This window comes from Lactuca serriola, chromosome 1 (assembly GCF_051521515.1).
Source record: "Lactuca serriola cultivar US96UC23 chromosome 1, Lser_US96UC23_V15, whole genome shotgun sequence".
In the NCBI taxonomy this organism is placed as follows: domain Eukaryota; kingdom Viridiplantae; phylum Streptophyta; class Magnoliopsida; order Asterales; family Asteraceae; genus Lactuca; species Lactuca serriola.
The window spans coordinates 4,344,920-4,417,008 of NC_136408.1; positions in this window are offsets into that span (position 1 = coordinate 4,344,920).

Here is a 72,089-nt window from a genome sequence, read left to right on the forward strand (position 1 = left end):
TTTATAGATTTCTTCATCAACAAATGTTGCTACAATTAAACAAAAATAAATACTTTGCTAAAACATAATACAATAGGAAGTTTGTTCACATTTAGCTATTGAACTTTTTAGAGGAAAACGAACTTTCGATTTTGTTCACATTTAGTCACTAAACTTTTTTTCGTTATCTATTTGCCACTAAACTATTGAAACTGTTCAATGGCAAATAGATAACGAAAAAAAGTTTAGTGACTAAATGTGAACAAAGTCGAAAGTTCGTTACCATTTCAAGTCATTATCCCTAAAATATAAAAATTCCAAAAAGTTACTTGAAGCACTAAGAGATTTTGTTTAAAATAAACCTTTTAAGCTTGTACCCATGAACAAAACATTTTCTTTTATTCGAGTCCTTTTTTTTCTTTTTTTTAATTTTTTTTTTTTAAATTTTTTTTTAAATTTTTTATTATTATTATTTTTTTAATTTTTTAATTTTCATTTATTTATTTATTTATTTATATAAAAACCAAATACCAAAACTCTCAAATGCATGTTGTCGAACATATCATATATGTCATTTTATCATTATGCACAACCATAAATATACATAAAACTATAAAAGCAACATATATCTAGTTATTATTTATAATTAAAAATGTTTTCAAAATCAGTATCGAATGACATGTATTTTAGGTCTATAATCAAATATATAACTCAGATATCCAAACTTAGAAGTTATTTTTTATTTTTACTAACCGAGTCATTATGTTATTATAAATTTATAACATAGACTCATAAACGTTGATGTACAAGTGATTTATTCTTATCATTACATATTATCTTGTGGTATATCTTCTTTTCACTTAATGGACATGTTTTTACTTGATAAATAGTGATGATAATTTGATTAAAGTTGATATTAGCTGCTCCAAGATCTTGTAAATAAGTTGGGTTAATAGATTAATCTGTATTCAAGTACAAAGTGAGCCATCATCTTATATAACAAAATTGTGTCAAGTATTAATTGCTATGTTCTTCTCATTAAAGTTTTCATATCTTGGAAAATTGATGTAAACCACTCAAGTTTTGTTTTTTTCTCTTTTCATGAATAATTAATGGCAGTTTCCTTCTTGATTGTTCATGCATAACGACATATCTTGATCAATCACAATTCATCATTGAACATTAATTACTTCAATTTGACTTTTTTTTATATATCAAAATTGGCTAGAAATATAAAATATGAGTGGATGAGATTCATAGGCCATTTGGTTTAAAGTTGTTGATATATGTATCAATACCAAAAACCTTGTTTCCAACAATTTGTCTAAGACGTCCAAAATCTATTTTATCTCTGAAAATGAAAGTGACAAATATCACAAGAGCTTGCTTTGTCCTCTTTACGGTAGATGACTAAATCACAAAAATCGTCTATGTGGTTTATCACCTTTTATGGAGGAAGGTTACTTAATTGGCTATTAATTGAATCGAATCGGAACCAGAATAATTGAAAACTAATTAAGGAGTGAACAGGAACCGAAAACCAGACCAAATACTACTGACTGGTTAAAAAGCTCATCCCGATGAGAGATTGTTCGAGCTCAACAATGTTTTTAAGTCTTTAATAAGTGTCATCATAGAATGAGAATAAAGAAAACTCATCCAGTCAGATTGAGCGTCTTACTTACCAAAGTGAGATTTAATTAGAAATTAGGGACAAACAATACTTGATGGGGGTTATGTAGTTGATGATTTTTACAAGTGGCAAGAAGAGGATTAATGACATCATTAACAAGGCTAATAAATTTCTTCGCAAGAAACAGAATCAATCACATAAAGAAAATAATTTATCTTTAAAAACGTTAGAATTAAAATTTAAGAGACACTAGCTATTGAAAAACATACAATGAACTTCAAATTGGCAAAATGAATTCGAATAGGAAAGGAAGGTTGTCACGAAGAGATCTAGAAACGTTTTGCATTTGCCAAACTAGAGTAGAGAATCCTAACGATGATTTGAAGTGTTGAAAGCTCTTTAAGCATGCCATTAATCCTACTAACTTGCCCAATTTATGATTGGAACTACGAAACCCTAGAATTTGTTTGCAAGTGAAATAGGCATCAAATAATTTGCCCTTTCTCTAATATCTATACCGGTATCGGGTCAAGTTCGAGTACGCATGCATCAAATTATAATAATTCAAGGGAAATTGAGTAATCTGACCCTTATAAACGTGCTTATTAATAAAAATAACCACTTTAATTTAATTTTTTTAGAAATGACCATATTCTTCGGAATATCGTATTCCGGAGCATGCAATTTCATTCCGGACTTGGGATCCGGAATACGATATTCCAAAGTATTTATGATGTTGTTACAGAGTTTGTGTTGATTGGTGGGTATTTTGGTCCAGAATCTGACACCTCGTACGTTTCAGACTGATAAAGTGTATTCCGGACTACAATTCCGAATGGTCGTACATTTCGGAGTGATGTTTTAGAGAGCTAGGATAGGGTATTTGTATGTTTTTGTTCCATGTATGCAATATCTTTGCGTGTTTAATATATTTGTGTGTTTGATACTTTCCATATACGTTCCGAAATGAGTATGTATACAAGATTTTTTTGAGTGCCAGTTTCTAGTGGAGGAAAATGATAGCGTATCGACGAATACATGCAGTATATTGCTCTAGGCTACACATGCTTTAGTGTAGATACAAGCAATGATATCAACTTCGTTGGGTTAGTTATGTTGGTTCTTCCAAGTCTAGGTTACACACTAATCAAATTAATGACATTGATCAAATATAGTTATGTAGATTCTTAACGATAGTGATGTTAGATATTTATTAGTTTTGTTAGTATTATTCCTCCTAACATAGTACAATTTTTTGTTGTTAATAATGTTATGGAAAGTGATACTAATCGATTTCCCAAGGGAAATCGTTTTGGTGGAAATGAGTCTTCTGGTGCTGGAAGTAACCAAATTCGTAATTTATTACCTATGAAAATCAACCATGTTCCTTCTTACAATAACCCTATAGATGGGGGTGATTATAGGTCTAAAGGTAAGGTTGCTGTTCACGTTAACCCTACTGTTGATGTTTATGAATCTTTGAATGGTGAGGCAAATCTAAAGATGTTGCTTGATGATGGTAATATAATTCCACATGGAGAGCTAGTTGAAATTTTTTAGAGTTACACTGAATTTGATGGGGATGATCTTGAAGGTGGAGAGGAGGAAACAAATCCCTTACAACCCCGAAAATTACAAGAGGAAAAGTTTCCTTTTTATTTTTCCGATTATAAAGAAACACAAACCACACATTAGGGTATGCTTGAACATTTACCATTATCTGAATTAGCTCAACAAAAACATAAAAGGGGCCATAATACACAACTATATGTCATATGTGAAGTTATACCAACTCTTCAAAATCAAAGAAGCGCTTATGATTAATTTAGGATTCAGAAATGTTGGTGAAGGGTTCCAATATGAAGTGAAATAATTTACAAAATAAAGGTTTGAAGCTATTTGCTTTATGGATAATTGTGACTGGCGGATATGGGAAACAAAACAAAATACTACCGATACATTTCAAGTGGTTAAACTATTGGAGAAACACACTTTTTCAAACACACCGCTACGTCCCCATCACCTAACAAGCCAACAAAAAGGTATCGGGTCACTTCTTGGAGGGCATATTAGCTGATAGTACAGGTAATATGTTGTGGGGGGAAACATATACAATGAACTATAGATGGTCGTCTTTCTATACATATTTCATACTAGCAAGAATGGAATGCTAAAATGTATGCTCTAAATCTATTGAGAAGGACCTCTGAAGAAAGCTTTCAAAGACTACCTTTATCTTATTACAACTTGGTGAAGAAGAATCCAGGGAAGGTTACACATATAAACACAAGTGACCACAACAAATTTGAATGCTTTTTTTCGCGGCTATTGGTTGCACGGTAATATTTTTTATATTTTGACTTCTTTATATTTAATGTCCATACATATGTGTTCTCTTTAATTAGATTACTAATTACTTTTTAGGTTCAAGCATTTTAAACATGTTTGCATCCTATTATTATCATTGACGGAGCACACCTTATAGGGAAATACTTGGGCACCATATTCCTAGCAGTAGGCACAAATGGTAATAACTAAATCCTTCATATTGCATTTGATGTTGGGAAAACTGAAATTAGAGAGCTATGGATATGGTTTTTATCAAGTCTCAAAGAATGTATTACGGACATGCCGTCTTTGGCTATCATATTAGATAAAGCCAATTCAATTAAAATGACCATTCAAGTCGTGTTCCCGAATGCATATCATGGACTCTACTGTCGCCATTTGTTGATGAATATGAAAGCAAATATCGGAAATAAAGAAAAAATAGAGATTTTGTTTTGGGAACAAAAGCTTACTGATAGTCTGATTTCAAAGAAATCTTGGGTAGGCTACGTCGTGCACTAACCAATGATTGTTGTACATGGCTAAACAGATTCGATAGTGAGAGATGGGAAAGGTCGTGTTTCCCTGTGGTTTGGTACGATATTATGACATCAAACAGTTCTGAGTCCACCAATGCAATATTAAGACACACACGACAACTACCAATAACAATGTTGATTGATTTCTTTCAAGCAACTATGCAACAATGGTGGTGTCAGCGACGTAATGCTGGAGGTAATTTTCTTTCAAAATGCTGCATCATGTCGAATGACGTGAATGTAAATAAAAAACATCCCCTGGATAAGCTTCGCGCCCAGGCGGGCATAGTTTTAGGGACACTCACGTCTTTTTTTACAAGTCAAACTTCTATCTAAGTGTTTATATTGTAATACTTCCATGATAATTGTAGTGTAATTTACTGTTCATGACAACATATACGTAAATGTTTTTATAGTTGAAAGCAAAAAAGATGTTATTAAGTATGCTGAGAAGGTCATCGATACGAGGATCAACAAATTCTAAGATTTTGGGTATACCAAATCGATCAATACATATATGAGGTGACCTAGCAAATGAAAAACGGTATAATAAACTTGGAAAGTCACTGTTGCATATGTAGGAAATGGTAATTGTCGGGTATACCTTGTAATCATGTTATGGCGGTATTCAAGGAATTGAGATATCAACACTATAGTTCATGGGTGTCATCATACTTCACAATGGAAACATATTGATCAACATATATTGAGGCCGTGTTTCATGTTCCAGTTCCAGCTGAATATGAAGAACCAGATGAAGTCATGGTTGTATTGCCACCATTGATGGACAAACGACAAACCGAATGACCTAAAAACCATAACCGTATCCCATCCTAAGGTGAAGGTCTGATTCTGAAAAAATGTAGTTGTTGCCAAATGATCGGTCATACAAGCAGAAATTGTGATGCTCTGTTTCTCGCAGAGTCAACAAAAACTGAATCTTCAAGTAGGTCCAAGTTAAGTGCCAAAAGTAACGTTAAGTCTAAGAGTAAACCTCAAGTTACTACTAGTCAAAAAATTATCCAACAGTATGATATTGTTGATCTAAAACCCCCATAGCGATGTTTGTACTAAATCATAATATTCTACAAAATATTGTTTGGAAGTATAAACTTGTTTTTGCTACATCTTCATTGGAAATTGTTTTAAAACATAGACAAAGATACCCATAACTCAAACATTAGCATAAGGAAATTGTTTAAAAACATAGAAAAAGAAAACCATAAATCAAACATTAGTTTAATCTGCAACATCTATCCACTAGACATTCTTAATCCACCACAAAGCAGCAAGCTCCTGCATAGTAGGCTGCAACAATTCGTTGGGGGAACGTTGCATAAAAACAATATATAAAGGTTAATCTTAAGTTATTTATGTCATAGTAACTTATAAATTATAAGGTGGACTAAACTGTTGGATTAGGTGTCTAATCCAATAACTAAATTGATATATACTTAAACTATTAGCAAAGTCCTTTTGAGTTGCCCTCAAACCTAGTAATAGAATATGATGACTTTTAGAGAGAGAGAGACTGATTTAATAATTTATTAGATGATTAATAATTAGAAATAAATGATTTATTAATATGTTATGAGAACAATATATTGATCAAAAATAGTATTATTTAATTAAGAATTAATCAAAAAATTAATTAGAATTAATTTTAGGATTAATTGGATTAATTAAAAGTGCAGGGATTAAGTTGTAATTGTTCAATAGTTGAACAAAAGGGTTTCAGAACCTTCCTCAAGAGGTGGACGGTTTGGAGGGTAATTCTAGGGTTTCTAGAATATTCATTGAGGATAATTAGGAGATTAGATAATAACCTAATTTGAAATAATTGTATTATATTTAAATTAGGGTTTCTAGGGTTTCCTAGTGCAACTATAAATAGGGTCTTAAAACCTCTAATTTTCGACCACTCCTTTTTCTATGAGCATAGTTGAAAATTTGCCTCCCTTCTCCTCTCTCTTCAAGTTTTCTTAGTTGCTAGGGTTTGGGTATGAACCATCAGAGACACAAGATTTCTGGTTCTTGCTTCCAAGAGCAATTAAAGAAGGAATTCATTGATTATCTACAAGAATAATAAAAAAGGTGTGTATTCCCTAACTTGTTTATGATTTTCGAAAATAGTTAGGGTTTATAGAGTTCTTGTTGTTTAATAGAATGTTACTTCAATAGTGTTATGACTTAAATCTAATAGGTTGCATGTACCCTTAAGAGTATAAGAATCATTCCGCTTTATTATATGTAAAAACCATCAGTGATAGCAAAGTGTTTGGTTGTCTAACAATTATTAGTGCATTGTTTAAACTTGAACAAAACCTGACTTGGAGAATTGGCAGAATCGACATTATGTTGTGGTACTACGTCGTGATACTTTTCTGCCACGACGTAAGGATCTTCGGATCTGCATCTTTTCCCTGTTTTGCCATGACGTGGTAATCCAATGCCGCACTGTGGTGAACCCTCTGATCAACAAATATTGTTTTGCTTAATTCAAATTGATTAGTATAATTACTTTAGATAATTTTCTAATTGTATAAAACTGAATATTTATCTTGGTAATGAGATATCCTATACCTTGAATTTATGAATTATCCTTATGATTTAATTACATTTAATTATTTGATTAACTAAAATATTAATATTAAAATCATATTTGGTTTAAAGATTAGTTAATTAATTGCTTAATTTGGATAATTAATATTTGAGCCTTGTATTTTAAAAATGTTTTAAAATACACCTTATACTTACATTATTAAAAGTTTAATATATTATATGTATAAGAATAGTCAGTCAAATCGCTAGTACAACTCATTCACGAAGTCATACTATAAGGGGAGTTTAAGGAAGCGGCCTATAAAATGACCGTCATTGGATATCCACTCTTACCCATTGCTCTCTTGTATGGTGGATGGTCGTTAGCCGAATGGATTTGATAGGACATAGTCTCGTTAACAAGTATAATGATATAAAGTAACTAAACTATTTTAAAAAAATCTCACTCTTAGTTACTTTAGGAAAAATATGAAAGTATGATAATCCATAAAATTTCACATTATACTTTATATGTAGTTAGTGGAGTCTGTGTGGTTAACCAACACACTAATATTGACTATAAAAAATAATAATGAGCATCTAGAAAATTATCATTATTAATGGAGTGTGTGTGGTTAACTTTTGGATTAGATGTCTAAGTTCATAACTATAATTGTTATATACTTGAATTGATAGTAGCACAGTCATTTTGGGTTGCCCTCATAACTAGCAACTAGACGGGATGACTTTTGGAGAGAGGTTGAATTTATTATTTGATTAATAAATTGAAATAAATGATTTATTAATGTATTATGGAAATAATATATTAATTAGAAATCATATTATTTAATCAATAATTAATCAGAAATTAATTGGAATTAATTGAATTAATTAAAAGTGCAAGGGCTGTTTGACAATTTATTGATAGTTGAGGAAAGAGGCTCTAGAACCTCCGTAGAAAGGGTTGGAAGAAAACTTCTAGGAAGGCCCTAGAATTTTCATCCAAGGGCTCTTGGATGGGGATTCTTGGGATGCTTGGTCCTTAAGCTAAGGGATTAAGGTTTCCTTCTAAAACCCTAGCTTTGGCTCTAAGCTACCTCACCTATATAAAGGTCCTTACCCCTTCACATTTTCGGCCATCTAAAAAAACCATCAAGAAATAGCCAAAAATTCTCAAGCCTCCTCTCCTCTCTCCTCTCTCATTCTCTTTCTTGTTTGGGTGTGAACTATTAAAGACGTGACACTTGTAACGCTTGCTCTCAAGGTTTTAAGAAGACTAGGATTTCATTGTTATTGTTATATAACAATCAATGTATGTTTTCTTAACCTAATTTTATAGATTTTGAAAATATACTAGTGCAATTAGGGTTTTCCATTTGATGTTCAAAAGTTGTATGTTCAATTAGAGAAAACATAGATCCGAGAATTAGGGTTGCATGCACACATAGAAAATTGTTTGTTACGCTCAAAATCCATCATTAACCAACATAGTAATTGGAGATGATAAATGACACCGAGAGTACCAAGCATATTTGTATGGTTATTCACATCTTGCTTGTGATCTTCGGCATCTCAGTCACAAATAGAAGAACATAATCTGAGATTAAACATGTCAGTGATAAGATTCAATGAATCTCAAAAGATACATGTCACAACTGGCAAAATTAGGCTAAGATGTGAATTCATGTTGTTGGGTCTGAAAGGTGTTGCGTCTTGGGCTCGCTCTTTAGTCCATTTTGTCTCCGGATTGGGCCTGTCCATCCGTGAGTTATTTCTAGGGTTTAGTATTTATAGATGCTTGCATGCATCTTTGTACGTAAGATTTAGAAGTCAATTATTTTGAAAGATATTATCTTTATCATTTGTAGCCCTAATAGCCTCTACAGCGGAAGTTCTTTATCAAGCTCTGCTGAGGCTTGAATCTATTGAATCATTCGACATATTTTGATTCATTCTTGTGTTTGATATTACTGTTTATCATTTTTGTGATTAACCTGTTCAAAGATCTAAACGATCAAAGAGTTTCTTAACTCATCAATTGGTATCAGAGCAGGAGACTGTGTAATTGATACACATCTCTTCTGTGAAAGAAGTGATTAAGGTTTATTCCGCATTTACTGATATTTATTGAGCCGTCACTCCATAATTGACGTATCTCATTATTTATTCATCTTGCCCTAATATTACGTATTACAAAGTATGATCTTATAACATGTTATACGATCAAGCATGGACGATTCTCAATCTAATCCCATTAACATCTCAAACAGTATAGGATCTACAACCAAGATTCCAATTCTCTACACTCAAGATTATGAGGTTTGGACGCACCACTTTGAAGACTACGTCATTGGATCTGAAGATAATGGGTATCTGATATGGGAAGCTATTATAACTGGCCCATTTGCTCATTCAGGAACATCCAAAATCATTAAAACTCAAAAGGAGTATCATGATTTGTTGAAAGATGTGAAACATGTGGCTCAGGACGAAAAGGAGAAGTTTCAGTGCAACATTAAGGCATTGAGACTAATTCGATTCGCTCTTCAATCTGACACGTTTAGATTGGTGAGTTCTTGCAGTACAGCAAAGGAAATCTGGGATCGGTTGCGAGAGCTGTATTCCACAGATGAAGATTAGGAGCACTCAATTCAAACTTTACTTCTATCTGAGTTTGGAGAGTTTAAGCAGAATCCTGATGAGTCTGTTACGCAAACATTTGATCGCTTCAATCATCTTCTCAGCAAGATGATCAAACATGATATTGAAAGGAAGCTCATCGAACAAAAGGTTACTTTTCTGAATGGTCTAAGATCTGAATGGAGAGCTGTGGTGTCTACGGTTAAAGCACACGAGCAGTTCAAATCCTACTTGCTGGCGAAATTAGTGGGGATTCTGAAATCCCAGGAAAAGATAGTAATGCAAGAGAAAAGCGTGGCTTCAAATCTGGGGTCTCTGGCGCTTCTGTCCAAGGGTAAGAGTGTAGAAGAAGACGAAGACGATCTAAATCTTGGAGATCACGATCTAACAGCCGAAAACTATGCTATGATGGTGTCAAATCCTAGAAGGTTCATCAAGAAAAAGTTCCCTTCCAACAAAAATCGTAACTGTCAGGGAAGCTACTGTTCTGAAAAGGTGAAAGACGAACCGAAGGTTGAGGAATCGAAAAAGGAAGCGAAGGGTGAAGCTGACTCTGGTGTCAGTTGCTTGTACTGTGGTGAGAAGAATCACTACGCAAAAGATTGCGTGCTGAAGAAGATGGCAGAGAAAGGTGAAGTGAAAGATGAAGAAACAAGTCTTATGAAAAGACTGGAAGAGATAAAAAGGAACAAAGCTGCTACTAATCCCTCTATGAATGCTCTTATAGTGTGCAGGGTTCGGTAGATGATGATGAGTTCGGTGGCGTGCAGGTGTGGTCGACTGACTCAGAAGACGATGAAGTGAGAAAGCCTTCACATGGAAAGGATTATGTTGCAAAAGGTGGTGAAACTGATGGAAGATGTCTTATAGTGACCGATGTATCTCAGATGAAGGGATACAACACTGATGGTGGAAATGAAGAGGCCAAGGAGCGAGAGGACTTATGCTTTACAGCAAAACCTCTCAGTGTGCAGATCAGTGAACTTGATGAACTGATCAAGAAGGTACAATCTATTTTTGTTTCGTTTAAAATTCCACAAAAATCATATGAAAAGGAATTAAATAACTTGAATTCAAGAATTTCAAATCTAGATAGTTGTTTAACGCAAACACGGGTCACAAATTCTAATCTAACTGACCAAATAAGCAGGGTGTCATCCAAGAGTGAGGAGCGAAGGATGTGGATAGAGCAGAAAGAGTTGGAGCTGATTAAGTCTAGGCATGAAAACATTTATTTACAAAGAGACAATCTCAAATTGTTAAAACAAAGGAATGTTTTTTGTTTGATTGCCAAAAGGCTTTATGCTAACATTACTCAACTGCATCTAAATTGTGAAATAGGACAGAAGATACATCGCATGATTCTACCCTTCCTTGAGTTTAAGGAGGATGAAATTGATGCCGAAGCATACAACTGTGAAAGTGTTGTATCTTCCAATGATGTTAATCCTACTTACATGTATGGTTTGGACAAAATAGAATCTTTTATAAAGTCCAAAGACCATAAGGACATGCTTAAAAATCTCTTGGATGAAAATGATAAGTTGAAACTCAGGACCGAAACCATACAAAAATTCGACTCATTGAGTACCAATTTGAGTTCGGAAAAAAAATTGATGTTGAAAATGCATCTAAACTTAACGAGGACGATGATATGAGTGAAATTTCTGTAGATGACGTAGTTGATTGTTCCGAGTTCGTCAGAAGCGAACCCGAAAACCAAAAAAACTTGATTTCTGAAAATTCTGTGGAATTCGCTCGTTTGTACAAAACTAAGTCCCCTGTCCTTACAAAAAAGGCCGTCATGTTTTAGAAGGTAAGAACAACTCCCAATCAGCTATATAAGGTCACAGGAGTAACCGAACATCAGACAACCGAACTCACTGCCATAGTGGACGAAGATAATGCAGATGGCTGTGATGAGTTTTTCTGGTCAGCACCGATAGACAACGCAGACGAAACAGTTGGTCTGTCAGAGCGAACATCCTGGAAGGCCAAAGGTAGATATGTGCCCGAACCTCTGAATAAGCCTACTAACTTTGACGTACCAAGTACCGGTGGCACAAAAGAGATTCCAGTGGAAGAAGTTACCTCCATAAGCGAAACCTCATCCATGAAGAGCGAACCGGTTGCTAAGAACCTGAAACAAAAGGCAAATATTCATAAACAACCGAAATAGGTGAAAAATCAAAAGCAGTAGAGAAACTTGAGATACAAGAAAAATCTCTCAGAGCGAAAGCAGTTTTGGCGCTCCCAAAATCCTCACTACACTTACCATGACATAGATTCTAAGTCAAAGGAGAAGAAAACAAAAGTCAGGAGAACCAGAGAAAGACTTTCGGTCCACGTGAAGAACAGAACCGAAAGGATAGGTTCGGTCCCGAAAGCAACAGTAACCGAAAAGCTAGTTTCGGTCTGCCAAATAACAACAAGCAAATACCTGATTTCAGTCCATCAAGCTTTTACAATAAAAAACCCAGTTTCGGACCCAACCAACAACACCCAAAAATCCAACTTCGGTTCATCATCAAACAACTACCAAAGGTCCAGGTTCGGTCCACCAAATGACCGCAAACGAAAGGATCATTCCAAACCTCAAGTCAGGAAAGATTCTCATTCTAATTTCTTTTCCTCTAATTCTTCTTGTTCTCAATCTTCTTCTAAGCCCAATTCTGTTCCTACACAAAATTCAAGACCGTCAAGGGATTTGAAAGGAAAAAGGAAGATTTCCTCAGCTAAGGAAGACCGAAAGCAAGCTAAAGTCCAAACACCAGAATCTGAATCCAAAACGCCTGCAACTAATTCTAATAAAATCAAAGTATTTACTATTAAAAGAAAAGATGAAACAACCTTAATAAAACGAACATATCTCGTTGATGTTTCTCTTACCATTCCTATTTCTGTTAAAGGCTCACGTGGACCCAAGAAACTTTGGGTTCCTAAATCTGCTTAATTTTTGCTGGTTATCAGTGACGAGCAGTTTGACGAAGAATGGTACATTGACAGTGGCTGCTCACGTCACATGACAGGAAGGAAGGAAGAGCTAAGAGAGTTTCGATCACTTCAAAATGGTGGCAATGTCAAGTTCGGTAACAACTCCTATGGAACAATAAAGGGTTATGGGATGATAACCAATGGATACTTCACAATAAGGAAGGTGGCGTATGTAGAAGGATTGCAGCATAATCTCATCAGTGTATCTCAACTGGTGGGAGGTACCGGTCTTAAAGTTTCATTCGACGACGAAGGTTCAAAAATTATACATAAGAAATCCAACAAGGTCATTCTCAAATCAGATCGAAAAGGCGAAATGTTTCCTCTGAATCTCAGACCAATCAAAGGGAATCCAGCCATATGTCTTTTGTCCAAAGCTCATTCAGACGAAAGTTGGTTGTGCACCGAAGGCTTTCACATCTCAACTTCAAAGACATCAATAAGCTTGTCACCGGCGGTCATGTTCGGGGTCTTCCATTGCTCAAGTTTGATCGTGAACACTTGTGCGCTTCATGCGAAATAGGGAAACAGAGTCGTCAAAGTCACCCATCATTTATAAACACAAAAGTTGTTGAACCACTTGAGTTGCTTCACATCGACTTATGTGGTCCATCCTCAATCGAGAGCATTGGCGGTAAAAACTATATTCTTGTTATTGTTGATGACTTCTCACGTTTTACTTGGGTATTCTTTCTAAAGCACAAATCTGAAGCAACTCCCAAACTGAAAATCTTTATCAAGCAGGTCGAAGTGCAACTGAGGAAAGTCGTTCGAAACATTAGGAGTGACAATGGACTGGAATTCAAAAACAAAGAATTCGAAGACTTGTTGGCAGAAAAAGGGACCAGTCACAAAGAACTCGAAAGGCGAAACTGATCCCTGTGTGAGGTGGCCCGAACCGTGCTAAGTTTATCTTCTCTTCCCTTTTATTTCTAGACTGATGCTATTGCTGCAGCATGTTTTACGCATAATAGGTCTTATCTCAACAAGCGTTTCTCTCTCACTCCTTATGAGATCATCAACAACAGGAAGCCGAATGTCAAATTCTTCCATGTGTTCGGTTCAAGTTGCTTCATCTTCAACTCCAAAGAACATCGCAACAAGTTTGATGTTAAAGCTGACGAAGGAATCTTTCTGGGATATTCTCTTACTTCAAAGGCATACAGGGTTCTAAATAAACGTTCTATAAGAATTGAAGAAACATATTATGTGACGTTCGATGACAATTACGTCAAGAAACTAAAGACTACCGAAGAAACAATTGGAGAAATTTTCTCTCAAACAGGTCAAGTCACAGCCTCGATTGCCAATTTATTTGATCAATTCATAGACTTATTTGATGAACATGAGAAAGCCACTCTCTCGGAAGCCAAGGCAGCAGACAACAAAATCGATCATCTGAAGCAGATTGTCAAAGATGCAGCCAAACAAATGGGAGAAGAAGAACCTCATCACGACACTTCGGTTGAGGGGGAGAATCAATTCTCTTCAAAACAACAAGACTCACAAATTCAGGGGGAGAATCCAATCCCTGTAGCACCCGAAAGCCCGGCTACACCCGAAAGTACGGTAGCACCCGAAAGCCTAGCTACACCCGAAAGTCCTGTAGCTCCCGAAAGCCCAACTATACCCGAATGTTCAGTAGCACCCGAAGGTCTAAATAATTCATCATCTGTCGAGGGGGAGAATTCCGATATGTTCTATGATGATGATAGTCAATCAGAGTTGGAAGAAATGGTCAATGCTGAATTGGATCCATCCTATGATCCAAACTATCCTCCACTCACCAAATGGACCAGAGATCATCCTGTATCTCAGATAGTGGGTGATATATCTGAAAAGGTCCTAACTCGATCTCAAGTGAAGGCAAAGCAAACTTCCCTATTCTCCAAAATAGAGTTCCACATGTTTAATTCTTTCATGTCCAAAATTGAGCCGAAGACTATCAATATTGCACTTGATCATTCTGATTGGGTACAAGAAATGCAGGATGAACTCAATGAGTTCGAAAGAAATAAGGTTTGGCGTCTCATCCCAACACCGAAAGATGCCTCAGTCATTGGTCTCAAATGGGTATTCAGAAACAAAATGGATAAGGAGGGTAACGTGATTCGAAATAAAGCTCATCTTGTGGTAAAAGGATATTGTTAGGAAGAAGGAATTGATTACGAAGAAACATTTGCTCCGGTAGCTAGGCTGGAATCTATTCGAATATTTCTTGCCTATGCTGCACACAAGAACTTCGAGGTCTACCAAATGGATGTGAAGTGCGCTTTTCTAAATGGGGAACTTGAAGAAACGGTTTACGTGGAGCAACCTCCTGGTGTCGTGAATGAACAGCATCCAAATCATTGCTACATCCTAGACAAGGCAATTTATGGTCTGAAACAAGCACCTAGGGCATGGTATGAAACACTAACTAAGTTTTTAAAGATGTCTAAATTCAAACAAGGTTCGGTTGACCCAACCTTCTTTTGTAAAAAGGAAGGTAACCACCTTATGATTATTCAGATCTATGTCGATGATATCATCTTTGGCTCAACGAATCCTAGCTTAACAGCTGAATTCAGAAAGTTGATGGAGACAAAATTTGAAATGAGCTCAAAGGGTCCGATTAACTTTTTCCTTGGTTTAAACATTAGACAGGGACCCGAAGGGATCTTTATCAACCAGGAAGCATATACCAAGACTCTTCTTGCTAAATTCGGCATGATGGGAGATTCAAAGGTCAAAGTCCCTATGGCATTCGGCACCAAGCTCACACCATCCTTGGAAAAACCGGCAGTCGACATAACGCTATACCGCCAAATGATTGGTTCCCTGATGTACCTCACAGCCAGCAGGCCTGATATAATGTTTTCTGTGTGCTATTGTGCTAGGTTTCAAGCGAATCCTCGTGAACCACACATGCTTGCAGTGAAAAACATACTCCGTTATCTGAAGCGAACCACCTCTCTCGGTCTCTGGTATCCCTCAAACTCAGGTTTCTTTGTTCAAGCCTACTCAGATGTAGACCTTGGAGGATGTGGTTTAGATAGGAAAAGCACTACAGGAGGCTATCAATTCCTCGATGGGAAGCTGGTGAGTTGGCAATCTAAGAAACAAACATGTGTTTCTCTGTCTACAGCCGAAGCAGAATACATTGCAGCCGCTTCTTGCACATCTCAAGTAATTTGGATCCAAAGTCAACTCCGGGATTATGGACTCAATATGAAAAAGACCCCTCTATATTGTGACTCAGAAAGTGCAATTAGGATCTGTCATAATCCTGTGCAACACTCCAAAACCAAACACATTGCATTGAGGTATCACTTCATTAAAGATCACGTCGAAGACGGAAACGTAGAGATTCACTTTGTTCGAACTACTGATCAACTGGCTGACATCTTCACCAAAGCCCTTTCTGAAGCAAGTTTTAATAAAATTCTACAAGGACTAGGTATGATGGAATCGGAGTCAGTACCAAAAACTCATTCTCAAAACTAAAAGTTGGAAGCGAAATGAACCGAACGTTCCGTCTATTTCGGGTTCGGTTCACATGAATACCGAAATGAACCGAGTGCTTGGGTTCGCTCCTATTGCACTTGTCTTCGCTTATCACTAAAAGGTAGTTTCTTTGGTTGTAAACTTTTTTGTACACTTATTTCCTAATTATTTTTCTTTTTCAAACAATTTTTTTTGAAACCGAAATGAACCGAGCGTTCGGTCTATTTCGGGTTCGGTTCCAAATTTTTTTTTGTTTGCTTTATTTTTGTTTTTCTCTTTGAATAAAAAATTTCATAAAATCCAAAAAAAAAAAAAAAATTTACTTATGTTCGTTTTTACCATTTGTGAATGATCGATGGGGCAGGTATTGTTCTCACACTTTTTAATAGTTAAGTGTCCCTAGAAGCATGCTACTACATGTTGCCCAAAGCCTCAACTGATTTTGAATAAAGCCTTACTGACCTGGTATATACAAACCTTGTCTTCCCAATTAGGCTATATCATTTATTCTAATCATGAGCTACCTTACTCTCTTCTCATATGAGATAAGAGTTTTCTGCTTAGTCATTAATTTTATAGCAGAGGTACTTTGGTTTCTTTACACCATCTCAAATATTTTTCTCCATCCTATTCGCTTCATACATGTAACCCTTGAGACTCTCAGAAATTACCACTGAGGTTTATGGTTACACAATTTTTGTGTTTATGATCTTAGCTTCGTGCCACTACGTGCTAAGTGAAACCCACAATTCAATACCTACTATGAATTGACGGTGAACAATTAAATTTGCTCTAGTTTTCACTCATGAATTAACGAATTCACCCAAGTGGTTGTACCAAGAAATCTCTAATTTTCTTTTTGTGTGATTCTTATGAAATTGTTAAATACCATAACATTTCTTCCCTTAGAATCCATTTTTTTTTTAGATTTCACCCTAATATATTTTCAACATGTTACTTAAATATTCTCCACACCTACTTTTTTAACAGACCACATTGGTCTCACAAGTTCTTCAGTCGATTTCTGTCTTATATCAAGATCAGGAATTCTGAACTGAAGCGCAAGCCTCCCAAATTAGTCTTATTAAAAGATGCCTTTCAAAACTTCTTAATTAGTGTCTGATCGTAATTCAACGGGAAACCACACAAACACTTTAAGGTCTCTCTTGACTTTGAAGGAAGAGATTCGTGCTTGGGATCCACTGTTTCGTGTCTTTATTGACATCACATTTTCCCACATAAGTGTTGCTTTATTTCTTTTTCTTTGACACTCTATGCATGGAAATCTTTTTGATTTTCCATAAATCTGGTTTCGTTAATTATAAGCTATATTTTTTTAGCTATGGGATTTACTGTGGTACACGAGATGTGGTTCTTAATGTTGCACGTGCTTTTCTTTATCTATGAAGACAACTCATTCTAAAAGGATAAGCTGATGACTCAGCTGAAAGTCTAATCGCTTTAATATTTCAAACGACGCTTGATGGGAAGGCGTGTGAAGCGGAATCATTTTTGGTATTTCAAAAGGCGCTTGATGGGAAGGCGTGTGAAACAGAACCGTCTTTCTCTCTCCTGCGTAATCATCGGGGTTCTAAACTGTCACGCGTCACTCACCTAAGGAAACGCTTCATTTTTCTTTAAGAAGATTTGGGAATAGATTCTTCTCTCTCCTCTACCCACGGTATAAAGGGTAAATCCTACAGTCTTTTACCTCTTTACTGCACCAAATATTCAGAGAGCAAGAAACAATCAATTTCTCCTACTGTTCATCATCTTCCCAAAAACTTCTCTTCAATGGCGGACTCCTCTTCAGTTCATGCTACCTCCCACATTTTGCCCATCCGCCCTTAACAAAGCCTGATCATTGATCTCACTCCTCAAGTCTACGATGCTTTTATGTTCCCAATCGTGGAGTGCCTCAAGTACTCTCCACTGGTTCCAGCACTAACCAAGGTCGAACTCGTTCCAATGGAGTGTTTGTCACAAATCTTCTCAACAGCCCACTATGACAAGTCTTTCGATCGAATCTTCTTCGACATTCTTGATAACAAGTCCTCCATCTCCAAAAAACGATTTTGTTCGCTTTTAGGGTTTGAACCTGATGAGTCTAGGGTTAACCCTGAATCTATTCCCGTGGGTCAGTTGTTCTCCATGTTTTACAACATGGGTTACACTGAGATTCTGACCACCGTTACAAAGTTCAAGAAATCATGCTTACCTCCTCAGTGGAATGGCTTCTTTACTGTGTTGTTCAAAGGGCTATCGGAATGGAGTGCAGGTTCAGATGGGGCGAGTCGATTGTTTATGACCATTCTCTATGGGTTGTACCACGACATCAATCTCGATTATGGATCGGTTCTATGGCAGCAGCTGATTCAGAGCCTTGCGTCCACTTCTCGCCATTCTAAAATCTCCTATGCTAGATTTTGGACGCTGGTCACAAAGTGGGCGATGGACAAGTATCATGTCCCTGTTGTTGCTGATTCTCCACTCTCCTTGATAGGCACTTTCCACACTACGAAGATCATAGTGTCTGATTCCTCCAAATTTCAGTTCGTTGGCTCAATCCCTAAGTCAATGTATGGGTGTGTTCCAAACGATAGTCGCATCATCAGAACTTACAAGGAGTTTCGTCGCTCAGGTCCCAGAGAGCTCATTCCTGAAATGATCCAATCCATTCATGACGCTGATAGGCCTACTCCCAAGGGAAAGAAACAAGACAAGGGAAAGGACAAGAAAGTTGTCAAAGGAGCGAATGGTCCTTCTCCAAAGAAGCGCAAACCTTCCAAGGCAGCTCAATGCCCTCCACCAAAGAAGAGGAAGACTCAACCCAGGCGTAAACTTATTCTTGCCTCCTCCACAGTGAATCTGAGGAAGAGAGTTCAGACTCAGAAGAGTCCCTTCGAGGTAATACTTCTCCACGTTCACCTTCCCCTGAGGTACCTATTTCCTCTAAACCTGTCTCTCCTCCCCCAATCTCCATCTCTATTTCCATTCCCCCCCATAACCTCCGCTACTCAAATACCACCCACATCTATCCCTGTCCCACCTCCTATTTTCACAGAAGCTACCACAACAACCACCGCTGGGGTTCGAACCAATGTATCTGATACGGGGGCTCCTACTTCAGCACCCGAACCTACCCCCACTACCGAACATACATCCACACCCGAACCCACTGCCAGAACCGAACCTCCAGCGTCGCCTTCATCTCCTGATCAAACAGCAGAAGATGAGGAACCTTTTTTTAGAGGAGAGGACATGACGTTTGACTCGTTCTACTACAGTCCGTATCAAGTGCAAAGTGATTATGACGATGATGCTCCAGTCACCAAGAAGCATCTCAAGGAACTACATGAGAGAATCGATAGTCTCATTGCTTCCTCCTCCTCTTCCTCTCGGTCCACTATCTCAGAGGCTGCTCTTTAGGGGCTTGTTGATACATTCACCAAGGATCAGGAAGCCTCCATCATCTCTGCCACTGTTGCTATTGACGCCTCTGCCAAGGCGTGTGCTGCTGCGACCGAAAAAGTCGAAAAACTATTTGTTGATGCTAATTCTCTTTTGCAGTATTTATAGGGATCCACAGACTCCAATGCAGAGAAGCTTGATTCTCTTGTCCACAAGCTGGCCACTTCAGTTGCCTCTAAACTGCAGTCCTTTGCCAGTCTTCGTCAGTCTCTCAATGATGACAACAAATTATTCCAGGCGACTATTGAGGAGCGTTTGACAAAGCTGCAAGAAGATCTCGCTTCAGAGAACTCAGTGATGGATGCTCTTGCTCGCAAGACTACTGCTCTTAAGGTCAAGAGTCTTCATCTTTTTCAATCAGAAAAGGAAGTTGCCTCTCTCCGATCTGAGCGTGAGGTTATTTCATCATGTGTTTCGGATGTCCACGCTTCCCTCTCCAACATCATCGAAGCACATGATCCTATCCTGAACTACTCTGTGAGGCGCACTCTAGCAGAGAAGCTTGCTCCTACCCTTGCCCTACTAAGCAAACTTGAAGGGCTTCTTGAGTTCGTGGCCCATCCGAAACAAGGGGGAGAAGATGTGTCTCAACCGCCTCCCACTTCCATAGAAACTAAAGCAACCGAACCTCCTCCAGCAGGTCAAGCCTCAGGTTCGGGTGTCAAAGACAAAGGAAAGAAGATTGCTGAAGACAGTGATGATGATGATAAAGAGACCATCGCTGATCTCTTGAAGAAACAAGGCCGGGAAAAAGATGCTGACATGAGCGCTCGCGTTGCCAGAGAGTTCGAGGTGAACGAACGAAAAATGAAGGAGGCTCATGATCTTCTTGAGAGTAGAAAAACTCTTTTTCCTCCGTGGACTCTCGAGAAGCTTTTAAAAGAAGCAATTGAAACTCCCAACATCTTGTGGCTCGAACCAGTGATTTCTTTGGATCGGATCAATTCCGTCGATTCTCAATTCAATATGCCACTGACCCGAAAGGCCTTCATCTTCCATGCTTTTGATAATATTGCTGATGTTCCTCATCCTCACCCAAAGGTTGATAGGGAACTTGTTGAATTCTATTTGAGGTCTGCTCAACCTCAGTATCAGACATGGAGTGCTCATAAGATCATCAACGTTCGGGTCCTCAAACTATTTCGTGAGGGCAACTTCACGAACGTTCGGTTCAAAGTGCTGAGGGGTTCTGCTAAAACTGAACATGCTATATCACTTGCTGATCTTCCCAACCTGAATCCACATGATTGGATTATTTTGCATAACATCCTCGTCACCAATGAAGCTGAGTATGGGCTAATCATCGATCACTTCAAAAGAATGCTTGTATGCTACATTATGGAGGTTGCCAAGATGGATCAGGAGATTGCAAGTATCTTCAAGAAGAAGCCTACTATCTCTCCTGTTGGCTCTGCTAGTGATTTGAACATGATGCAGATCGGAAGAATTGACCCGAAGCGGAATTCTATCATGTTCACAAGGAACGAAGGCCAAAAATGCATGTTCGCCTTGTCAGATAAGCACCTTTACACCACTACATGCTTGGAACATGTTCTGGGAATCATTCATCAATGCAAGCAGAATTCAGCAGATGACAAGAAGTATTTTGATGACGTGATCCAGTGGTACATTCGCTTTAGACAGACCATCCTTTCCCTCATTCCACGTCTATTTGATACCACAAACAAAGTTCCTGCAGCTGGTCCCAGCAAGCCGAAGTAGAAGTCTCGCTCCAATTGACGGAAAGGGGGAGATTGTTGGGTCTGAAAGGTGTTGCGTCTCGGGCTCGCTCTTTAGTCCATTTTGTCTCCGGATTGGGCCTGTCCATCCGTGAGTTATTTCTAGGGTTTAGTATTTATAGATGCTTGCATGCATCTTTGTACGTAAGATTTAGAAGTCGATTATTTTGAAAGATATTATCTTTATCATTTGTAACCCTAATAGCCTCTACGGCGGAAGTTCTTTATCGAGCTCTGCTGAGGCTTGAATCTATTGAATCATTCGACATATTTTGATTCATTCTTGTGTTTGATATTACTGTTTATCGTTTTTGTGATTAACCTGTTCAAAGATCTAAACGATCAAAGAGTTTCTTAACTCATCACATGTACAATGAAATCTTCTTGATTTCACAATTTGCTCAAAAGTCGGTTAGTATTCTAGTCAGAAAAATATTCACAGTACATTTATTTATATATAATAGTGTACGCCTAAAGTCCTGTAAGAGTTATAACTAGAGTCTCTTGGATGGGGAACGGGAATTTGTGTATAGATCTATACGGGGTTGACACCCCGCACCTTCGTTGTTCGCTACAGTTAGACCGGCCAGTCTAGGGTGACAAATGTCTTGAACAAAACCAACGCCCGAAGAACGTCATAACAGACACTCCGTCATATTAGTATTGTTATAATGACTCACTAGAATACGTCAGAAAGGTATTTATACAGATTTCACCTTCGGTTGAAAATCAACTATTTTTGACTATCTCAATGAGACTTTTCCACACAAGTGTTATGTTTTTACCAAAGCTACTATTTTACACATCAAAAAATGTAGGATTTTCTGGGGAAACGATTTGTACGATTTCAAAAATGATGAATTAAGACACACATGCAACTATACTCGATTTGAAACAAGAATTACAACTATTTGATAAGAAAATATTGGATTTTCTGGATTTCTAAACTATCAACAAAGTTTTTATATGAAAATGCTTATGAACTCACCAACATATTTTATGTTGACGCTTTTCAAACGACTTGTATTCTCATGAAATCAATAAGCAGGTTATGGATCGTGGACTCAAGATTGTTTTTGCTGTATTTTGGAAATTTGTTTACCGATGTTTCTTTTGTGTACACTTGAAAACATAAACATGATGTAAAACGACGTAAGCTTGTTATATTGATGTATGATGTTTGGATTTTTCTATGTTTCATATATATACAATTGTTATGATACTGCTCAATAATGTCACACGCCTCCGGACGTTTCCGACGTTCTGGTTCGGGGGTGTGACAGATTGGTATCAGAGCATTGTTTATAGTGAACTAGTATATCTAGCCATACATGATATACAACTATAAATATAATTGGACTAAAACACTCTGACTAAAAGAATAGATACTTGCTAGGATCGTATCATAACAAGAAGTAAAACAAAATAACTCAGGGGTTGAACACTACAGTCAAACCTGGACAGTTATGTAATCATATCTGGAATAAATATAGCATGATCAACTATATTTATCTGAGATATGACCAACATGTGTTCAGGAGTGGTAGTGGTGTTGCAACAAGTCTAGCGTTTCCCAACTTGGCATCCAAAAGTTTTGAGAACTAACCCAAAAATAAGTAAAATACTGTAGGAGTATTTTGACATTTTGTTTATTTTCTCGTACTCACTCATTCTTGCACATACGACATGGAAGGATTTCACCACCCTGGAGACCCCTACTTTCCCAATCATGGGAATGGAGGTTGGATTGAAGAAGACCCAGAAGAAGACCCCGAGGAACCCATGGAGGATCCCGAGGAACCGATAGAGTTCGAAGAAGAGGACATTGATGAAGATGACGAGGAAGAGGACGCAGAGTCTGAGGTTATCTACCCTCCCTACATGGAAAGGGTACCACCACATAGGATGGGTTACAATGGCCCTACACCTCCTTGGGCTGACAATATCGAGAGATGAGCCGACGCCAGGGGCAACAACCACTGTTTGGGATGAACCAAGGTTACTACGATCTTCGACATGGAGGACCAGCATATCGAACACTTCTTATTGTGGTCAGACGTATTAGGGACATCGGTGCCCAAACTCAAGTGACCGCCGACCGAGTAATGCAGATGCGGGCGGCTATGCAGATCACGGATACTCGCACGCGAGAGCTAGAGCGAGACTTATATCCGATGGAATGACTCGTGGAAGATCTTGCCACTACGCGAGCAGAGGTCAGAGAATACCAGGAGCGACACACCGCTTTGGAGGAGTGCATGCAAATCACCGAACATAGGTTAGATGAGCTCCATGGCGCGTCTACCTCATCGTCTGCACCACCAGAACCGACTCGTCGCGACTAGTATCTGTACACTAGCTATCGTATCGACTTTCTTCTATGCACTACCCTATGTATTTTCGTGTTAGTTTTATTTCGCTGTGTGTATTGTATGCCATTATAAGGCAAAAAAAAATCATGTACTCAAGAAATTATTATCAATGAAAAGCGGATATGTATTTTCTTATGTTGTGTTACCCATTGTGTGCTTTGTTGCTACTATTACATGTTGAATTTATACACACACTTGTGCATATGCACCCAAATCAATGATACTATTCTATAATCAAGAAATCGTGAGGCCAAATGCATTGGATACTCATTGTCCTTCTGATCCATGACAGAAAGATGCCGAGGAGACCAATCAGAAAGAACAACAACATAACGCCACCACCGCCGCCCCAGCCGGAAATGAACTCTGCAACTTTTCAAGCGGCAGTCTCAGCTGCAGTAACAACAACGTTAGCCCACATTCAAAACGAAAATAATGGTGGTAATGGTCAAGGGACGGCAAACTCCCACCAAGGGATAAATGAAGGACCTGCGAGGACTTGCACCTACAATGAATTTTCCAATGCAACACCCCACAATTTCAACGGGATCGGGGGAGTCATAGCCTTTAAGCGATGGATCGAGAAGATCGAATCAGTGTTCGAGATATGCGAATGTCCGGAAGGGAGTAAGGTTAAATTCGCTGCCTGCACCTTTATCGATCAAGCATTGTTATGGTGAAACGGTCATATCGAGGCCATGACACTTCCCGTTGCAAACGCCATGTCCTGTGAAGAACTCAAAGAAATGTTAATCGCAGAGTAATGTCCCCGAGGAGAGGTTCAAAAACTCAAGCCAGAATTTTGGAACCTTACGGTGCAGAATTCAGACATTGACGCGTACATTTTAAGGTTTAACGAGCTATCCCTCCTGTATCCTGGTATGATAACATCTGAAGGAAAGAAGGTCGAGCGATTCATCTGGGAGTTGACGCCCCCCATTCAGGGTAATGTAATTGCCTAAAAACCCGAGACCTATGACAGTGCAAAGTGTCTGGCCAAGAAACTTTATGATCACAGTGATAAGAAGAGTACCAAAACAACCGAGGTAGAGAACAAATAGGAAGGAGGAAGCAAGAAGAATGGGGGAAACAAGTGAAGAGGACGACAGAACACAGGGCCATCCAAGAAACCGCAGATAGTAGTAGTCCATTCCGCTACTGCTCCAGCAGCACTAGCCCCAATCGCCCCTGCCTCAACCACAACCGTGCCAGTAAAGACATGCGAATGATCCAATCCCAAGTGTGACAAGTGTAACTATCACCACTATGGGGCATGCAATGATTTCCAATGCACCAACTTCAATTGAAAGGGACACACCATCCGGTATTGCAAGATGCCCCCGCAACAAAACAAACAATCCAACGACAACAACGCCGAAGCCAGCCACACATGTTATGGATGTGGGGAAACCGACCATTTTAAATGCAACTGCCCCAAGAACAACAATCAAAATGCAGGAAGGGTCTTAACCATGGGGCAAGGAGAAGCGGTGCAAGATCCAACAGTGGTGACTGGTACGTTTCCCATCAACAACTCTTATGTGTGCATTTTATTTGATAGTGGTGCTGAACGTAGGTTCGTAAGCCATAAATTCAAACACTTACTCAATCAAAATCCTCACAAATTGATGAAAATTATACAGTCGAGATGGCCAACGGTAAAACCGAATCAACCAACGACATCTATGTAGGGTGCACACTAATGTTAAATAATCACTCCTTCCCAATCAGTTTGATGCCTGTTAATATTAGGAGCTTTGATGTGATTGTTGGCATGGATTGGTTAAGCCCCTACCGTGCTGAAATTATGTGTCACGAGAAGGTCGTTCTCCTTCACCTACTCAACAACGAAACCCTAATAGTTTATGGCGATAAACTTGGTTCAAACCTCCGACTCATTTCTTGCATCCAAGCAAAAAAGTGTCTGCGTAAAAAGAATCATGCCTTTCTTGCTCATGTTATGGATTAAACGAAGGAGGAGAAAAGCATCAACGATATTCCTGAAGTACGTGACTTTCCCGACGTATTTCCTGAGGATTTGCCTGGAATACCTCCCGAGCGCCAGGTCGAGTTCCGAATCGATCTTGTACCTGGAGCCACTCCTATCTCCAAATCACTCTACCGATTAGCTCCTACCGAGATGCAAGTGTTCTCTATCAATTGAGCGAGCTTCTCGACTAAGGGTTCATCAGGACGAGTTTCTCACCTTGGGGAGCTCCGGTTCTGTTTGTCAAGAAGAAATACGGGTCTTTTAGAATGTGCATAGATTACTAAGAATTAAACAAGCTCACCGTCAAGAATCGATACCCTCTTCCCCGAATTGATGATGTATTCGACCAACTCCAAGGAGCCAGTTACTTTTCCTAGATAGATCTGAGGTCTGGATACCACCAACTAAGAGTCCGAGAGGAGGATATCCCAAAGACTGCTTTCCGAACCCATTATGGACACTTCAAGTTTGTAGTCATGTGTTTCAGTCTCCAAACGCACCAGCAACCTTTTTGGATCTAATGAACAGAGTCTGCCGGCCATTCCGTGATAACTTCGTGATTGTTTTCATCGATGATATACTCGTTTACTCTAAGCGCAAGAAAGAGCACATCCAACATATACGACAGATTTTGGGAACGTTGAGGGAAAAAAAGCTTTATGTGAAATTCTCAAAATGCGCATTCTGGATTCGTAGAGTGGAATTCTTGGGTCACATAGTCAGTGAAGAGGGAATACATGTGGACCCTGCCAAGATCAAAGCTATAGAGGGTTGGACAACCCTAAGAACCCCAACCGAAATCCAACAATTTCTAGGCCTCGCCGGTTATTACCGAAGATTCATCCAAAATTTCTCAAAAGTTGACAAACCTCTCACCGCTCACACCCATAAGGGTGCGGCTTTCCTTTGGAATGATAAACAAGAAGCTGCCTTCCAAAATATGAAACAAGCCCTCTATAGTGCTCCGGTATTGTCCTTGCCAGAAGGAATGGAGGACTTCGTAGTATACTGTGATGCTTCTAACCAAGGGTTAGGGAGTGTGCTTATGCAACAAGGAAAGGTGATAGCGTACGCCTCAGGACAACTAAAGACCCACGAGGTAAACTACACCACCCATGACCTTGAACTGGGAGTTGTGATCTTCGCTTTAAAGATTTGGAGGCACTGCCTTTATGGTACTAAGTGCACCATCTTCACAGATCACAAGAGCCTCCAACATATCCTGAGTCAAAAGGAACTGAACATGAGGCAACGAAGATGGGTCAAACTGCTAAACAACTACGAGTGCAAAATCAAATACCACCCAGGCAAAGCAAATGTAGTAGCCAATGCCTTAAGTCGAAAAGAGTACTCGGGTCGCCGAGTACGCTGACGATGACCATCCATTCCCATCTATCCTCATGAATCAAAGAGGCCCAGCAAGAAGCCTTGAATCCGGAAAACGTCACCAATGAGGCATTGCGTGGAATGGAAAAGAATCTGATGGTCAAAGAAAACGGAGCCTATTACCTTATGGACTGAATTTGGACACTAAAGTTCGGTAGGTTTCAGGACATAATAATGAATGAGGATTATAAAACAAGGTACTCTATCCATCCTGGTTCCGACAAGATGTACCTGGATATCAAACAACATTATTGGTGGCCAAATATGAAGGCAGAGATTGCTACTTACGTTGGCAAGTGTCTCACTTGTACCAAGGTTAAAGTGGAGTAGTAGAAGCCCTCAGGTCTACTTCAGCAACCCGAAATACCCGAGTGGAAATGGGAGAGGATAACAATGGATTTTATAACAAAATTACCCAAGACGGTAGGCGGTCTAGATGCTATCTGGGTGATCGTTGACCGATTGCCAAAATCCGCCCATTTTTTGCCAATAAAGGAGACGTACAAGATGGAAAGGCTGACGCGAATATACCTGAAGGAGGTAGTAAGACTTCACGGAGTCCCCATATCTATTATCTCGGATAGGGATAGTAGATTCACTTCTCATTTTTGGTCGTCGCTCCAGAAGGCATTGGGAACTCAATTGGATATGAGCACTACTTACCACCCCCAGATAGATGGTCAAAGCGAGCAAACAATTCAGACTCTAGAGGACATGCTCCGAGCATGCGTAATAGATTTTGGCAAAGCCTGGGATACCCACTTGTATGGCTGGAAATGTAGATCGCCCCTCTGTTGGGCTGAGGTGGGTGACACCCAGATGGCAAGCGGGCAATTACCGGATAACACTCTCACAGGACCTGAGATCATCCGGGAAACAACCGAGAAAATTGTCTAGATCAGATCACGACTTCAAGCGTACCGAGATAGATAAAAAAGTTACGCAGACAAAAAACGAAAGCCGCTGGAATTCCAAGTGGGAGAGCGCATGTTACTAAAATTCTCTCCCTGGAAAGGGACGATCCGCTTCGGGAAGCGAGGAAAGTTAAACCCGCGCTACATTGGACCATTTGAGATTCTTGCCCGAATTGGTCCGGTGGCCTATAAGCTGCAACTACCCTCTGAGCTCAGCAGCGTGCATCTCGTATTTTATGTATCAAGTTTGAAAAAGTGCTTATCGGATGAAACCCTTGTAATCCCGCTAGAAGAGATCGATGTAAACGAGAATCTCTTATTTGTGGAAGAACCGCTTGAAATCATGGACAGAGAGGTGAAAAGTACTAATCAAAGTCGCATCCCAATTGTAGAAGTTCGTTGGAGTGATAAACGCGAACCTGAATTCACCTGGGAACGTGAAGATCAAATGATACAGAAGTACCCCCACTTATAAACCTTGAAGACTGCTTCAAAGCAAAATTTCAAGATGAAATTCTCTCAAGCGGGGGATGATGTGACAACCGGTAAGCTTATGGTCAAGTCAATGTCAAGTGATGGTCAATGAGTCAACTTGTTCAACTCAACTAGTATTATATGTTAGGGATTTCCTTATGTTTACTAATGTACAACTATAAATCCTAATGCAAAGTAACACTTGAAAGCTTCAAATGTTCAAAATTTAAAACCCTAATCTGATTTAGGGAAGTAACAGCTCTATAAAGTACTATTGAGTACCCTTAGGGGGTGTATAACACTCAAAATGGTATGTAACTAAGTCTAAAGTCCTTACTCTACGAAGAAAAACATTAATAAGGGCTATCATCAAAGTCTCTCTCAATCTCTCCCACTATGTATCTCTCTCTCCCAAATCTCTCCAAGTATGTGAAATCTCTCCCAAATCTCTCCATGTATATGAAATCTCTCCCAAATCACTCCAAGTATGTGAAATCTCTCCTAAATCCCTCCAAGTATGTGAAATCTCTCCCAAATCTCTCTAAGTATGTGAAATCTCTCCCAAATCTCTCTATGTACCTTCCCCAATCGAAAACAGCCCAAAACCGAAGGAGAAAACCCAAAAGGACCCTCTTGGTCTTGAACCTCTTGTCTGGAACCCTCTTGGTCATGAACCTCTCGTTCGGAACCCTCTTAGCCCGGACACCTCCTAAAGAACAAAGAGGAATGGCTTTGGAACTTTCCCTGCTTTGGATCTAGCGTGCTCCGGAAGGGTTAATGCTTGCTTCGGACCTCGCATGATCCGGAAGGGTTAACGAGTGCTTCGGATCTCCTCGCTTCTCCGGAACAACGCTACTTCGCACCTCAGACCGGACAGCTGGCTTCGCAAGCCAAAGGGATGCTTCAGACTTTGCGTTACTGACTCCGGAAAATGCTAATGACTTCGGAATCCGAGAAGAGCCCTCCGGACCTGAGCAAGCGGCTTCGGAATTACACTCTCTTGCTTTGGAATGTGATAAATGGCTACGAAAATTTCACATGGACTTCGGAATTCGCATTTTGACTTTGGATTTGCGCCATTTCCGGACCATTTCATCATTTTAAGGCATTTTGACGTTGGAAATCGCACCAAACTCATATTTTTCATATCTTAGACCCCTTAAACCCCTATTTTATGCCAAAATCAATTATTTTAAACATATTTATATAAAATAATACCCAAGATTTTAAAGAGATTTTTAGAGGATAAAGGGGTTTGACTTTATGATGTGATGCTAATTCCTCATTTCCCATGCAAATCCCAGATAAAAATACATTATCCATAAGAAAGTAAGCTTTACCCACCAGCTTTCCATGCAAATGTCAAGTCACCCTTATCCTTCCCTTTAGATACGTGAACTCCTTCCTCTCTAAGTCCCACTTCTCTCATCCACCTTCAGTAAACTCCCAAGAACACTCTCAACACCTTCAAGCTTCAAGTTCATCCATTCAAGGGAAATTCCTAGATTTCTTTGGTGAGTATTTTATCCTCTTTAAACAATTATTCTTCCCATTATTCTAAGATTTCACTATATTTACACACAAAAATTATTCTTAGAATCCTCTAAAGTTTTAAGAATCTTCGAAGTTTTGGAGCTTGGAAACTTCCTCATCACTCTCCAAATCACCCAGCAAAGATAACAAATGTGAACTTCATACGCCACCTTTTTCTAAATTATTATTGTTTTTTGGAGGAGAATACAAGTCAAATATTGTCTAAATACTTGGATAATTGCATGTATTTGTATGTTTAGTATGTGTGTTAAGATGTTATTATATTATAACAAATTTTTCATTAACGTGAGTTCACAGATTATATGAAAATCTTAGAAATGTTTACAAAACCACCACATAGAGAATGCTTTATGTACAAGAAGGGCCTCCCAAGGTTTTGAATATGTCCAATCATACCCCCTTATTTCATATCTCTATATCTAAAGATAAAAAGTTGTTGAAATACACATATAAGTTGACACAATTGCTAGGATCTTCAAAGTTTTGGACTTTATGCCCCATAAATGATTGTTTTTGCAAACTATCTGGGGGTATTTCATAAATATTTGATATTAATATTTGCGACAAGAAAATACACAAATAGAGTCTTTATGACAGAAAAATTTGTATGTCATAAAGCTGCTGTCATAATTTCACACAAGTCATAGTTTTTACGCAAAACATAACTTGACACTTTCCGACAAATTGAGTCACACATAGTGTTTTATAAAGAAAAAGGGTAGTTATGTTGGCTTTGATAATATCGAGTCATTTTGATAAATGTTTCACAACGGATTGATTCCAACAAACGAATCGAACGAAACAAAATATCTAGTTACGACTACAACTATTATTATTTATTAGTAAATAATGGTTTTCATGATTTGCTCAAAAGTCGGTTAGTATTCTAGTCAGACAAATCTTCACAGTAGATTTACTTAGATATAATAGTGTATGCCTAAGATCCTGTAAGAGTTATAACCAGAGTCTCCTGGAGGGGGAGCGGGAATTTGCGTATAGATCTATACGGGGTTGACACCCCGCACCTTCGTTGTTCGCTACAGCTAGACCGACCAGTCTAGGGTGACAACTATCTTGAACAAAACCGATGCCTGAAGAACGTCATAACAGGCACTTCTTCATATTAGTATGGTTATAACGACTCACTAGAATACATCAAAAACGTATTTATACAGATTTCACCTTCGGTTGAAAATCAACTATTTTTAACTATCTCAATGAGACTTTTCCACACAAGTGTTATGTTTTTACCAAAGATACTATTTTACACATCAAAAAATGTAGGATTTTCTGGGGAAACGATTTGTACGATTTCGAAAACGATGAATTAAGACATACATGCAACGATACTCGATTTGAATCAAGAATTACAACTATTTGATAAGAAAATATTGGATTTTCTGGATTTCTAAACTATCAACAAAGTTTTATACAAAAATGCTTATGAACTCAACAACATATTTTTTTTTGACGCTTTTCAAACGACTTGTATTCTCAGGAAATCAATAAGCAGGTTATGGATCGCGGACTCAAGATTATTTTTGCTGTATTTTGGAAATTTGTTTACTGATGTTTCTTTTGTGTACACTTGAAAACATAAACATGATGTAAAATAATGTAAGCTTGTTATATTGATGTATGATGTTTGGATTTTTCTATGTTTCAATTATATACAATTGTTATGATACTGCTCAATAACGTCACACGCCTCTGGATGTTTCCACCGTTCTGGTTCGGGGGCGTGACAATGGTTTCTCTAATTATACATGCAATATTATTTCCAAAGAGTTAAGCCTACAACTAACATACAATTGATATAAACAACATATAATTAAGTTATAGAGTTACCTCTTTATTGTAGCTTGTAGTTTTGGCCTTTAAGAACTTAGTGTCGTAAATGTTGCACCTCAAACGGTTCACAACACACCTAGGACAAAGGAGAACTTGAGAAAGAGGCTACTTGCACACAAAATCGGCTACCACTCTTCTTGGAATGCATGGGGCCGATTTTGGTGACTAATGGGTTCCTTTTATAGTGTGGCAAGGTATAGGGTTACATTCATGCAAACCCTAATGCCCATGCCCTTTCATATTACTTAGGCTCTGTGGGTTAAACCTCCATGGACTATCCATGGGCTACCATATTGGTTTAACCCATCCTAAATAACTATTGGCCCACACTATAAGAATCATTGATTTACCAAATCAATCCCCATATATTTAATCAGTCTCTTTTGATCACAAAATTAATTCCAAATTAATTCTTGATCAATACTAATTAAATAATATGATTTCATATTAATATATTAGAACTTATAATATATTAACAAATCATAAGTAACCTCTTACTCAAGTATCCATCCTATCAATTTGTCTTGATGATATGCAACCCGAATGGACCATGCTACTCTCAGGTCAAGTACATACCAATTATATTTATGAGATTAGACACCTAATCCAACAGTATCGCACTTAGATAAGTCTAATAACTATTATTGCAAGTACGACTCCAAAATCCCGACTAGCAATCGTAGCTCTTAAAAGTCGATGTCGAACTTTGACCTTGTCAATAACGCGTCCATTAGATAGGGGATCATATATTCCTCCATTCTAGATATCATATGGACATGATAGATAGATTATAATCATTCTCTCTGTCGATCTGTTGTTTCTCGATTTCCGATTTATGATAACTGACTAATTGAACAAATCAAACCATTCCAGGCTTGGCCAAGCACTTATGGGTGTCATCACTAAATTATAGAGGGGCCCACATAAATCGCTTTTATCCCTCTAAGGGTAAAAGGAATGGATAAACTTAGACTCAAATGCTCGCTTGTACTTACTCATCAAATCACACACAACAATATGTTTTATAACACCAAGTTACTGGTGCGTTTACATACGTCAATGTGAAACCGACTTGTAAACTACAACTCACATGTCTTGGTTTCAAGAATATAAGATATTATCATCTCACAATCACTCTTGATAAAATCCATGAAGTGATTCAGATGAGCGTGGGTTGAATCCAATACTCAAATCTTATTATAGGATTACTCATGAACACTGCAAGCAAACTTGTGCTATGTCTAAATGCCTTTAGACAAACTACAAACCCATTCATGACAGTTTTGCCTCAATACCTACTTCCAAAGTATGATCGAATGTGGATGGTTTGAATGACCTAGTTATTCGGGAAGTCAAAACATGCAAAGTCAAACACAAGAATAATACTAATCCTATATGGCCCCAAAACTTTTGAGTCTCATAATGATTACTCATTATTCATTGTATAATGTTTCGAATATTTAACTTAATACTTGAATTAAAACAATAGTTGTCCCATGCTCCAAACATGAACACTATTTTTATTTATGATCCTTACTTTGCGAAATAGTTCAATTGACAACATTTCAATGATGCTCATTTCACAATTCTAAATCCTTATCGTAAATGTAAGAATATCAAATTCTTGACATTTACTGTAATCTGTTAGATTCTAAACTTATATGCAATGACCCTCTTGTAATGGCTATGCACAAAAGTCATAGAGACTTGGCAACAGACATTACAAAGTATTCTAATGGAGAGCAATTCCATGGAGACGAAGTCTCAAATTCAAGGTACATTCCTTTGAACATCCTTCTTGCATTTAGTTTTCTAATCTTACATAGATTTAAGGAATGACTTCCACCTATGGAAACATTTCCATATTCCCATTTTCACTATCACTTCTAAACAGGATTTGTCTCTTTTAAGAACATGTCAATATGGTCCATCCGTTTTTATACTTCCAACTACAAGCGACCAATACTTGGCGAACCTTAGATTATCCTTAACAATTGTTTAACCAGTTTAGTCATATCCGGTTCTATTCATTTTTCCCTCTTAATGCCCTAGGCATTTGGAAAATTTAGAACGAATGAGTATTATAGCACATGTAATCGATCCTATATCCGAAGCATATGGGACACGATTCATGATGTCTCACATAAAGACATGATACTTGACCAATCTTTTTTCTATAATATTTCTATTGTCATGTTCTCACAATTCGAACTATGAAAAGGGATGCCATAATGATAATCGAATTTTGAGAATGCAATTAACACAATCTTGAAGTATGACTAAATTTGATTAAAATCTCACAATCTAAGATTTTAGATTTTAAATGAAGTATGAATTCCTCTCCCTTAATTATAGCAAAACAAAATTTTAAACTCTACAATTTTGCAAATTGAAACCTTTGTTTTCTATAATTAACATTGCTAACTTGCAACATTCACCTTAATTGATTATGTTCCCACTAGCATAGTAATTACATCCTTATTAGCATAACACTTATGCTCCCACTAGCTTTGACATGTATTTAGAAATCAACTAGACTTTTAGAAATCAATACTTCATTGACTTTCTTACCAAAGTTCAGATTTTAGATATGAGATGCTTTGATAAGACTTTATCTAGGCTTCTCAAACTCATACACCTATCCTTAGATAGCTCACATGTGTGTCTAAACAATTTTAGAACTTATAACAATAAGTCTCAAATGTTTAGACCCTTTGCCATTTCTCACAATTCGAACTATGAAGAGGGATGCCGTAATCATAATCGAATTTGAGAATGCAAATGTCACAAATTCTATCTCCTTAAAATCTACTTAGTGAAAGCGTTTCCTCACAATCATTTTAATGAAGCAGAGAACACTTAGATTTTATGGTGTATGTATTCCTATCCATGTAAATTTGTCAAACCATAATCATAAGACAAGGTTTGTGACAAATCGAAACTCATATGGACTGAACTTGGTTAATCTTAATTTCTTGCCACCTGTCAGAACAAGGGCCTACCATGTCTTCCAAGTTGTTAAGCAGCTCACCCATACTGATCAATGAAACTTTCATTGATCCAGGTGCGTTGCCTTATGCAAACAATTGAGAACTCATAGAACTCACATGCATAGTCAACTTTTAACTCGAATGAGCATAGAAATAAAAATATGTCAACATGATAGGTTACAAACTTCAAACCGTGTGCTAGTGATAAACAATAGGTTATTTCTTGATTAGTTCTTGAAACTTGTCAAGATCTTTAAGACTCCCGCTGACCTCTTAACATATATGATTCTCTATCAAGAAACATTCATTAACAAACAAATATTTAAGAGTTAGTGTGGATTTTTATCAAGAATAACACTTCATATAATTGGTCTTAGTTGGTCTTTGTTTTTACCAAGACATCACAACTTACCAATTTCAAATGTACAAGAGTAAGAAACATGTTACTCAACATTTGATGAGTGTTTTAAACCTTCTTAAGATTATGTCACTCAAGGCACAGTCATGGAGTATGACTCTAAGACTTGTTTTTGGAACGAAGTCTGACTCATCTTCTTGATTTAACCATTTGAACAATTCATGATTCCTCTTCTTATCCATACGAATGCACTAAGATGTCCTTAGAGGATCAATCGTGATATGGTTTTCCATCATCATTAAGATGATAATAAAACATGATACTAAAGTACTCTCCCATCTTTTTAGATTGGAGAAACTTTTATCTTTCTGCCTAATTTGATTCTTCTGATTCGTTCTGCCATACATTTAAACATTTCCAATGTTTCAAAATTATACTTAAACTTGTAAGCATAACAATATCTACTAACTTTTAGTAAATCATGACGAATAATCTTATCGATCTTTGTGGTGGACCTGACCAGTGCACAACCGAGTGTACCTCCCTTAGTCCTTCACTTGACTCACATGAATATGTGAACAAGGAATTAGTCTTAATTTCCCAAAGACGAAGGTTCTCATTCATCATACAAACAAGTTTCATGATTCCAAGTTTCTATCCAACTGAGACTTGGGTGATGAGAATCTTTACTTATTTGGTAAATTTTGACACTACCAAAAACGAAAGAATCAAATACATATTTCTTTTTAATAGAAACATACAAACATCAATTTTCATAAATACAAATATTATTCCAATTTCTGAGAGTATATCCGTGGGGAAGTTGGTGGATATTTATCTACGAGAGGTGGTCTAGACACGGGGTGCCAGTGTCGGTAGTCTCTGGCATGGATGTCCGGTTTACTTCTAAGTTCTGGAAGAAGTTCCATAAGGAACTGGGCACTCAGCTACATTTTAGCATGATGTACCACCCCCAGACCGACGGCCAGAGCGAGAGGACAATCCAGACATTGGAGGACATGCTTCGAGCATGCATGCTGGATTTTAGAGGGAGTTGGGACACGTACCTCCCACTCAACGAGTTTTCGTACAATAAAAGTTATCATGCCACTATCGACAGAGCTCCATTCGAGATGTTGTATGGTCGGAGATGTAGGACCCCGGTGTGTTGGGATGAGGTTGGGCACTGGGTCATGGGGAGCACTGTGGTAGTGCTCAAGACTAGCGGACTGATTCAGCAGGTGCGCGACCTGCTGCTGGTTGTGTAGAGCCGTCAGAAAAGTTATGCTGACCGATGGTGATCGGATCTTGAGTTCCAGGTGGGGGATTTTGTGTTGCTGAAGGTGTTGCTCTGGAAGGGAATTATCAGGTTTTGAAAGAGGGGCAAGCTGTGGCCTCGGTTCATAGGCCCGTTCAGGATCACGACCAGGGTAGGCAAGGTGACATATTGCTTGGATCTGCCGGAGGAGCTTAGTTAGATTCACAACACCTGCGGCGTGTCTCAGCTTTGGAAGTGTGTCACTAACAAGTCCGAAGTCATTTCATTGGGTGATATTCAGGTGGATGAGAGCCTGATCTATGTCGAGAGGCTGGTTTCTATCTTAGATAGAAAGACAATGGGCCTTCGGAACAAGGATATGAAGCTGGTGAAGGTGCAATGGCAGCACCGAAGAGGCTCCGAATGGACTTGGGAGCCGGAGGAGGAGATGCGGGAGCATTATCCCAATCTATTCACAGCCACAGACTTCAAGGATGAAGTCTAGTTCGAGTGGGGGAGAGTTGTAACACTCCAATTCAGGTATTTCTTTTAGAACCTTGAAGAAAACTAAGTTTAGCATAATGGTCCCTTAAGTAAGTTGGGTGTACGTATGAGTACGCTTAGCGTACTATGCATGGATGATCACGGAGAGGCAGCACGTATGCTAGGCGTACGTGCCGGATGTCCAAATCCTAAATTCCAGACTTGAGACCTATATAAACACCTTTAATTGATTTGAGCCTCACCCTAATCAACCCCTTTCACCTTCAAACGCCTCTAGAAAACCTAATACCATTTGTTAGTGCATTTTGAGCTTTAAGAGTGCATTTATGGTCCTTAGAGTGTTCATTAAAGAAGAAGAGGCTGTCAAGCAAGCTTTGAGTGGCCTTGGACTTCAAGAATCTACATCTAGTCGACCTTGAGGAGCTTCTGGAGGTATAAATCTTACACCTTTCCACTTAAATCACTAGATCTAGCTAGGGTTTTCTAGTTTTGTCCCTTTTGTTGATTTTGGATCTCCTTTTGTGAGTTGAGCAACTCTAGAGGATGGAAATGACAGATCTGAGGTCCTTTGGTCCGTTTGCAAAATAAAAATGGAGTCTTGATGGGTGTTTTGACCTCATGCCTGGGTTAAGAGCCTTAAAAAGGTCTTAATGGGGGTGTTGGGAACATATGAGACATGCAAAGGCATAAAGTTGCCAACTTTATGCCCTAGGTCGTCTTAATAAGCTTAGATCTGGCTTTTGGATGTAAAGGAATCGAGTATTAAGCACTTAATGGAGAAATTGCTTAATCTGTTAGTACACTGGGCGTAACCTAGCGTATGCTGCGCGTAAGTCACAGAGACGTAGTACGATGCGCGTACCAGGGTGGTACGCTAAGCGTACACACCACAGATGGGATTGGATCTGTTTTGGGCCTTTGAACTATTGGGCCTCATTTGGTTATTGGACTTGGTTCCATTTTGGGAATAGTGGGCCTTTTTATCTGTTTTGGGCCATGAACGTTATGATTGGGCTTATTGGGCCATGAGGCCCAGTAAATATATTTGGACATAGACTTTGGGCCCATTAATCAAGGAATAATATTTGGGCCTTTATGGAAGGACTTGGGGTTTGGGTTTCCCCCTTTGATTATGTGATGTCCTGACATGAGTTAATATTATTATTCAGCATGGGAGGTTACGAACAGTTAGGAGAGAAGTTTCGGATTCTTTGGACAAAGGTAAGTCTTCTCACCATCCCAATGGGTCTAAGGCACCAAGGCCGGCCGATTCTACGATATGTGGATTGTTGATTGATTATGTGTTATGTTAGTATGAGATTTACATGGAAGACCCTGGGGGTTCTTATGGCAGTAGACTAAGACCACATAGGGGTTTCCATGGCAATTGGTATAAGACCTTGGAGGGTTTCCATGGCTCGTAATATATTTGCATGATTAGCTTGTATGTTATGTTCTTGGTAGGAAGACCATGTAGGGGTTCCCATCGCAGGAAGACCATGTGGGGGTTCCCATGGCAGGAAGACCATGTGAGGTTTCCCATGGCAAATAGTAAGACCACGTGGGGGTTCTAGTGGCACTAGGTGTAAGACCCTGGATGGTTTCCAGGGCTTCCTTATATGTTGTATGCATGTCTTATATGATATATGTAGCTTTTATAGCTAATATGATATGTGATATGTGGACTGTGTGTGGGGTATGCTCTGGAAAACTCACTAAGAATTTAGCTTACAGGTTGTGGATTTGTTTTAGGTACTTCAGATCCCAAGGGAAAGGGCAAGGCGTGATGGCGTGGCATGCGCTCTCTCTCAGGCGTTTTCACGGGACACTCTGATGTTTGGAATAAAAGTTGTACTTGACTTATGTTTTGAAAACAATTATAACTAGATTTCTGAATGGATGGAAATATGTTTGATTATTCAAAAATGAAAAATTGCTTTGTAAAATTGGGTCGTTACAAGTTGGTATCAGAGCCTTTTTTTTGAGGGATTCGGGCACACTCTCGGGTGTGTCAGGACTCAAACTAAGGAAATGGTAAAATTGTTTTAAAAAAACATAAAAGGTTTTTGAAAGAAAGGAAAAAAATGAGAGTGCAACGCTCGTGATCCGCCGAGCCAAGTAAGTAGTTCCCCAATATGTTAGCCATGTTATAATGATATTTGAGCTTTGTTGATTGTATGGAACTTGCTATGTGTATGCTTTTAAAATTGTACACGGTTAGGAGCTTATAGCCTGAGAATGATTGATTTAGCCTTATTTCCTGTTCCTTGTTTGGTTTTGGTCCTAGGGTAGAATCTTTTATACGAAAGTCTATTTGATCCTTTTCTATGTATAATTTGCATGCATAAAGGCAACATGTTGTGATTGGTCTGATTGATATGAGTAGAGCAAATATTAGGACATCCTGAGATTGATGTATGCGGTAGTTTGTGGGATATGGTTTAGTTTTGGGACAAACTGAAGTTATCAGGTAGAGCATTGGGGAAAGGTACATGTAGGTGTGGAAGGTAGTATTGGGCCTGTACTATTGAAAGCACATGAGCTGTACTCGAACCAATGTTAGATCTGATGACTTCAAGGAGGACCGGTATGGGAAGATCCCTTATATGGAAATCCTGATCGTTATGATTTATGACATTTCAGTTCAACATGGTGGTGACACGATTTGGAGCAAGGGGATCAGGATCGGGATCTAGATCCGAGGATGGATCAGGCGACACTACCGATGTCATTGATGAGAGGCTGCGTGAGCTTATTGCAACCGAGGTTAACAAGGACATCCTTGATGCTACCCCAGTCATTTTAGGGACGATCAAGGAAGGGATGATGAAGATCATGGAGGAGAGACTCAGGGCATTCAGGGATGAGATTGCTGCATGTCAGGTTGGGGTCTGAACTCCCTCATTCTGGGAGTTTAAGGTATATGGGGTTCTGGAGTTTTTCGGGGTCATGGACCCCATTGTTAGCCGAGGTTGGGTGGCGAATATCGAGAATGCCCAGCACATGAGTTCTTGCTCGGATGTGGAAAATGTGGGATATTCTTCTTGTATGTTGAGAGACAGGGCCCGAGATTGGTGGGGCGAGGTTACCAACCAGGTGGGAGCAGCCGGCGTGGCTGAGATGACATGGGCCGAGTTTGTCTAACAGTTTGTTGAATTTTGTGATGGGTTTTGAGCATTCCAACACTCCTATGGTGTACATGCAACCCTAGAAACCTTGGATCTATGTTTTCTCTAATATACATGCAAATAAGATATTTCCACGGTTCTCATTCTAACTAGCATACCATGGGGTACTTGTAATATAAAAATTAGTAGAATGACATAACTTTGTTGTATCTTGGATTCCTTAAGACCATGTGAGCCTAGCACCCCAAATGTGATGCCTCAAATGCTTCAAACAACACCACAACTCTTGGAATAACTTGAGAGAAGATCACTTGATCACAAAATCGGCTAGCACTCACTCTTTTTGTCATAGTGTTGATTTTTGCTCCATATAAGGTTTATTATATAGTGTGTCACATGTAGGGTTATACCATGTAAACCTTAATGTGGATGGACTTTCATTTCCCCCATGATCCATGGGTTTTAACCTCCTTGGAGCATCCATGGAGCACCCAATGGTTCCTAGCTCAATCTGGTGAATCATGGACCAAAAGCCCACTATATAAGAATGAAAGATTTACATAACCAATCCCCATATATCTAATTTGTCTCTTTTGATCACAAAATTAATTCCAAATTAATTCTTGATCAATACTAATTAAATAATATGATTTCATATTAATATATATTAGAATATATTAACAAATCATAAGTTTCCTTATTCTCATTATGTCTATCCAACTTTTGAGATGCTATGCAACCCAAATGGACCATGCCAAGTCGGGTCAAGTACATACTAAATATAGTTATGGACTTAGACACCTTATCCAATAGTCTCCCACTTGGATAAGTCTAATAACTATAGTTACAGGTATGACTTCTGGATCCGACCAGCAATCGTAGCTCTTTCAAAGTCTTACAGAACTAAGATGATGATGCGCCATTTAAGATAAGTGATCATATAATCCTCTGTTCTAGATATCAACCGGACAAATACATGGAACAAGGTCGTACTTATTGTCCAACAGTTTGTTTCCCAATTTCCGATTTGTTTGATATAGAACTAAACTGAACACATCAATTTGGTTCTGACTGGGTCCGGTACATAGGTCAAAACAAAATCATCGAGGGGCCCAGATACTGCTTTTAGTCCTCCTAGGATTAAAAGGAACAGATAAACTTCGACTCATATGCTTGTACTAACTACTTGTTGAATCATACACAAAAACACGTTCTATAACATCAAGTTACTGATGCGTTTTTGTGCAATCAATGCACAACCAACTCATAATCAACAATTCATATCTCTAGGTTTAAAGACTTATATGATATTACCGTCTCATGATCACTTGAGATAAATTCCATGAAGTGATACAAGTGAGCATGGGTTTAATCCAATACTCAGAACTTATGAGCACTCATGAATGTTGTAGAAACTTTTTCTATGTCTAACACCTTAGACATCTACAAGCCCAATTCATGACAGTCTTGATCCATACCTACTTCCAACACATGACTAACTGTGGAGAGTTTGAATAAAGTAATTATTCTGGAAGCCAAAACATGCAAAATTGAAATAATAGTAAACAATTGACACAATATAACAACACTTTACCTATAAATAAACAACAACTTTTATTTAATCATCAAATGCCAATTACACTTTACAAGTTTTAGAAATAGCTATCTAATCTGTAAAACTAATACCATCCTTTAGCCCGATGCGCCTCGCATGCTGCAAATGCTTAACCCTACACAGTCTCTTCGTGAGGGGATCTACTGGGTTCTTATCTAAAGATACCCTCTTTACCATGAGGAGTCCTTCTTCTATCTGATGTCTAATGAAGTGGTATTTTCTGTCGATATGCCTGGATCTACCATGATCCCTTGGTTCCTTAGCTAAGGCAAATGCACCCTCATTATCACAGAAAATCTCCATAGGCTCCTTAATAGTGGGTACAACTCCAAGGTCTCTAATGAAGTTCTTTATCCATATTGCCTCCTTTGTTGCCTCGCTTGCTACTATGTACTATGATTCACTAGTTGAATCAGCTATTGTTTCCTTCTTGGAGATTTTCCAAGCAATTACTCCTCCATTTAGGGTAAAGACCCGACCCAAATGAGAGCGGAAATTATCCCTATCAGTCTGGAAGCCAACATCACTATAACCCATTACTGTCAAGTTATCACTACCTCCGAGGGTAAGGACCCAGTCCCTAGTCCTTCGTAGGTACTTGAGAATATTCTTCACCGCAGTCTTGTGAGCCTTGCCCGGATTCCCTTGATATCTGCTGACCATGCTCAAAGAAAAGGCCACATCAGGCCGAGTACAAGTGATAGCATACATGATTGAGCCTCCAGCGGAAGCATACGTTACTCGACTCATCTCAGCTATCTCAGCTTCTGTACTCGGACTCTGAGTCTTACTCAGTTTGGTGTTACTCTGGATTGGTAAGTCACCTTTCTTGGAATCCTACATGTTGAACCTTTTCAGCACCTTATCCAAGTAGGTACTTTGACTAAGTCCAATTAGTCTTTTACTCCCATCTCTTAATATCCTTATCCCTAAGATATAGGCAGATTCTCCAAGGTCCTTCATAGTGAAACACTTCCAAGCCAGGATTTAATCTCCTGCAAGGTTGGGATGTCATTTCCTATGAGTAGTATGTCATCCACATACAATACCAAAAAATCTAACTATACTCCCAGTAGCCTTAACCTACACATAAGACTCATCTTCACTCCTCGAAAAACCAAACTCTTTGACTTTCTCATCGAAACAAAGATTCCACCTGCGAGATGCTAGTTTTAACCCATAAATAGATTTCTCAAGCTTACACACTCTATTTGGTTGCTTTGCATCGACAAAACCCTATGGATGACTCATGTAAACATCCTCATCCAACTTTCCATTAAGGAAAGTGGTTTTGACATCCATTTGCCATATTTCATAATCATGAAATGCAGCTATGGCTAGCAAAACCCTTCTAGACCTAATCTTTGCTACTAGTGATAAGGTCTCATTATAGTCAACTCTCGTAGTGTGGGTAAAGCCCTTCGCAACCAGTCATGCTTTATAAGTGTGTACATTCCCATCCATGTCAGTCTTCTTCTTGAAGATCCATTTGCATCCGACCGTCTTATGACCCGGTACATTGTTAACCAAGTTCCAAACTTGATTGTCATACATGGGCTGAATCTCGCTGTCCATGGCCTCTTTCCATTTGGCTGACTTAGGGCCTGCCATGGCTTCCTTAAAGCTGTTAGGCTCATCCAAATTTACCAGTGTACTATCACTGATAAATGCATCACCTTCTGCAGTAATATGAAAACCATAGTAATGCTTAGGTGGATTCCTAACTCTTGTGGAACGCCTTATAGGTACGGACTCATCAACAGGAGTTTCCTCCTCAGGTTGACTGCTAGGGTTTGAGGTTCCTTCACCGCTTGACTCTTGAAGTTCTTCAAGGTCAATTTGTCTCCCACTGTTTCCTTGGCTTATGAATTCTATCTCACGAAAGACTCCTCTCCTTGCCATAAAGACCACATTCTAACTAGGTCTGTAGAAGAGGTAACTAAAAGAATTCTATGGATAGCCGATGAAAACATTGCTCACTACGAGGTTTGAGCTTGTACTAAGTCTCACGTCTCACAAAATCCTTGCAACCCCAATTCTTGATGTGGTCTAAATTGGGAACTTTCCCAGTCCACTTCTCTTGAGGTGTTTTGTCAACCTTCTTGATAGGGACTAGATTAAGGATATGGGCGGCAGTCTCTAAGGCATACCCCCAGAATGAGATTGGTAATGAAGCTCGACTCGTCATGGAATGAACCATGTCTAACAAATTCCGATTGCGCCTCTCAGCCACCCCATTAAGCTGTGGTGTTATGGGGGGTGTCAGTTGTGAATGAATTCCACAATATTTAAGATAGTAAAGGAACTCTGTACTAAGATACTCTCCTCCTCGATCGGATCGAAGCATCTTAATGTTCCTACCTAATTGATTCTCCACTTCTTGTTTAAACTCTTTGAACTTTTCGAATGTTTCTGACTTATGTTTGATTAAGTAGACATAATCATATCTACTATAATCATCAGTAAAAGTCATATAGAAGTGGTTAGCATCCCTTGTGGCGGTTCTGATGGGTCCATACACATCTGTATGTATGAGGTCCAACAAACCTTCACCCCTAGCACAAGTACCAGTGAAGGGTGACTTTTTCATTTTTCCAATTAAACAAGATTCACAACTATCATCTAACCTTAAGTAAAATGATTTCAAGACTCCAGCCTTCTGGAGTTGGCCTATGCGCTTCTTGTTAACATGTCCAAGACGACAATGCCACAAGAATGCTTTATCCAAACTAGTGGAAGAATCGATATACAATACATTATTTCCTAAGTTATCTACAACCGAAACAATTTCTTATACACCATCACAAGGTAATGCTTTAAAATAAAGAACATCATTATAAAAGGCATTAATACCACCACATTCATTATCAAATGAAAAAGTAAACCCTTATTTGTACAAACCGTGAAAAGAAATAATATTTCTCGCCATTTCGGATGAGTAACAACACTTATTTAAATCTAAAAGTAACCCACTACTTAGCAACAAAGAATAAACTCCAATCTTGGTGACAGGTGAAGCTTTCCTATTCCCCATGATCAAGTTTATCTTTCCATGCTCCACATCCTCACTTCTTCTTAGGCCCTGCAAATCAGAATATATATGAATACCAGTACCTATATCAAGAACTCAAGAAGTAGTATTTTGTGAGTTATTAGACAATATAGTGTAAATACCTGCATGGATATGTTTGACCTTCCCATCCTTAACATCTTTCAGGTACTTGGGGAAATTTCGTTTCCAATGCCCCTTTTCCTGTCAATAGAAGCATTGAGCTTCCTTTGGGTTGGAAGAAGGAGTGATAGAATCACCTTTGGTTCCACTTTAAGAGGATCCATCAAGAGACTTTCCCTTGGTACCCTTCGAAGGGGTCTTCCTCTTCTTCACTCTACTTTGCCCGATTACCATAACAGGGGCGGTGTTAGGAGTAGGAGTAGAAACAACCGATTTACCTTTGAGACCACTTTCGGCTGTCTTCAATAGTCCTTGAAGCTTGTTATGTGTGACCTCATCCTTGTTCATGTGATAGGTCATTTAGAATTGATCGTAACAAGTAGGTAAGGAGAGCAGTATGATGTCAATAGCCAACTCCTCGGAGAAGTTCACATTTAACTTCAACAAACGGTCCACATACCTTTGCATTTTCTGCAAGAGGTCCTTGATGGTTTCACCATCCTTCATTCGGGTTGTTATCATGGAAGAGATGATTTCATACCTCTCTTGACGAGCACTCTGATGGTAGCGGTCCATCAGGTCCATGTGCATCTCAAAAGGGTAAAAGTCCTCATAGGACTTTTGGAGCTCGGCTGTCATTGTGGCCAACGTGATACATGCCACTTTAGTGTCATCTCTCTCATGAGTCCTGAAGTCGGCGATCTCCTTTGGAGTAGCAGAAGACTCATCAAGTTCCTTTAGCTCCTTGTCGAGGACATATTCCTTGTCCTCGTAGAGAGTGACAATCCTGATGTTCCTGATCCAATCATTAAAGTTTGAACCATCAAAGATGACAATCCCACAAAGGTTCATGAAAGAGAAGGAGCCGGTAGGATTAGATCCAGAAGCAGCATTGTTGGAAACATATGAAAAGAAGAAAAACAAGTTTAGATTAGATATGAAATCCTTAATAAGACACCCATATGTAATATTAAGGCTAGGACCCAACACAATACATTATAACTTGGAAGAGGGATGCCGTAATCCAAGCTATAAAATATTTGAAGGTAGGTGAATGACGATTCACGAATTTCCACCATAAAAAAATGAAATAAATTATTAGGTTTTAATTAGATTCGAAACTCCTAGAGCTTTTGAGATTCAAGTACTCTCCCATCTTTTTAGATCGGAGAAACTTTTATCTATCTGCCTAATTTGATTCTTCTTATTCGTTCTGCCTTATATTGAAACTTTTCTAATGTTTCATAATTACACTTAAACTTGTAAGCTTAATCATATTTACTAAACTTTAGTAAATCATGACGAATAGTTTTATCATTCTCTGTGGTGGACCTGACAAGCACAAACTCAAGTGTACCCGATCCCTTAATCCTTCACTTAACTCACATATACATGTGATCAAGGAATTAGTCTTAATTTCCCAAAGATGAAAATTCTCATTCATCATACAATACAAGTTGCATGATTCCAAGTTTCTATCCAACTGAAACTTGGGTGATGAGAATCTTTCCTTATTTAGTAAATTATAACACTACCACAAACGAAATAATCAAATCCATTTCCAATATTGCTATCAATGGAATCATATAAACAATAATTATTCACAAATGCCATTGTAAGGATATTTCAAATAAAGTAAAATAAAACTTTTCTTTTATTTTAAAACTTGCGGAAAAAACTTATCCTTACAATGCAAATGCATATAAAAAACAAATTGTTATCTATTCCTAAACAATATATAATAACTCTTAAGTAGCAGCTCAAAATTCTGATCACCGAACCATGCGATTAAAATCTATATTCGCGATCAGAATCAGCATATTCTTCCTTTAAGCTTCCTCTTTTCTTTGATTCTTAAAACATCAACATGTGACTTAGTCACATCATGTAATAAGAATCTCCAAATAGGAACTTAATAGAGTTAGATAGTGGACTTTACCCGAAGTAGAGTCAAACTTTTTGACTTTACCATCCTGATGATCTTTCAGGTAAATAGGGCAGCTTCGCAACCAATGCCCCTTCCTTTGGCAATAGAAACATATGGACTCTTTGGGAATGGTACACGGTACTATCTCAGAATTAGCCTTTCTCTTTACCATTTGGTCAACTGAGTTGACTATGGCCGATCCCTTTCCATTGAGAAGAGAAAGCTTTTATGGATTTTTAATGTTACCATTGTCAATGTCCATGAAAGTTTGGGAAGTCGATCTTTCAATCAAATTTGCCTTACCAGTGCTCCAAATCATTGCTGACTCAGCAACATCAAGCAAATAGGTAAGATCATTAAGGGTCATGTCATGGTCTGTCATATAGTAGTCCTAAAGGAACTCACTATGTGACTTAGAAAGTGACTGAAGAACCTAGTCAACAACCAACTTCCTCAAGACTTTGACACCCAACTCTCCCAGCTTGTCAATATGTGACTTCATCTCCAAGATGTGAGCACACATAGACTTTGCTTGTCGATAGGGCTTGAGTGACCTTGAACTTTTTCAAGAACTTGTGGGTTAGGGAGAATAATTGGAGGAGGTGGAGGAAGTGAAGTATGATTTCCATGATCCAATCGCGGGACATCATCTTCATTAGGAAAGCTTGTGCCAAGGGATTTGGAAAGATCATAGTTGTCTGAACCAGACATCTAAAATGGGAGATATTCAAGTTAGTTGACGTAAGTCCTTAATATAACACCCAATATGAAATTTTAAGGCTAGGACCCAACACAATATTTTATAACTTTGAAGAGGGATGCCGTAATCCAAGCTATAAACTATTTGAAGGTAGGCGAATGACGATTCACCAATTTCCACCACAAAAAACGAAAAAGAATTTTAGGTCTTAAGTGAATTAAAACTCCTAGATCCTTTAAGACTCATTGAACTTTTCAATGGCATGTTTAAATCTAGATTGTGCACTCTCAAGTTTGTGACTGGGATGCCGAGGATCACTAACAAGGTGTGAATAACCATGAAAATTAACTTGGTACCCTTAATCTTTATCACCTAATCAATGTGCCGGTTACCCACACGCGCTCCACCGATCTATGATAAACATTAAGTCACCCTTTGCCACTCTTACTAGTCCATGTTAATGTGTCGGTTACCCACACACGCTCCACCAACGACTTGGTAAGGTACAAAGTGTAATTTCATGGGTTAGCACCAATTTCACATTTTACTAAAGTAACTAAGATTAGGAATTTATAAAAGGTTTAGTTACTTTATATTTATCATTATACTTTTAATGGGAATTATAGTACTTGTCCTACCCGTTCGGCTAACGACCCTCCACCAGTCAAGGAAGCGGTGGGTGAGAGTGGACACCCATTAGGCTGCCATTTTATAAGCAACAACCTTATACCCCCTTATTGACCGGCTTCGTGAATGAGGCCTACAAATGGTAAAACTGACTTGCTATTATACACACACACACACACACACACATATATATATATATATATATATATACACACACACACACACACACAGATACATATATACATACATACATACATACATACATATATATATATATATATATATATATATATTATTAGCTTATAATACTATAAAGTATAAGGGTTCAATTTTAACTTTTAAAACTCTAGGGGTTTGGAATTAAGGTTTTCTAAAGTGACTTTACAAATTTCAAAACTTGAGGGCAAGTTTTGAAACTATTCAAAATCTTTCATATTCAATAACTTATGAGTTTTAATAATTTTAAAGAAAAGACTTTTGGAATTCCATAACTTGAGGACAAGTTATGGAGTCCATTGATTGTCATTAAGATCAAGAATTACATTAACAAACAATTTGCAAATAATTCCTATGATCTACTAAAACTCATAAGCATGAATATTCAAATCAACAATTTCAAGAATCATATATAAAACTTGAAATATTGATAATAACCATTGTAAATGGATTAGCATAATCATTACCACATCAAAAACAAATTTTATAAGTCCAAAACAGTTTAGGGTAATGATTCTAGTCCATTTACAGTAGCAAAACTTGAAAATCTTCACACAGGGCCTCCTACTCGCCGAGAGCAAGAACTTACTCGATGAGTAGGATGAAGTTTCACTTGGACTCGTCGATTCCCCCCATGTACTTGGCGAGTCCACTGAACAGTTAGCAGAAATTCGACCTTTTCAACCAGTTTGCATCAAGTATATAGAAAACAAGCCTAGGATCTGATACCACTGATATGTTTTGAGCATTCCAACACTTCTATGGTGTACATGCAACCCTAGAAACCTTGGATCTATGTTTTCTCCAATATACATGAAAATAAGATATTTTGAAGGTTCTCATTCTAACTAGCATACCATGGGTACTTGTAATATAAAAATTAGTAGAATGACATAACTTTCTTGTAGCTTGGATTCCTTAAGACCTTGTGAGCCTAGCACCCCAAATGTGATGCCTTAAATGCTTCACACAACACCACAACTCTTGGAATAACTTGAGAGAAGTCACTTGATCACAAAATCAGCTAGCCCCTACTCTTTTTGTCTTAGTGCCGATTTTTGCTCCATTTGAGGTTCATTATATAGCGTTTCATATGTAGGGTTACACCATGTAAACCCTAATGTGCATGACCTTTCATTTCCCGCATGATCCATAGGTTTTAACATCCATGGAGCATCCATGGAGTACCCAATGGGTCCTAGCCCAATCTATTGAATCATCGACCTAAAGCCCACTATATAAGAATGAAAGATTTACATAATCAATCCCCATATATCTAATTAGTCTCTTTTGATCACAAAATTAATTCCAAATTAATTCTTGATCAATACTAATTAAATAATATGATTTCATATTAATATATATTAGAATATATTAACAAATCATAAGTGTCCTTATTCTCATTATGTCTATCCAATTGTTGAGATGCCATGCAACCCAAATGGACCATGCTAAGCCGGGTCAAGTACATACTAAATATAGTTATGGAATTAGACACCTTATCCAACAGTTTGCCCCAGCCATTGAGGTGTAGAGGATGGTAAGGGAGTTCCAAGAACTCCAGCAGACCACCAAGAATGTGGCGGAGATCACCGCCAAGTTTTGTGAGCGAGTAGTGTTGATTCCTCAGTATGCTACTGACAAGGATATGCATAGGACGAGATATCATTCCATGCTGAGGGATGATATCCAGGAGTTTGTGAGCTTTACATGGAGTAAAACCCTGAATGAGATAGTGGAGAAGGCCCGAGAGCGGGAGATGGAGTTAGACTTCCGCACCAAGCGGAAGCCGGAGCAGGCACATATAGCAGTGGGTCAGGCTAAAAATCCTAAGACCTCTGATTCTTCGGGTAGGGCTAGCAGGGCTGGGGCTGGTGTTCCAAGTGTGGGAGATACCATAGGGGAGCTTGTCGGGGAATGGGTCCGACATGTTATACGTGTGGTCAGCAGGGCCACGTGAGCCGGGACTGTCCCAAGAAGGGCTTGATATGTTTCCACTACAACCAGACTGGCCATAAAAATGTCGAATGTCCGAGGTTGCGGGGAGGGGGAGGAGCAGTGGCGGTGCCTGCACCTACCACTTTGAGGATCACCGATGGCCACCCTGCTAAGGCGGATGCCCCGACAGTGAAGATTCACACATTTCAGCTGACTACCGAGGAGGCTCGGGCAGCGCCATATGTTGTGGCTGATACATGTCTATTATTCTCTGTTCTTATTATTTGCATGACCTATGTGTAATTTATGCTTGTATAGGGATCTTTTTGGTCAATGGTATGTATACTCATGTCTTGTTTGATTCAGGTGCTACCCGATAGTTCGTGTCACTTGCGCTTAGCAAGAAGTTTCAGGACGCGCCAGGAACTTTAGATTCCCCGCTCAAGGTAGAGATCGTAGATGACCGCACTGTTAATGCAGCGAGGGTGTATCAGGACTGCATCCTGAATGTGTTGGGCGAGAGGTTTCGTGTGGATCTAGTCCCGATACAGTTGCGAGGGTTGAAGGTGATTGTCGGGATGGACTGGTTAGGGGCCAATGTGACCATGATTGATTGCGAGCCCCAATGCAACGACCCAAAAATCACGACTAAAAATTTCTTTTAAAACATTACTAAAACCATATTTACAGAACTGTATCATAAGTCATAACATAATTTTTAGAGTATTAATTCAAAACATAATCGCATTATCAGAGTCAAACATCCCCAGGCTAACTGACTGTGGTGTGTGCACTGCAATCTTCCCGAGCTCCTCTTTTGAAAACCGAGTACCTGAAACCAAAACTGAAAACCGTAAGCACGAAGCTTAGTGAGCTCCCCCAATCTACCACATACCACACAAACACATAACATACTTATTACCAGGCTATTCTGGGGTGCCTGACTACCCATGTCAAGCCATTCTGGGGTGATGACTACCCGTGTCAAGCCATTCTGGGGTGCTGACTACCCATGTCAAGCCATTCTGGGGTGCTGACTACCCGTCGGTCCTAACAACCGACCCTCGGGGACTATTCCACCCCCTAATGCTACTATCACATATATCATAACATAAACATACTATCAGACATATCTGGGGTGCCTGAACTACCCTTCGGTCCTAACAACCGAACACGGGGACTGGTCCCCTCATACTACCTCTATCACGTATAACATAACAAGCCAGCATGCAAACACATCATCACATACTGTCAGACGTATCTAGGGTGTCTGACTACCCTTCGGTCCTAACAACCGAACTCGACTACTATCACATACAACATATCATGCTAGCATATAACATATCAGGTAGTAGCAAACATAGACAATTATCACAAAGACAATCATCTATCAACAACTCCTACTGGTGGGCCGACATTGTGGCCGTAGACCCACCGCTACTGGAAGGTAACTCACCTGAGACTGCTGAACTGATGCTGCTAGTCCTTGACTGCTACTTGACCTCTGACTCCGAACTGCTGCTCCACTAGCTCATCGAGCTACCAATGCCAAAATAACACTTAGTCCAACTGACCTCGAAAGGTCAACTAGGTCAACTCTAGTCAAGGTCAAAATCCTGGTCAAAGTCAACCTTCCAGGTCAACCCTACTCGTCGAGTCACCCTACTGACTCGCCGAGTTCATAAGTCCAGAGTCCTTCCGCTCGCGACTCTACTCGCCGAGTCAGCCCCTGACTCGCCGAGTCTACTGATTCCCGATTCCTGTCCTGTCCAACTCGCTGAGTCCTGGCTCGACTCGCTGACTTGAGACTTAACTCGAAGGGTTTGGGACCACGCGACCTGACTCGCCGAGTCTAAGAACAGACTCGCCGAGCACACGGCAATCTTCATCCAACTCGCCGAGTTCATGCCTATCTTCATCCGACTCGACGAGCTGTTCATCCCACTCGTCGAGTTCCTCCTCATCTTCAAGCTACTCGCCGAGTCCACTCGAAGGACTCGCCGAGTCCAATAAGATCCACTTACATGCAGAGGACTTCCGAGTTATGCATGAACTCCAAACTGTAAATCTACCCTTCCCAAGCCTATTCCCCACGTAAAGTTGCAAACTTTACGTGTAGAGAGGGAGATCTAGGCAAAATGCACCAATAACTAGGGTTTAAGACCAAGAGGCTCCAAAATCCACCCAGTGGCTGATACTTTACGGGATTCTAAACCAACACAAGCATGGATCTGAGGTAGCAACCTCAGATCTGGACCTCAAGCTTGAAATTGATCTTAGGCATGGCTTAAAAGCCCCAAAACTCATAACCAAAGAAGATCTAAAGGAGGGAAACGAATTGATACCTTCCAATGCTCTGAAATGCTCCCCAAACTTCAGATCCAAAGCCACTCCTTGATGCTTCAAAGATTCCCACTTCTTCTTTTTCTTCTAAATCAATCAAAAATGGCCAAAAGAATAAATCATCACAATGGAGGCTTAGGGTGCAGCGTTCTGGGTGTGAGAGGCAGTAAAGGAGCCCTAGGAAGAAGATTGAGACGTTTAAATAGGCTCCAAGCCCCGGATTTAGGGTTTTCCTCGCACAGACCAGACTCGCCGAGTCCACTTGGCCGACTCGCCAAGTTGGTCACTTACTCCTCGACCCGGATCCCGCTCCGACTCGCCGAGTCCTTCCTTGGACTCGCCGAGTCCCTCCTAAATTTAGGGTTTCCTTTACTTTCTTGGCTTTCAAAATCTTGGGTGTTACACCCAAGTGGGGGAGAACTGGTTATTCATGGCGAGAGAGCCTCGCAAGGCCCAACTCTTTGTTCGGCTGCGAGGGCTAGGAAATTTCTGCAGCAGGGTTGTACGAGATTTCTTGCTTATATCTCGAATACAAGGCTAGAGACCATGCTGAATATGGGCAGTGTGCCGGTTGTACAGGACTTTCGGGATGTTTTCCCCGAAGAGTTACCGGGAGTGCATCTGGAGAGGCAGGTGGAGTTTCGTATCGACTTGGTGTCTGGTGCCGCTCCGATAGCAAAGGCACCATATCAGTTGGCACCACCTGAGATGCAGGAGTTATCTACGCAGCTTCAGGAGCTGCTAGACCGAGGGTTCATACGTCCGAGCAGTTCCCCGTGGGGAGCACCGATCCTTTTCGTGAATAAAAAGGATGGATCACACAGGATGTGCATCGATTATAGGGGGTTGAACAAACTAACGGTGAAGGACCGTTATTCATTTCCAAGAATCGATGATTTGTTTGATCAGCTGTAGGGTGCGTCTTGGTTTTCCAAGATTGATCTTCGGTCAGGGTACCATCAGATGAGGATATACCAAAGACAGATTTCAGATACCTTTTGGGCTCACCAATGCCCCATCAGCGTTCATGGATCTCATGAGCAGGGTGTGTCGACCGATGCTGGATCGGTCAGTGATCGTTTTTATTGATGATATCCTGGTCTATTCTAAGACCAGGGAGCATCATGAGCAACATTTGAGGGAAATACTTGAGACCCTGAGGGTGGAGAAGCTTTATGCAAAGTTCTCCAAGTGTGATTTCTGGCTGCGAGAGTATAGTTTTTGGGGAATATCATCAATCAGGAGGGCATTTCGGTTGATCCAGCCAAGGTTGAGGCTGTGATGCGGTGGGAAGGACTGAAGAGTGCATCATAGATTCGTAGCTTCTTGGGTTTAGCGGGCTATTATAGGAGATTTATCCAAGATTTCTCCAAGATTTTTGTGCCATTGACCTGCTTGACCAAGAAGAATGTGAACTTTCGGTGGGGCACAGATCAGCAGATGGCTTTTGAGACCCTAAGACGGAGGTTATGCGAGGCTCCGATCCTAGTACTACCCGATGGGTTAGACGATTTGGTGGTGTACTGTGATGCATCGATTTCAGGGTTAGGTGATGTACTGATGCTGAGGGGGCATGTGATAGCTTACACCTCGAGGCAGTTGAAGCCTCATGAGGCGAATTACCCCATTCATGACCTGGAGCTGGGGGCAGTGGTGTTTGCCCTCAACATTTGGAGGTACTATTTGTATGGAGTGCGGTGCACCATTTATACTAATCACAAGAGTTTAAAGTATTTGATGGATCAGTAGAACCACAACATGCGACATAGGGGGTGGCTAGATGTGCTGGAGGATTGTGATTGTGAGATCCTATACCATCCAGGGAAGGCCAACGTGGTGGACGATGCTTTAAGCCGCAAGATGGCAGGGTCCCGATTGGGAACATTTGTATGAGGATGATGGTGGTTTCTCCTTTGTTGGATATTATCAAAGAGGCCCAGCTCGAGGGAGTGAAGAAAGAGAATTGGAAGATAGAGAAAATACGGGGACAATATCCTTTGTTTGTTAAGGATAGTCGTGGCCTCTTGACGTAGTGTGGTCGGGTGTGGGTACCGGTGACTGGGGGAGTGAGACAAAGGATATTAGAGGAGGCACACAAGTCCAAGTTCTCTATACATCCAAGGCCTACAAAAATGTATAGGGACTTGAGACTGAGTTATTGGTGGCCCTACATGAAGTGGAAGATCGCCTGGTTCGTGGAGCGGTGCTTGACTTGTAGGAAGGTCAAGTCCAAGCATCAGCGGCCTCATGGAAAGGTACAACAACTACCTATTCCCATGTGGAAGTGGGAAGAGATCACTATGGAATTCATCACGAAGTTACCTAGGATGGAGAGGGGTGTGGACGCCATATGGGTGATCGTAGACAGACTGACGAAAAGTTCCCACTTCATTTCGATTTCCCCGAGTATATATACGGAGAAGTTGGTGGATATTTATGTACGAGAGGTGGTGGATAGACACGGGGTGCCAATGTCGGTAGTCTCTGACTGGGATGTTTGGTTTACTTCCAGGTTCTGGAAGATGTTCCACAAGGAACTGGGCACTCAACTACATTATAGCACAGTGTACGACCCCCACACCGATGGCAAGAGCGAGAGGACGATCCAGACACTGGAGGACATGCTTCGAGCTTGCGTGCTGGATTTTGGACGGAGTTGGGACACGTACCTCCAACTGGCAGAGTTTTCGTACAATAACAGTTATCATGCCAATATCGACTGAGCTCCATTCGAGATGTTATATGGTTGGAGGTACAGGAGCCTCGTGTGTTGGGATGAGGTTGGGCACCGGTTCATGGGGAGCACTGAGGTAGTGCTTAAGACTATCAGACCGATTCAGCAGGTGTGTGACCGGCTGTGGGTCGCACAGAGCCGTCAGAAAAGTTATGTTGACCGACAGTGATCGGATCTTGAGTTCCAGGTGGGGTATTTTGTGTTGCTGAAGGTGTCGCCTTGGAAGGGAATTATCAGGTTTCGGAAGAGGGGCAAGCTGGGGCCTCGGTTCATAGGCCCGTTCCGGATCATGATCCGGGTGGGCAAGGTGGCATATCGCTTGGATCTACCGGAGGATCTTAGCTAGATTCACAACACCTTCCATGTGTCTCAGCTTCGAAAGTGTGTCAGCGACGAGTCCACAGTCATTTCATTGGGTGATATTTAGGTGGATGAGAGCTTGAACTATGTCGAGAGGCCGGTTTCCATCTTAGATAGATAGACAAAGGGCCTTCGAAACAAGGAGGTGAAGCTGCAATGGTAGCACCGAAGAGGCTCCGAATGGACTTGGGAGCCGGAGGAGCAGATGCGGGAGCATTATCCTGATCTATTCACAGCCACGGACTTTGAGGACGAAGTCTTGTTCAAGTGGGGGAGAGTTGTAACACTCCAATTCAGGTATTGATTTGAGAACCTTGAAGAAAACTAAGTTTAGCAAAATGGTCCCTTAGGTACGCTCAGCGTACTTATGAGTATGCTTAGTGTACTATGCATTGATGATCGCGGAGGGACAACATGTTCGCTGGGCGTACGTGTCGGATGTCCAAAACCTAAATTCCGGACTTGAGACCTATATAAACACATTTAAATCATTTGAGCCTCACCCTAATCAATCCCTTTCACCTTCAAACCCCTCTGGAAACCGTAATACCATTTGTGAGTGCATTTTGAGCTTTAAGAGTGCATTTGTGGTCCTTATAGTGTTTATTAAAGAAGAAGAGGTTGTCAAGCAAGCTTGGAGTGGCCTTGGACTTCCAGAATCTGCATCTAGTCGACCTTGAGGAGCTTCTGGAGGTATAAGGCTTGCACCTTTCCACTTAAATCACTAGATCTAGCTAGGGTTTTCTAGTTTTGTCCCCTTTGTTGATTTTGGAACTCCTTTTATGAGTTGAGTAACTCCAGAGGATGAAAATGACAGATCTGAGGTCCTTTGGTCTGTTTGCAAGATAAAAATGGAGTCTTGATGGGTGTTTTGACCTCATGCATGGGTTAAGAGCCTTAAAAATGTCATAATGGGGATGTTGGGAACATATGAGACATGCAAAGGAATAAAGTTGCCAACTTTATGCCCTAGGTCCTTTTAATAAGCTTAGATCTGACTTTTAGACATAAAGGAATTGATTATTAAGCACTTAATGGAGAAAGTGCTTAATCTGTTAGTACGATGTGCGTAACCTAGAGTACGTTGCGCGTAAGTCCTAGAGACCTAGTACGCTGCGTGTACCATGGTGGTATGCTAAGCGTACGCACAACAGATGGGCTTGGATCTGTTTTCGGCCTTTGAACAGTTGGGCCTCATTTGGTTATTGGACTTGGTTGCATTTTGGGAATAGTGGGCCATTTTATCTGTTTTGGGCCATGGACATGATGATTGGGCCTTTTTGGGCCATGAGGCCCATTAATGATTTTTGGACATGGACTTTGGGCCCACTTACAAACGAAGAATATTTGGCTCTTAATGGAAGGACTTAGGGTTTGGGTTTCCCCCTTTGATATAATGTGTTTGTAAGTGAAATCCCTTATCACTCTGCTATATGGGTACCTATGTCAAAAAATTACTATTAATAAGTATATGTATCATTTTGATATAATGTGTGTAAAAACCATTATACATGTTAAACTCGTCTAAATTAGAGACGAGTGCCATACGTTCATTAGTAACTGGATGTCGATGATAGTTACCAAAAATCCTTGCTCTAGCATATACAATAGGGAGACTCTCACAACGTCTGCATTTCTTAATTGATGAAGTAAGTTATTGAACATGTGTATAAAATCAACCATACTCACCAAACGTGAAAGCGGCATAAATGGAAACACACGTTCTCTGAACTCTGTAAAACCATAAGTGGGAGGGAAATACTCCCCAAACAACAAGGCTATGACCAAGCAGGATGTTTTTCTGTCAAAGGAAACCTAATAGTCGCCAACCAAAAATAGAAGCTCTTGTAGGTCAACTGGATCAAAAGTAGTAACTTCCTTGCACATAAGATAGTGACATAGTAAAGGGTGACATTCGACACCTATCGACATGTTCACATAACCACCAAAACATGATTGCCTAAACATGACCCCACAACCTGGTCAGTTTTGTAAACGTGTGATGATTTCGCGCCCAAGTTCAGGCCTACAGGTTGTGTTAACAACAACTTCGTATGTTCTATCGTGCTACAATCAAAAGAATAAATAATTAGGCATTTTTGTATGTACGTTCCGGAACGCAAGTTCGGACCAAAAATTTAGGAACTCAAGTCCGGAATATAAATACTGGAACGCAAGTCCGAACCATAAATTCAAGACCAAAATTTTGGAATCGGTAAGTCCGAACCATAAATTCAAGACCAAAATTCCGAAATCGGTTCCTCGTATTTCAGGGAGTTCTAAGTATTCCGGACATGATTTTCGGATTCCGGACATGTTCCGGACTAGTGAAAATGACAATTTTTTATAACAATTTTTGATAAGTACATGTAATCCTATAATTTCCGTAACATGAATAAAATTCACAGAAAACCCTATAATGCCTATATAATTGTATAAACTAAACATGCTTTAATGTATAATCTAAAATAAAGACATATAATTATAAACAAAATTGAAACTTACATATAAAAACTGCATCTCATCACCGCTATTAGAAGACATTTCCAGTTTTAATGGTTTCCGGAACTAGATGTAGGGTATTCTGAAACAAATTGTGGAATCTAGTCCGAAACGGATTAAATGATATTTATAGAAGGACCAGATTATCGGTTCGAATCTTTTACCTATTTACCGGATATAAATTCGGATATGAAATGTCAATGCTCTATTTCAGACCAAGTGGTCATTTAAAAAGAAGGGTTATATTTTTAAAAAAGATCCAAACAAGTGTTTTGATTACTCAATTTAGGGATGTTATTCGGGTCGGAACCGATCCGAACCGACCCGAACCCAAATAAACCGAAAACCGAATAAGGATAATTATATGAACCGAAAACCGAACCAAATAAGCAATACGGATTCAGTTCGGTTCGGGTATTATTCGATTCGGTTCGGTTCCGGCCCGAATAACCCAAATAACATGTACAAGATAATTAAGGAGCCGAATAACCCGAATAACCCAAGTAACTCAAATAACATTTACAATGTGATTATAAATATTGTATTTTTTTATGAGTTTTGTAGCTTATGATAAGCACAAATAACACAGATAACATGAATTAACTATTCTTGATATATAAAATGTAAAATCCAACCACCACATTCTTAAAATATAGTTATTAAGCAACATATTAAACACTAAACATTAAACATCTAAAACACTCAAAAATCAATCTATAAGTATATAAGTTAAACGTTAAACATTACATGGGTATTTTGGGTAATGATTGATAGAACACAAGACCGAATAAGCAATCGTGCAAGTGGAAAAAAAATTTGACTTTTCATATTCGGTTCGGTCCTTTTGGACCGAATAAGCCCTTATTTGGGTAACCCAGACCGAATAAGCCTTATATAGATACCCAAAAACCAAATCGAATTGCTTATTTAGGTCTAATTCGGTTCGGTTCGGTTTGGGTTTTCGGGCCAAATTCTCATCCCTAACTCAATTTCACATAATTCAATGTTACGCACTAGATTATAACTATATTGTATTACTTCAAAAATTAAAACAAAATATTATAATTTAATTATTTTAATTAGATCATTTACTTTATTTATAAAATTAAACGACACATACAATTTTTCGGAACACCTTGAAATATCATATACTCGTATCTCGAAACCCCTTAATATTAATTCATAAAGTGTTGATATTTTAATTCTTTCTTTGACTTTTAATTAATACTTAAATATATTTCGTATCCTATACTCCAAAATTCATATAATAGGCATATCGGAAAGATAAATTGATCAACAAACTTACCTTTTACACACTAACTACTTACCTAACCATTTTCAACAACCAATTTTGACAAAAGAACCATATTTAGCCATTTGGGAAAAAAATAACTCCAGCACGACCAGTATGTAGAAATTTGTTGTTCAAAGACCACTACTGAAATCAAACCATAACCCTAAGGGTGAAAGATGTAACATAAACATGAGGAATCGATATAGCCAATATGTTATCGGGTCATTGCCACAAAAACAATAAAATTTGGGCCCCCATTTGCAATCTTCCCAAACTTTTATTTGTTACTCTTTTGACATTAATTCTAGGCATCCCTTTCATTACTAGAGTGTTGGCCGGTTACCAACATGTAAGCCTTGTCAACAGTTATCACTTCACTCTAGTGTGTTTCTTTGGAAACACTCTAACACCAACGTATATATCTCACCTTTTAAAAAAAACATCACATAGATAATACGATTCAAAATCATTGACATGGTAGGTGATGGTTTTGATCATTTTTGGTGGAAACCCCCTTTGTTGCATGTAGGAAGTGAACCCACAAACCTTTGAAGGCATTGAAGATTGAAGGTACTACAGGTGCAAGGTAGTGTGTTCTTATGATCAATTACAAGATTTTTGTTTGCTTTGCACACTAACAACTAACATTGATTGTAGTCTTTGAAATGACATCTATAGACGTGATAAAAAAAGGAGAAACAACTTGTGAAAACATATATGTACAAGATGAGGACTTTTATGATGAAGTGATTGACTTTTTTCTTTTTGGACTACAAACCACAAACCTTCAAACCAACTTCTCCTGTCTCTAATGATCTCTTCCTTAACATGTAAGGTGATGAAAACGTGTTAAGGGACACTCATTGGCATGTGGAAAATGAACATATTGGTGATATTGACGAAGCTTATGAAAAAGGGAACTTTGAAGATGAAGGTCAACTTGAAGTTAGTGTAAAATACAAGGTACATTATCTAAGCATAAAATAGAGCAAATTGAAACCAATAGTTAGAGAGTTATTTGAGTCTCCTACACAATTGAGGTTTGCACTAACCAACCAAGACGTACCAAATGGGCCCCAGTTAATGTTTGTTCAGTCTAATAGAGTTAGAATCATTGCAAGGTGTGGTAGAAAATATGACTAAAAACAATATCCTTTCATGGTGTATGCAACATGGATGTATAATGAAAGGTCTCTTCATATTAAATCCATGGTACATATACACTTTGGTGCTAGCAACTACAACTTTCGATGTCTAGTTAGTAGTATCATATGTAATGAAGTTGATGTTGTGGTCTTTCAAAGGGTCCTCCTAAAAATATAGTCTAAGAAAGAAATTATAATAGAACAAATAGACGTAAGGTTGATTGTTGAAACTCGATATCTACCAAAACATGACTACACATAAAGATAAAACCACTAACCTTACTTAAACCAACAACCTACACCTATTTCAATGTCAACAACAAAGGGACTTATGTGACTATTATAACCCCAAGCATGAGAATGACTCTAATAAGAACCATCAACAACCCAAGCATGAAAATGACTCTAATAAGAACCATCAACAAGAGCACCCGCTTCATCAACATGAAATCCATTTCTCAAGTTTCTCTATTTCCAGTTGGCCATTTACAACAATGTCACCATTCAAGTCTTTATTCATTTAGAACATCAAATCTTTGAGTATTGATTTGAAAATGGTGGATCAATTAACAAGAAAAATCGTAACTTTTTGATGGATCTTGCGAAATAAATGTATACGAAACCCGTCAGTTTACTACCAAAACTATCCTCATCAATTTAAGTAATACCTTAAAAAAGTAAGGGATTTTGTCGATCAATGAAATGGAGAAGATAACTTCAACACTACAACGAACACTTCACATCTCCAATATTTTTGTTCCTTTGACCTGATGCCCTAAAGCTTGAAATAGTTGATGAAAATTGGGAGTGAAGAAGGTGACAAACATAACCGAGAGCGATTTAAAGAGTATATTGTGAGACGTTGGTGGTTTAGTTTTGTCTATGTTTACCTTTCCTAAATACTTTTCCATATCATCAGTATTAACAAGACTAGGTAAACCTTTGATTCAAGATATAAATTCGCTTCTAAAATGGATGCCTAGAATTAACGACATAAGAGTAACAAAATTCATCTATTACACTTTCATAGTCAATATTATCAAGAAATCCGTTCTTAATAGAAATTAAAGCCAAAGCGTTTAATCTCTCTTGAGACATGATCGAGCGCACAAAAGATTTTAAAAGATAGTTTTGAAAAGCTTCTTTCCGCCGATGCAATGTTAGTGAAAACATTCAACAATATTTTGTATGTTGGACAAGAAACTAGATAAATGTTTATCATTTTTAAGAAATTTAGTATCATAATAGTTGTATTATTTTCAACTTGTAAATTGTTTTGTAACAATTCATGTTCGTTGGATAAATCATCAGCATCAATGTTTGAAAGATAACCATCTTGCAACATCTTTTCAAGATTTTTGCAACTTGCCTTTAACTCACAAATATTCAACGACTTCATTTTTCTGTTGCAAAAAAGAAATACAAAATGTCTTTTTGTTGTTTGTATTGTTTAAACTTTCGCTCCAATGAACTAATAACTTGATCAATTGTGTACAAAAAATACCGAATCATGAATGACTCTTGAGGTGAAAGTTCATGTATCGGTTCTGATGACCCAACGCCAGTCTCGTCATTTTTTTAAAATTCTTATTTTATTATTTTTCTTAACAAACACCAGATCCATTCATAAATCAGAAGTTATAGTTATATGCATAGTCCTAGATTGAATCAGTTTGCTCATGTTATTTACTTTAGCCAATATATCTACTATAATAAATAAAGATCAATTTTGCCACATGTTAATCTTTTATAAATTTTGATACTTGTCATTTGTAATTTATTTAAAATAAAATATTATTTACATGTCAATTTCTAGATTTTTTTAATTTTTAAAATTAAATTAAAATCACATGATATATATGTAAAATATTAAATGTAATAAATGTGATAATAAATTGCAATAAACATGTTTTTCATTCATTCTTTCAAAATTTTATTTTAAAAATAAGTATTATTTATATTTTGATATTTAATCTTTTTTTAATCAACCCATGTATTACATGTGTTTTTACACCTAGTGATATCATATAACCATATCGGTTATAAAGTCAAATCCGTCAAGTTCATACTCTCCTAGACAAATAGCTTCACTTTTCATCTTTGTATATGTCCTTTCATCAACATTTTATATAAAACTTTTATTATTTCCAGAGCTTAAGTCACTATTGATTTTACACTTTTAATAATAATTTCCAACCTTGTAGTTGACAAAGATTTTAAAGTTAGACTTTGTTTGGGCAAATTGTCTTTTGAAGTTACTTAAAAAAATATATGAAATCTATAATTTACATTAGAAAAATATTTGTATTTTCTTTAGATATAGACACTTTCCTTAAATTGGTTTTGATTTTTGTTATCATAACTAAAATGACTTCAAGATTGCGAACAAATGTTATATTGTGTATATAATTAACTTGTAACATCTTGTTTTGAGGTACTTTCACTTTTGACCCTTATATTGAGATTTATTACATTTTGGTCCTTAAAAATGTGAGACTTGTGGCTAGGAGGGGCAAATATTGCCATTTTTAGAATTGTGGGGCGGAGCCACATACGCTGGGCGTACGTTTGCGTACGCTAGGTGTACGGGGTAAATTTTCAAACCCTAATATTTAGGGTTTGGACCCTATTTATTCTTCATTAACTCTCAAACCTGGTTTCTTTAATTAGCCTCCATCCTCTTAAAACATTCTTGCAAACCCTAATCTACCATGTGAGCATTTTTGAGCTTGTGTGTGTATGTGTTTTGTGTCTTTGAAGAAGAAGAAGGAAGTAGAGATCATCTTGGATGAGTGAAGCACCTTAGATCCAAAATCACATCATCATTTGACATCACTTGGAGGTATAAAGTTCTGAACTTGGTGAAGTTATACTTAGACTTTGTTTTGGGCTTGATTTTATGTTCTTTTGGTCCCTTAAGCTTGGTATAATTAGTGAGGGTTGCTATAATCCATTTGAGTTGTCCTTTTAGAGCTTTTGGAGCCTTTTGAGTCATAAAAATGTAATCTTAGACACTAGTTTCTTCTCATGCATGGTCTTAATGGAATAAGAGGTTAGGATCTTTAGTGTTGGGCATTTTATGGTCAAGGACATCATTTTGGACTTAGATTTGGAAAATGGACTTAAGGGCTTTGTAACATCCCGACTCCCAGGTATAATTATTATATATTTATTTATGAGTTTATTGAGCAACTTGACGAGTGGGTGCCCCAACTCATCGAGTAGAGACATATTGACCACGTGGGTTTTACAACCAACTCAGCGAGTCGGAGAGACCTACTCGGCGAGTTGGCGCTGTGAGTAGAAACCCTAGATCTCAAGGGTTGGGTCCTATTTAAAGGACCTTAAGCCCTAATTTCTGCCTCGTTTGAGACTCTTCACCAGAGATTATGTGAAGCTCCAGTATTAGCCTTTCCCAAGGGAGTGGAGGACTTCATGGTTTACTATGATGCATCTATATCGGGGATGGGTGTGGTGTTAATGCAGTGGGGGTACGTGATAGTATACGTATCAAGGCAGTTGAAGCCTCATGAGACAAGGTATCTCACCCACGATATGGAGCTGGGGGCGGCGGTGTTTGCCCTCAAGATCTGGTGCCACTATCTGTATGGGGTCCGGTGTACCATATATATGGACCAAAAGAGCCTGAAATACGTCATGGATCAGCTCAACCTGAATATGAGACAGAGGAGGTGGTTGGATGTAGGGAAAGACTACAATTGTGAGATCTTGTATCATCTTGGCAAGGCTAATGTAGTAGCCGATGCCTTGAGCCGTATAGCAGATAGTGTTGCGATCTGAGATGTGTGTATGAGGATGACGGTGATGACTCCAGTCTTAGATACCATCCGAGAGGCCCAGGTGGAGGCCGTGGGACTGGAGAACCGCAAGAGGGAACAAGTGATTGGACATGTTTCTGAGTTTGAGACGGATAGTTGGGGGCTTATGACTTTCCGTGGGCGGATTTGGGTGCCTTATATGGGTAGAGCTTGGCGCATACTGATGGAGGAGGCACATAGATCGAGATTCTCGATCCACCCAGGGACCACTAAAATGTATTTGGACCTGAAGAGAGATTACTAGTGGCCCTGTATGAAGAAGGACGTGGCATGGGTATTTGAGAGGTGCTTGACATGTCGTCGGGTTAAGTCAGGGCACCAACGTCCACATGGACCGTTACATCCCCTAGAGATTCCCTAGTAGAAGTGGGAACATATTTCCATGGATCTTATCACCAAGTTACCAAGGACTGTGTGTGGGGTTGACGTGATATGGGTGATAGTAGACCGGTTGACAAAAAGTGCTCACTTCCTCGTTATCAGTGAGAGCTCTTCTGTAGAGAGATTGGCCGAGATATACGTACGAGAGGTGGTGGCACGGCATGGAGTGCCGACATCGATTATGTCAGATCGGGATGTGCGTTTTACTTCCAGGTTCTGAAAGATGTTCCATGAGGATTTGGGTACCCAATTGCACTTCAGTACCGCATACCACCCATAGACAGACGGGCAGAGTAAGTGGACAATACAGACGCTTGAGGACATGCTGCGTGCATGTGTTATGGACTTTGGTGGAAGTTGGGACACCTATTTTCCCTTGGCTGAGTTTTCTTACAACAACAACTATCATTCCAGTATTGATATGCCTCCCTTTGAGCTCTTATATGGGAGGAGGTGTTGGACTCCCATCTGTTGGGGAGAAGTAGTGCAGAGAGTGATGGGTGACGCTGAGACAGTGCTCAAGATGACTGAGCAGATTCAGCAGGTCAGATAAAGGTTACTAACAACCTAGAGTCGCCAGAAGAGTTACGCAGACCAGCGACGATCCGAGCTAGAGTTCCAGGTTAGAGATTTTGTCCTCCTGAAGGTATCCCCGTGGAAAAGGGTGATCCGATTCAGGAAACGGGGCAAGCTGGGCCCTAGATACATTGACCCTTTTAGAGTGACTGGCAGGGTGGTGAAGGTAGCTTATCGATTGGAGCTACTTGCAGAGTTGAGCCAGATTCATAACACCTTCCACGTGTCTCAGTTGAGGAAGTATGTAGCCAATGAGACGACAGTGGTACCCTTAGAGGATATTCAGGTTGATGCGAGCCTGAATTACATTGAGAGGCCGATAGCAATTTTAGATCGGAAGGTGAAGGTTTTGAGGAATAAAGAGGTGCCCCTGGTTCAGGTCCAGTGGAAACATCGGAAGGGATCCGAGTGGACTTGGGAGCCGGAGTCCGAGATGGACGAGTAGTACCTAGAGTTATTTTCGAAGCATGACTTCGAGGGCGAAGTTTGATTCTAGTGTGGGAGAATTGTAACATCCCAAATCCCAGGTATAATATTTATATTTATTTGTGAGTTGATTGAGCAACTCGACGAGTGGGTGCCCCAAATCGTCGAGTAGAGACATATTGACCACGTGGGTTTTACAACCAACTCGGCAAGTCGGAGAGACCAACTCGGCGAGTTGGCGTTGTGAGAAGAAACGCTAGATCTCTGGGTTTGGGTCCTATTTAAAGGACCTTTAGCCCTCATTTCCGCCTCACTAACCACCTTACTCCCCTGTGTGAAACCCTAATTGGCTATATTGAGCTAAGAGAGAGAGAGAGAGAGAGAGAGAGAGAGAGAGCTATTATTTGATTGTTTTTGGTGAACCATTGGAAGAGAAGAGGAGAGAATCAAGCAAGGAATAAGGAAAAACTGTGGGATCCAGTGTTCATCCACTTTGAGCTTATATTGGAAGGTAAAAGTCATCACCTTGCTCATCATATTGTTTAGATCTTGTAGTGAGAAGCGTTTGGGGCTTTTTCCATATTTCCTTGAGATTTTGAGTGACTTGATCTTGCTAAGCGTTTGAGACATCAGATCTGGAGCTTGTGAGGTCCCTAGAGTCCAAAGGTCCCATCTTTATCCATCCATAGAAGAGTTTTGTGTTTAATACTCCAAATAGAACTTGTTTTTGCATTCCAAAGCCCTAAGTGCCATGCATGGACGTAAAGATTGCGACTTTACGTGGTATCTATGCCTTGGGAGGCTAGATCTAGAGTTTAGGGTTGTAGATCTGCCTTAAAATGTCTGAATGAGAACATAGACTGAATGAACTCGCCGAGTCGTTGAGCTGACTCGATGAGTCGGCTAGGGTTTTTCCGATGAGTATGGACATGAGTAACTCGGCGAGTTGATGAGACAACTCGATGAGTTAAGTGGTATTTTTACGACATTCTGAAGAAACGAGGTGACTCGGCGAGTCACATAGATGCACTTGACGAGTCGGGTCAACATGGACTGTTGACTCGAGTGTTGACTCCCGTTGACTTTAGGGTTTGGTTAAGACAAGGATTATGGGGACCATGGAGGGGTAAAATGGTCTTTTACCCATTCCAATAGTTAGAGAGAGAAAGTAACTTAGTTTATTTAGAGTTGTGATTAAAGTGTTAATTAGTGATAATTATCATATGTGTTAGGCGGAGGCTAGATTCGGTGATTCGTGTACTACGTTGATTTGCTTGCTTACGAGGTGAGTCTTCTCACTATACTTACCTTGAGTGGTAATCTATGAGTGGCCGGAGGGTCTTATGTGCTTATATTGAGTACTGTGATATCTTGCATTATGTCTTTGTGATTTATGCTATGTATTATACTGAGTTTACTGAGTTAGGACCGGAGGGTCCACCCGAGTTGTGGTACCGGAGGGTCCCACTGAGACACATTGACCGAGAGGGTCTTATTTGAGCATAGCCATGAGAGGCTAAAGACATATGTGTGGTATTTTGGGGAACTCACCAAGCTTCGTGCTTACCGTGTTATACGTTATGTGTTTCAGGTACTTCTCAGGATCACGGGAAGGCGCCGACTTGATTGTACACACGGAACTGAGTTATATTTTGAGGATCCTGGATTGTGTTATTATGGACATGTGTTTTGATAAATTGAGATTTTGGAGATTTTGTGACTTATGTTAATGAGATTAATCTGATTTTTAAATGAAATACTTGTTTGAAAATTTACGATGTTATAGGCTTAAGGATTAAAATCTTAATGAGTTAGGTTGGCAGCCACCTGCGTACGTAGGGTGTACAAGGCGTACGTTGTGCGTGCATGGTCAAAAGGCATGTGCCTGGTCAACCAATGTGTACGTTGGGCATACAACTGAGTACACTGGGCGTACTCAGTTGGGTTGACTTGGTTGACTTTTTGGAATTTTGACTTTTACCTGATTTGGACCAAGTTTGACCTGGCATTTTTGGTATTTGGATTTTGCTAGAGAATTGATCATTTGGATGGATAGGTAACGGTTAGAGATGAGATTCGGAATCGGGACCTCACAAGCGATTGTTCAGATTGAGATGTGAGTCTTCTTCACTATACTTGTGGGTCGAAGGCACCAAGACCGGCCCGTTGGATTGGATATCTTTTTATATGATAGTACGTTATTATGATGTAAAGATTTGTTGGATCGGTATCCTGGTATATAGGATGTTAGCATGCTGTAGTGATCGTAGATCTGTCTCTTTGTCTATTGACTGGTTATATGTTTATCTGTTATGTATATCTCGACATGTTATGTTTGGTTGGGTTGAGGCGGTCTTGCTTTGTGCTAAAGGCCAAGATACCCGGGGCGGTCCAGATATATTGTAGGCCCTATGAGGCGGTCCAGTCAGGCCGAAGGCCCGTAGAGCGGTCCAGATAGACTGTAGGCCTTGTGAGGTGGTCTAGTCATACAGAAGGATCGAGGAGCGGTCCAGATAGGTTGTAGGCCATACGAGGTGGTCCAGTCAGGTTGAAGGCTCGTTTATACATGCTGTTGTTTGTTATGTTATATGGTGGTACTTTGGGGGAAGTCACTAAGTTTTGGATTACATTTTTTGGTCATGGTTTTAGCTACTTCTGAAGATCATGGGAAGGAGAAGGTGTGACCGTAAACCTCCTGATTTTTATGTTGTTGATCTTGGAAGACTCTGATTTTAAATAATATTTTGGAAGCAATGGTTTTGTAAACACTTTTATTAGTAAATGGGTTGTTTTGAAAAGTCTAATTTTGGTTGTGATTTTTGATATGTTACAAGTCTGTATTAGAGCCTTGGTTTTAGCGAATTGGAGGAACATTCGTGTAAATCCATTCTCAAACTAAGGAAATAAAAATGTTTTAAAAATGATTTTCAAAAATGTTTTCAAAATTAATGAGGAAAGGATGTGATGTGTATGATTAGTTGGAGCCAATAAGTATGCCCCAAGTTACCACATTGTTATTTGATATTATGTTTATGTTAGAAAAACATGCTAGTGATAGGCTAGGGATCTTCAGGAATTGCATGATAGAATTTTTGATATATGATGCCTTAGTTCCTATAGAGTTCTCTTGCTGATTGTTGCATGACTCTGTCAGGTGTGAATTAACTACTAATTAAATACATTTAGTCACATGTCGCATGAGTTAAATAATTTTAGGGTTAAGGATTTGTTCCTACTGCGTAACTCTTGTCTGAGTCTAACCGTTGTAGGGTTTAATCTTTTAATCTAAGATTATTTAAGTTATGTTGCATGTGATTGTATTCATGCAATAGTTAACTGACACCAATAGGGGTCGTTTGGCAGTTTATGGTGGGGTGAGATGTGGATCCTAGGATAGCCTAGGGAGTATGTAGTGCTCATGATGCTTTTCTAGCAGGTGATAGGAGTATTTCTATGAGTGAGTTTGGGCATAGCCGACCAGTTTTTGAATGTTTATCCACTCTTGACAGGGGAGAGGATAGGATGTATGCGTATTCTAGTATGTGTGTTGTTAGGGTAGTTGTGATGATCCTCTGAGACAAATATGGGTAGGTATGGAAGGTAGTATAATGTAATGTCCCAAAATTTAAGTCCAAAAATTTCAATTTTATATCAATAAAATCATTATCCAAAACAATATCATAAAACCATAGTGAACTCAGTGTATATCAATAAACATCCAAATACATTAGAGTTAAATAAAATGCGGAACAATGTAGTGTGTGCAATGCAGTCATCCTGAGCTCTTCCCTTTTGAAATCGAGGTACCTGAAACATAAATTGGAAATTGTAAGCATGAAGCTTAGTGAGTTCCCCAAATTACCACATACTAAACAAACACACTGCCAAGCATATCTGGGTGCTTTCCTACCCTTTCGATCTATTTCAATTGGATACTATCAAGCATATATGGGTGCTTTCCTACCCTTTCGGTCCATTTCAACCGGATACTATCAAAAATATATGTGTGCTTGTCTACCCCTTCGGTTTATTTCAACTGGATACTATCAAGCATATTTGGGTGCTTGCAATCCCCTTCGGTCTATTTCAACCGGATATCGGGCCTATTTTATCCCTACTATTACCACATAATATCATAACAAAAATCACATAATCATCAAGCAAATACAGGCATAACTAACAACCGTCACAAAGACAATCATCACACTACATCATAAACTAGTGGGTTGGCATTAGTGCCTTCGACCTACGGATACTATGAAGGAAGACTCACTTCAAGTTGTAGAATCACTCGGATAAAATCCCAGTCTCCTGGTCCGGAAAATCCCCGCGCTAACATCATCAAATAAATATCCAATTAATAATTGGATCACACCCATAAGGCCATAATCTAGGTTAATTATCCAATATATAGGGTAAAGGACCTTTTTACCCTTTTTCTTACTTAGCCCAAAACCAAGGCCCAACCTATTGCTCAAAATGCCTAAATTCATTAAATGGCATCTAAAGGCCCAATAGGCCCAACTTCCGAATTGGGCCCAAAATCATCATGGACCAAACCCCAAGAATTTTAAAGTTAATACATGGGCCAAAGTCAGAAGTCTAATGGCCTAAAAAGCCCAAACCCTAAAAGCCTAAAATATGGCCCAAACCCGAGAAGGTCAAACCTAAAGGTCCATCTGCTGAGTACGTGGGGCGTACTCAACTCATACACTTAGCGTACTGCTTTCGAGGAAAGTAAACACAACGTACCAACTAGGTACGCCCAATGTACTTCCCAGATTACCAATCCTCTTCATTAAGCACTTATTAATTTAAGACAACTTGTCAAACTCTTAGATCTGATACTAAAGGTGACTTAATACGTAAAGTTGGAAACTTTACACCCATGCATGACTTAATCGAACCCAACACTCAAAAAGAAGCTTAATAAGAGTCTTAGCACTTGCATGGATCAATATCTCTCATAAATTTTGCATTTTTATGAACAAGGGAATTCAATGGAGCTAAGATATAACATTCATGGCTTCTTGAGTAGATCAAAAGGTTAAATTTAACTCAAAAGACATAAAAACGCATAAACAAGGCCCTAAACTAGATCTAGAACAATGTATCATCAAGTAGGAACTTTATACCTCAAATAGCTTGCAAAGATGATGATGAATCTAGATCTACAAGCTCATGCTACCCCAATACAATCTCCAAGAGTTCTTCTTCCTTTGAATCCTCAAATACACCACCAAAACTCACTTCCAAGCTCCAAAGATCTCAAAGGGCATTAGGGTTTCATTATAAGGGTTTAGAGAAGTGGAGGCTGGTCATAAGAAGATCCATGAGTGACTTAAGGTGATTACCTATGGCATAAACCCTAAATTTTAGGGTTTTGCCCTTGCTGGCCATACGCCCCTCATAACCATGTGTACCCCCAGTGTATGCTGAAATCTCCACAATCGGGATGTGGAGCCAGTACGCCCAACGTACTTGGCTAGGGTCAAGAACCACCAATCTTCCGAAGGCCATAACTTCTTCGTTCTAAGTCTGATTTCGGCGTTCTTTATATACACGGAAAGGTAATGAGAAGCTCTACACTGATATAAACTCCTCTTGCCTTAAAACCTTTTGAAATTAAACCCAAACTTCATAATGTCCCAAACGGGTACTTTATTGATATACCCTTAGGCTCCAAAACACAAGCCAAACTCCCTGATCATCTAATCTACATTATCTACACTCAAAGGGGACTAAGTATCTTTCCTAAAGGCCCTAAGGCTTATGATAACCGGTCTTCAGTTCATGGCCCCAACTTATGAAATGATTCAAAATAGGGTGTTACAACTCTCAACCACTGAAATTGGATTTGTCATCGAAATCATTCCTTACTACTTCCCCCGCCGCTAGACGATCCTGCCCAAACTTCCTGAATTCCGATTAAGACCGAAAAATCATCTCATACCGATGACCGACTCCCAAACTTGCCATCCAAATCCCGTCATGGCAGAAATTGCTTATACCTTCGAAAGGATGAACCTTAACACTCCGCCCTTAACCTAAAAGAAGGAATCCCAACAGCCTTGCCCAAGAACTGAAACATCTACCTTACTATTGCCAACTAGAAAACCTCATATCACTATGATAACCACTAAAAGCAGGAAATTCCCGAAAACA